Below are 72089 nucleotides of genomic sequence, written 5' to 3' on the forward strand. Positions count from 1 at the left end.
TAGCAGGTGATTTTGTCAGCAACCGCGGTTGGTGCCACTTTCATGATTTTGGAAATTTGACCATATCCCCAGGTTGCTGACAGTACAAGGAGTCCATATGAACTTTCCCCATCAAGTTTGGACAAGTGGAAGAGTTCCAAACAGCCCAGAGACCAAATCAGAGTCTGAAACAGTAGATGGATATCCAAACTGCCCAAAAAGAGTCCAAAAGCATCATGCATAGGCTCAGGAGACTCAGCAAGACATAAGGAGTCAGTGGACATTGACTATAGCCCAAACAGAGCATTTTGGCACCAAACGTGGTTGCTGCCACTTGATGAATTTTGGAACTATGAATAGACCAGTGCCTAGTACACCTTGAGAGGATCCCATAGGTACCCTGGTTGCTCAAAATAGACTCGAGAATTATAATCAAACACTCCGTGAAAAATTCAAGACCAACTACACAATTTTTGGTCCATATTCTGCAATTTTTTGAAATTTTTTGTACAAATTTGTGTGTAAATTGCAGTGAGTACTCTTAAATGGCCGAGAGGCAAAGTTTTTGTCAACTTGCCTAAAAATAGGTATCAGGAGCACTCAGACACCGAGGTGACGACACAGAAGACTACTAGCCGACCAATCAGGTAAGAGGTTTGGTTTGCAAGGCACTTTTTCTTGCCAATTCATGTATTTGTGGTTAGGAAAACTTTTGCCGAGAGATCTCAGGACAGGAGATGACCAAGCTAGTTTGGTATCCACGGAAGGGAGCGTAAATCAAGCAGGGATAGATTCCCTTGCACCAATCATAGAAGAAGGTAGCGACACCGATACTTCTTTGGAACGCTCAGTTTACGAGATGGCCGACCCACGCATAGGAGGTCACCTGCCAACCATAGCAGAAGTAGGTGGTACCTCAACGAGCATGTATCAAACACAAATGCCTAGGTACACCACCATCTTTCTAGAAGGAACAAACATGCATGGAGCCCTCATTTATGCCGATAATAGGGGACGCAAGTGTGTTTGCATTGAAGAGAAACCTGCTACAAGTCTAGAAAACGTTCAGGTTTATGATGATGGCGATAGGTATAGAGACAAGGAAGGTGGACACTATCTCATAGTCAGAGACCCTGAAAATTACAATCAGTACGGAGACAACATGGCAAGGGGAAAGATGGTTATGGAACGAGAGGACCAACCACCTCATGTAGACCTTCCCGAGGCCATGTTTATCTTTGAAAAGAGGGTAAAAAGGGTTATGACAGACCAAAGTGAGGAAGGAATATACGAGCACGAAGAGGGGCAGACCAAGTCCTACTTTCGTTGCACAGAACCTCAGCTTAGAGAGTTGGGTATGGAGAAGGTCTTGTACCTCCTCCTACGAAACGTACCATGGAAGTGAACTTCTATATGTGGATAAGTATGGACGTGAGTATAAGCCCATGGATCTCAAAGAAATGGAAAAAATGCCGATCTACGGAGCATTTGGATTTGCTCCAGGAGCTAGACCTGGGCCAAGACCAACACCCAGCCATAGTGTCAATCCTTTTAGTGATGAAATGGATATCATCATGAGTCAACTAGAGAGGACAAGAGTAGTAGAGTCGCCATGGCATACGGTGCATGCAACTATAGAGCCTACAGTAAACCCGCAGTCGTTAAGTTCTTGGTTGCACCGAGATGACGCACCAAGAAGGAGCCATATTAGAGGTGGACATACGGTCATGACAGGGACATTGGAACCACCGCCACCGCCATCATATAGTTATCATGGTGAGAGTAGAGCTTTCATGACGGATAGAGCAACAATGGGTATGCCAGCGGTAGAAAGAGCCAGGGCTGAAAGAGTGCCAAGGCGAGAGAGACCCATTGCTAGGCCAATAGGAGGTCAAGGGTTGGACGAAGAGATAGATCCAATCTGAGGGATAAGACCAGGAGCACCAATGAATAGGGCTGTGGAAGGCCAGATGATGAGGGTCATGGATCATAGGAGATTTAGACCTTCTCTGGTCCAGAAGTGGGTCAACAAGAAGTATTCAGGAGATAAGGATCCAAGGGATCACGTAGCGGCCTTCATACGAGTAATCCGTTCAGAGGAAGTCCTTCATTTTCCCGCTACGTGATCCAAGGGATCACGTAGCGGCCTTCATATGAGTAATCCGTTCAGAGGAAGTCCTTGATTTTCCCACACAGTTTGCCGGATTTGGGTTGACGTTAGAAGACGACGCTGCTACTTGGTTTGATTCAGTTCGAGAGACGAGAGTTTGTGACGATTCAAGAAATGTTTGACGAATTCATAGAGAAATTTTCCCAACGGGGAATCGCCCACAATACTGTCTCTCAAATTCACAAATTCAAACAAAAAGAAAGGGAAACAGTGAGGAAAGAAGCCTTGAGGCTAAAGCAATACGTGAAGTTCTGTCCAGACAACGAACTACCGACGCAGTCAAGGCTAATGCTTATCTTTACACAAGGCCTCCAAAATGCGGATCTCCAGAAAGATTTGCATATGAAATGGTGTATTAGCTTGAAGGAGCTAGTCAAAGAGGCCCTCTAATTGGTAGAAAATTGCGCAGTATATGGTATTAGGGATCCCAGAGACGCTGACGACGATGCATCATCCCAAAATAGTGCCACAAAATCTGCTAAAACAACACCAAAAACGGAGATACCGATGAGCCAAGAAAAGCTTATAGAGGAAGTGGTTAGAAGGATGCAACCGCCTCCTAGACAACCGAAGCGATGCTACACATGTGGAGGTGATCATCTCACTCAGCATTGCCAGACGCTTCCTCAACAACCGTTGAGACCACCTAAGTGGTGAGCAATGGAACAAAAGTGGACGAATCACATGAAAAAGGAGAAGTATTAAGACGGGTCGGAGGACGCCAAGAAGTCTTACGACGGGTCGGAGGACGCCAAGAAGATAGACCTAGCAGAGCCAGGAGAGGATCCTAAGCCGGTCTACATAGCCACAGACCTAAACCCTGAGGAAGAAGAACTTCTCATCAGTCTTCTCAAAGAATATAAGGATGTCTTCGCGTGGTCATACCAAGACCTCAAGTGAGTAGACCCTAGTGTCTGCCAACATACAATCCCCTTGAAGCCAAACACAAAGCCAAGCAGACAACGTCCTTATACGTATAACGATACGTTTGCCAAACGCATCAAGGAAGAGATAGATAGACTTAAAGAAGCTGAGTTTATCTACGAGATAGAGCATACTGACTGGGTGTCACCTATCGTGATCGTGCCCAAAAAGAACGGTAAATTGCGAGTATGCGTCAATCTCAAAAAGGTAAACGCAGCTACGATAAGAGATAACTATCCCTTACCAATGACGGAACATCTCTTAGAAAGAGTAGCAGGCAAACAAGCTTATTCCTTTCTGGATGAGTTCTCAGGCTACTATCAACCTGCGATCGCACAAGAAGATCAGCACAAGACGGAATTTGCCACAGAGTTTGGCATATACGCTTTCAGAGTAATGCTGTTTGGCCTTACAAATGCCCCCGCAACATTCCAAAGGCTTATGGCCCACGCGTTCAAGGAATATCTACGCATATTCTTAGAGATCTATATGGATGACCTTTGTGTATATTCTCTTGTGAGAACGGAGCACATAGAACATCTAAGAAAGGCTTTGGAGAAGTGCAGGACTTACAGGATCTGCCTAAACCTAGAGAAATGTGGTTTCATGGTTAGACAAGGTAGAATCCTAGGGCACATAGTATCGGAAAATGGAATATCGTCTAATCTCGACAAGATCAAGGTCATTATTGAGTTGCCAAGGCCAAGAAACATGAAGGAGGTTCAATCCTTTATGGGACACTGTGGATATTACCGGAGGTTCATTTACTTATATGCACTTATTGCAAAACCTCTTTATAGGTTGATTGTAGTATTCGTATGGACCAACGAATGTGAAACATCCTTCGTGAAACTCAAGGAAGCGCTGATCTCAACACCGGTTTTAAAAGCACCAGATTGGAACAAAATTTTTCATGTTTACATAGATACTTCGGCATATGCCATTGGGTGTGTTTTGGCACAACCTGGTGAAGGAACAATGGATTTTCCAATCTACTATGCAAGCCGGCAGTTGAATTGTGCCGAGAAAAACCACACCACCACAGAGAGAGAGGGATTAGGCATGATATATGCAGTGAAGAAATTCAGGCATTATCTTTTGGCCAACAAGTTTGTGTTCTTCACGGACCATCAAGCCCTTCTCTACCTAGTAGACAAGCCATGCAGTATGGGATGCATAGTAAGATGGTTTATAGTACTGCTAGAATTTGACTTCACAGTCGTGGTAAAGAAAGGAAAAACCCATCTAAGGGCCGACCATCTTTCTAGGATAACCAACGGAGAAGCACCAATAGGCGTTGATGACAACATGCCTGACGCATATCTTTTCAACATTGAAATGATCCCTAAATGGTCACAAAAGATCATAACTCTTTTGAGTTATGGAGGTATCTTTGATAGAACAAACCTCGTCTCCAAGCAACATAATATTGAGCAAGCCAAGAATTTCCAAATCATTGCCGGACGCATGTATCAATATGGTTCAGATAAGGTCCTACACTTGTGTATAAGTCCTCAGGAGTATGACACTTACCTTCAAGAGGCCCATGAGTAGGACTTCGGATTTCATTGCTCGAAAGAAAAGACCTACCAACAGTTGCAAAGACTTGGAGTGTATTGGCCTTGCATGCGCAGTGAAGTGCACGAATACGTTAGCAAGTACGCAACTTGTCAAGCCAAACCGCCAGTGGAACACGCCACATTATTCCAAGTAAACATAGCTCCCCGATGGAGCCAGTACATGGTGGATTACCTCACCACACGTACGTTACTAGAGAATATTTCCAAGGCTAGATAGAGATCTATAGAGCTAGAGGCCAGAGACTACGATTTGATGAAAGGACAGCTCTATAAGCGAGGAAAAGATGACCAACTCAAGTTGTGTGCGACGGAAAACGAATATTTGCCAATTCTAGAGCAAGCACACGGAGGTGTATCAGGAGGCCATTTTTCGGGCAACAAGACGGCTAAAATTTTCTTAACCATAGGAATCTGGTGGCCTACATTATACATGGATGTTGAGCAGTATGTTAAGCACTGCGATGACCTGCAAAGGACCAAAGTAACACTTAAAAGAGATGAGATGCCTTTACGGCCAATGATGGGTGCACGCGCTTTTGCCAAATAGGGAATTGATTTTGTTGGACCTATAGCACCACCGGCTTATCGTACGCACGCCCAATATATCATTGGGCCACGGATTATCTCACTAAATGGGTAGAAGCGAAGGCTACACAAAAAGCCGATGCTAGAACCACGTCATCATTTCTTTATGAAAACGTCTCTGTTAGGTATGGCCTACCTATTGAAATCGTTAGTGACAGGGGAATGCACTTCATCAATGAGGTCATTGAATGTCTCCTAGGAGAATTCATGATCATTCATAGGAAATCAGCCCCTTATCACCCACAAGCAAACGGGCAGGCTGAGGCCACAAACAAAATGCTGTGCTCAGTTCTCACCAATATTGTTGAGAAGTCAAGAACGGATTGGGAGCAGAAACTACATTCCGCAGTATGGGCATATAGAGTGGCTTACAAAACATTACTAGGCACGACACCCTATAACATGGTGTTTGGACTTAATGCCATATTGCCCATAGAATTTTTAATCCCAACCCTACGAGTAGCAAAAGACCTTGAGTGGATAGGGCATGAGTTGTCTTCCAGAATAGATGACTTAGAAAATTTGGACGAGCTTCGCCTTAAGGCCGTAGCCTCCATTTATGCTAGCAAAAGAAGACAGAAGGAATTCTTTGACAAGCATGTGCGGTCTAAAGAGTTCAAAACAGGTGATTACGTGTTGGTTTACACCCTAAAACAACACGCCAAGAAATTGAAAAAGCGAGGGATGGGACCCTTTGTGATTATCATCTATCACCAAGTGGAGCCGTCAAACTTGCAACATTAGAGGGAGAGGAGATGCCTAATTGGATTAGTGGTTAAAGAAGTATTATATGCCACTAACCCAAGACATGCTCCAGAAAATTCACTACGAGAAAAGACAGGCCAAGGAGAAAGCCAGAGTGGTACAAGAAGCAAAAGATGAGGCACAAGAAATAATTACCAGAAGAAAGATTCTACGCCAACAACGGTTATCAGGAGGACTCCTACGGATCAACCAGGTAACAATCAAGGAACTGGATGAAGAAAGAGTGGACCCCATGATCCAAGTACAGGTTGGGAACAATCAGGTCATCACAAGGGCACTAGTGGACTCAGAAGCTCAAGGAAACCTAATTTCCCAGAGCTTGTACAAACAATTGGCCCACACCGACCTTCAAAAGACCAATTAACAAATCAAGGGTTATACAGGGCACATGACACAAGACATTTCCTTGTTACCAATTCAAATAGTGGAACATGTCTACCCTCACAAAGGTTACGTGGTCAAAGATACATACACCACATACCCCATGTTTCTAGGACACACATGGCAAAAGACATACAACACATAGATTGATTAGCTCCAAAAAGCAGTTCACATTCAAGACCAAGACATCAAGCAGACGGTCGAGCTCGCCAATCAACAAGAAATGCCACAAGCACCAAAGCCAAGCAACATGGACAAAGGAAAACAGCCTCTTACAACCACCAAAACAGTACCTAGGCCTACCATAAAAGAAACAACCATGGCGTAGAGTTCCAATTATAACCAAAGCACAAGAAAAGTGTGGCTCCCTACAAGCCAACTTACCAATGAAAAAATTTGGCTACCCAAGCAGAAGCAAACCTCTACCTCGAAACCAAGGGTAATTCAACCAAATACCCTCGATCACCTAAAAAGAAAACCACACAACGTCCACCAAGCCCCACAACAGCAAAAATGGGTCCCCAAGGAATCTATACATCAACACCAAGGCTACAGGTACATTTGGATCCCAAAACGGCAGCAAAACAAGACACCACAGCCTTGTAGCTCGGTACCTATCACATGGAAGTATCCACAACCACAAGAACGGCCCACCCCGGCCAAGGACATCTGGATACCGAAGAAGTTGGCACGACACTTACACAACACGGATACGTTTGGATTCCAAAATCCAAAGAAACACCAACTTTGCCACCAAAAATAATGCCACCACCTCCAATAACCACACAAGTTTGGCGCCCCAAGCCAAGAATCACGCCATCAAGTGCCGAAGACACATACTTTCTATTACCAATCACGGAAAAGGCATGACGGCTGCAGTTGAAATTACATGGTCCGCGGTTGTTTAATCTACCGTCGCGACGACTTGAAAGCAACAAACCTCGCCAGCAAATGCCCGTAAGCATATAAGCTTGCGACCCCATCTTGCACAGCATAATTTTTCCCATGCATATTCCGCAAATGCATGCATAGGGCCCCATTGCAAGGCCTTGCATTAAGGCACGTGTTTAAACACCCATGCACTGCACCATCAACTTCCAGTCGTCCGGGAGGACTCAGACTAGGAAGGGGGGAGGCATTGAGGGATTACTTATGAGCGGGCATCGGTTTCACATGGTTTGACAACTTGATTTTTGTTTTATTGCGATTTTCTTATGATTAACAGCTAAAAGAGTGATGCTTGACTAAGCTTCAAGAAGGGATTCAGGTCACAACAGGACCATATACCCCTATCCTTATGTAAATATCATCAATACTTATGTTTTCTTGTATAAAGTGACGAAAAATGCTAAAAACAGGCCAGCAGTGACCCTAAAATGGCTGTACATAGCCGCGAATGTGATCTTCTAGGGATAAAGCACCTTCCCTAATTTTTGGTTATTTTTCGGTCTAATTTTCCTAATTTTAAAGACCAATTTTGGATGTTTTAAGTACCTTTTTGTATTTTCTTTGGAAATTCACCAGAAAAAATCAAAAATAACAACAAAGATTCTGGAAGCAAACGCCGAAACGCCAAAGGTGGATCTACTCCCAGAAAAAGTTTGGAAGCATTCAGAGAACGTCAATTTTTGGCCTTAAAGAAACGACGGCAGTTTCGACCATTTTGCCATACCTTGGGCCTCAGATGTCCAAACAAAGAAATTAATGACCCGTAGGGAGTGTAAGATGTGTTTTGGGAGCAATGGTAACAAAAAATGTAATGGTTTTCCAGAAGCACTAGGCACATATACTAACTTAGGGGGAATTTTCTAGTCATTTCTACTTGGACGAGTTTGGAGAGCGCTAGAGCCCCCGAGTTGACGAGTCTTCCGTGCTTCCATACGACCTGCACAACCATACCCCAGCTACGAGACATGAGCGGTGAGTTCAACATGTGTTAATGATCAATTGGAAATGAACTAACCACTAATAAGTTCACCACAAATGGAGAACGAGGAGTAGGCACCACACATAGAAACCTCACCATAAAACACAGTAGGAATGACCAAATATAGCACATATCTGCTCAAAAGGACCCTAGCAGGACAGGGAACAAGGTGATGTGGCCCACAGTCAAAAACCACCCCTGTGGCAGCATCCGCGGTTGCTGCCACTTGCCTTAGAATTGCACCAAAAGCATGCACAGGGTCCCCTACAGGTACAGGAACACAAGGCAATCACCCAAAGCAAATTTGGACTCCAAAATCTTGTCCAAAGCAAATATTTTGTGAAGTGGCTATGAAATTGCAAAAAATGGTCTTACAGGTGGACAAGATGTCCAATTGATGCATGCATAGGCCCAACAGGTAGCCCAAGAAATGGAGAACCCATAGATATGCTCAAATGTTAAAAAAGCCTCAGGTGGCAGTAACCGCGGTTGCTGCCAATATGCTCAAATTGACCAAAATAGGATACCCACACCTAGGCCATGGCAAATGGAGTCCAAGGGTGCCTTCTAGCAAGAAAAATGGATTTCTAAGTCTCCCTAACACAGGTTTGCAGGTACAGGTTCTGAAATAGGAAATTGGTATCAAAAGGGTCAAAAATTGCACGAAAGCCGCGAATTTTGGGACCACTAGCTCAACAAAACCATTTAGAACCCAAAAATCAACCCACATAGGGCAAAAATATCCAGAACTTCAAATGGCCATAGGATTAGCGTTTTCAGAGCGTTTTTTCTTAAAACAAGCCTAACGGCAAGGTCATAGGTGCAAAATCAAGGATGAGCACTCCCTTAGCTCAAGAATGTTGCTAGGAAGCCACAGGGAAGATTCCAGTCCAATGCCAAAACCATAACTAGGACTGTCTCAAAAACCGAACTCCCGGCATCAGTAAAATTGAAGTATAGGGCAAGATATGAAGTCAAAGGATGCATGCATAGCATGGCTAGACTCTACAGGTGAAGGGGAACCAGGCAAGACCAAGTTTGGCCAAAACTGAAAGTTTTGGCAGCAATTGCAGTTGCTGCCACTTAACCCAAATTGGGCCCCTAGTGCAAGTAGTAGCCTAAGATATGGGGTGTTGCCAGTCCAGAGGTTCCATTTCAGATGAATAACCCAATGGTGGAGTCCAAGTCACAAGTCAAAAGTCAAAATCCAAATTTGACTACATCATGCCAAGTCAGAGAAGGGTCCAGACACATTTTGGGCCAAAACAAGAGATTGGAGTGTCCAAATTGAGCATGTAGGACATGGTTGGGACCAACAAAGAGGGTATACACCACATGTAAGGTCAAAGTTGCAGTTTGACCCATGTGGTAGCAACCACGGTTGCTGCCATTTTCACAATTTTGAAAACTGGAGCATACCATTGCAAAGTACATCTCTCAGGGATCCCAATGGCACCTTCCATGCACAAAACTGACAAATCTACACCAGGGGAACATATCTTGACGTCTGACACAAGTAACTACTAAAATTTGTGCTCTAACCAGAGAAACTTGATGATTACCTTGTACAGGAACAAGCACTCCAAAGAAGATGAGGAAGAGGAGCAAGTACAAGCTAGATGAGCTGGAAGATTTCCAGCCAGACATGCAAAATGTCTCTTGAACCAAGAGCAGCTTCATAAAAGAAGAGATCCAGCTGGCCCAAGGACAAAGGATCTTCACCATTGTATGGAAGGATGAGAAAGGGAGAAAATGGGGAGCACCTCAAATGCCTACAGGAATTAATAGCATAGCATATCTACTAGAGAATGCAGACAGAGCCATCAGAAGAATGGGAATGGACGACTACCTGGCGCAGCCCATTGTCAGGGCCAAGTACAAGAGAGCATATGAGCTTCTTACCTCTCTACACAAAGAAAGTGAAGACGTGGCAAGTGCACACCTCACTAACTCGCAAGGGGAGAATCTTAAAGTGATCATAACTCCAGATACCCTTGCAGAGATCACCAAGTTGTCAAGGGGAGAGCCAATCCAGACGCAAGGCCTGGCAGATGAAGATATTGCTACTACCAAGATGCCGACGTTTGAACCCATCAAAGAACAGAGGACTAGCCATCTTATGAGGGTCCTCTACCAACACTTCCATTTTGACCGGCAACGTCGGTATACAAGACCAGAAAAGAACCTCGCCTCCACTCTACATCAAATAGTGCCTCAACATCGCAACCTCACTCTGGACTTCGCCAAATGGGCATTTGATAGGCTACTAGCAGCAGTAGAAAGAAGGTAGTGGGACAAGCCTGTAGGGAAACCTATCCTAGGTGGAGCTGAAGTGCTAACAAAGATAGCCGCTCACCTAGTAGGAGAAGGAGATCAGATACAGGAGGCCCCAACTTCAAATGCATGGGCCGAGTTGATAAGAGCACCGACAACAAGAGGCCGCGCAACTCCATCCTCCTCGGTTAAACCCAGAGTAAAAAAACCAAAGAAGACCACCCAACCTGAATACCTCCATGATGAAAAGGCCTGCAGCTCCCATTAGGCAAAATTTGGACTCACAAAGGGGCCCTTTAAGGAGTTTGACTTTACCTCTCTCTACCAAAACGGGCGCATGGATAAATTTTTGCAAACAAACTCCAAAGTTGGCAGAGGTTTGACAGTTAGAATGTCCTCTTCAAGCTCTATCTACTACTGATATATAGCATGCCATGAGCTTCCTCATATTTTAGAAGATTATTTTTTTCAGTCACCTATGATGTGACAACTCTGTCGGAATCTAAGTGAATCAAAAAAAGAATCTTCTAAAATATGAGGAATCTCATGGCGTGCTATATATCAGTAGATAGAGCGTGAAGAGGACATTCTAACTGTCAAATCTCCGCCAACTTTGGATTTTGTTTGCAAAAATTTATCCATGCGCCTGTTTTGGTAGAGAGAGGTAAAGTCAAACTCCTTAAAGGGCCCCTTTGTGAGTCCAAATTTTGCCTAATGGAGGAAATTCTTTCAGAAAGTGACGAAGAGAATGTGGAGCTAGTTGAAGAAGAGGAGGGGCAACTGGAACGAAAGCCCAAGACTGTGTTACAACAAAAGATGAAAAAGATGGAAGGGTCTGCTAAGGCAAGGCTGGAGAAATCCCAAAAGAGGAAAGAGACCCAACAAGAGAAGAGAGCGGAGGAGAAAGAACAAAAAGAAGAACGTAAAACGAGCCTCGCGGAAATGATGCGCGAGAGGATCAAAGCAAAGGGGCTAGCACCCAAAAGACTGGCCGTAAGCCCTGCAGAGTTGGAGCAGGCAGCCAAGAAGGCAAGAAAGGCTCTTGAAGAAGCCACGGACAAGCCCAAAGAGCTTAGAACAAAGAAAAAGATGGATGTCAGGCCGACATTAACAACTGAGACACCGATTGAAACACCCGTCAAGGAGGCAAAGAAGCCAGCTACGGCAACGGAAGAGCAAACGGCAAAGCTGACTAAGAAAGTAGAAACCACAAAAAAAGAAGTAGAGCCTACACCGGAAATTGAAAAGCCAACTGCAGAAGAGAAGGGCAAAGAAAAAGACGAAGAAGAAGTGCCACCCGAGACTCCCCACCCTTTGCAAGAAGAACTTAACAGAATAGGGGGAGAGCGGGTAGCGCAACTTATGATTGACATTGCTCTAGAACGAAGTTCAGCAAGCCCTACACCCACCCTCCAGCCCATCACATTGTTAGAAACACCGGAGTTTGTACGGACAGAGAGAACAAAGGAGAAACCAGAGGCCTCCCAACTAGAAGAGCCAATATTACCAAGGCCATTAACAGAAAAACAGCAGGCAGCCTTGACGCTAGGAGACCTTATGGCAGCCGGATATTCTTATGATGAGGCAAAAGAGGCCGTGGGATTCAGCCTACAGGCTTTAACGACAGAAGTTCCAATTACAGAAATGGAAATGACAGAAGAAGAACCCGTAGAAGCCGAACAGATCAAAATGTGTATTTGTGAACACACTAAAACAGAAACGGGTGAACCATCTACACAAGGAGAGCAATCGGAGGGCTTGCTAAAAATGCAAGAAGACCCCATGATGATTGACTCTGTGGCAGAACGAACCAAAAATGAACAAGTAACGGGAGCAGGTGTGCCTCCCGAAGTCCTGCAAACAACGCAAGGAAACCTCGGGACGGAGGCCACACCCTCCACATCAACTACACCAGGCCTGGAAGACGAACCTGCATTCAAGGACGTAAAGAAAATTATGCAGGAGTGGTGGAAAAGCAAACAAGAGGCGGTCCTCATGACGCCTATTTTCGGAAGAATCAGAGACAAGCAAGAAGATGCGCCGGTGGCACCCGATGCAATAATGATGGACGTAAGTCCAATGACTCTGGGTCCACGGCAAGGGGTAGAAGAGAAGAAGGAAGAAGAGGCCTCCACCAGCCAAACAATCTCTATCCCACCCCAGTTTCAACTCCCCACTACAAACGTGGCTAGGTCAACCCTCATTCAGGAGCTGGCAGAAGAAATAGCTAAAGAAGACGTGCGGACGGTCATGGCGCTCGAGAAGGAGCAAGAAAACAATGCAGATCTTAGCCTGGCCGTCGCCAGTATTAATACAGAATTGAAAAACAAAGAGAAGGAGGTGGAGGCACGGAACAAAGAAGCCGAGGAGTTGCACAAGGCTAACGAAGAGCTAGAAAAGACGAATATGGCACTCCTCAAGGATTTAAAAAGAAGAGAAGCATAGATTAAGCACATGAGCCAGGAAAGAGACAGATATCATAAGCAATATGAAGACAATAAGGCTCATAAGGATCTGTAGGCTAGTGTGGCACAGAGCACAAAGCTGGCGCTCAAAAATAAAGAAAAACTTTATGAGCAAGCCCACAAAAGCGCAACGGAATCAGCGGAGGTTGCTCGGCGCCAGCAAGTGGCCATCGACGCACTTAAACGAAGAGTAGTGGATCAAGCTAGGCAGTCGGATTCCTTCCTAGAGCATCCAATGCTTATTCCGTCTACAGAACAAGAACTGGTCACAACTCTGCATGCACAAAATGACAATCTAAGGGAGAAATACGAAACATAACAAACAGCCAAGGCAACAATGGAGGAAACCCTATAGAAAGCGAAAGAAGACCGAGAGGAGGACTTACAGACCCTAAACAGTGCACTGGAGAACATAACAAAAGAAGTCCTGGACCTCCGGTCACAGTTGGCTAAAGTAGCGCGCATTCAGAGCCTATCTCCAAGAGAAAAAGGAGAAGTAGTAGATGTCGAAGAGGCGGAGACAGAGCCAATAGACACCGGCCACGACACACAAGAGCAGGAGGAGGCAGGGACATCTACTGCCCCAAGTGTAAAAAGGCCCAGAGAAGTCCGAGCCCTACCTGCCGACCATTGGCTCACCACACAGAAGGTCGTGGCCAGGAATGCCCTCTTCGAGCAAGCACTACTCTCCTCAGATCTCATCAAATTCTTCACACCAGAGAGAGTCAGAGAAGTAATGCAGGAGCCATCCCTACCCTACGCCATCCTACGATGGGAAACGACTGAAACCAAGAAGAAGTTAATGCCAATGCTACTGCCAGACAACGAAGGATCCTATGGCACAATAGATTTGAGTGGGTGGGATGCGCAAAGCTTAAAGGATCTCAGACCAGAATGGAAGGAGGAGTATCTGGCAAAGAACAAACAAAGTGCCACCATTAACTCCTTTGCTCCCCTCCATATTCAGATCGACCCTACTTTTTGCCCCATACTCAGACGCAGGAGATGGGAAGATTTTGAACAGGTGATTAAAGACCATCCGCATTGGCTAAACTACCCTGTGTTCAGTGAGCCGAAGGAAGCGCCCTCCATTGGATACATGCGGAAGGCCATCGCTCAAATGATCAGCCAAGTGAAGAGAAAGCACGACATAGCATGCAAAATGACGTTGAAAATCTGTCACATGCTGTTTGCTTGCATCAACACCTTCAGAAACATAGAGCACACAAGATTGCGGTGGACGATGGTCCTAGAAGGAACGAAAGGCCTAATGTTCAACCTCAACGATACCCCAAAAATGAAGATCATATTTGGCATGTTCGCCTGCATCATGTTCTTGCCAAGCACTTACATGCAGACATTCGAAGAAGCATTCTATACAGACTTCTTTGAGTATGATTCCACGGTCTTCATGTCTGCATGCAAGGACTTGCGCGCCCGTTTTGTGGCCATTACGCTTCATGACCGCGATACTCCATTCTCGAGGATTTCAAGGCCACAAGAAGAAGACCAACTGGAACAGATGATGCTCGCTTTCAGCGAGTATCTTAAGCAGAAGAAGAAAGCCGACCCCAAGGAAAGCAACCATTAGGAAATTTCATAGGTCATTTGGAGGGCCATATGAAGAGAGAGAAAAATAGAGCGCGTCCAATGAGCACGAAGGCTACGTTACGTAGGAAAGTACGTGGAAAGACTCAAAAAATAGGAAAATAGCATAAAACTTTCACAAATCTAGGATTGTAGCATCGTAATTTCCTTCCTTTTACCGAGATTTTAGGTGCTTGCATGTGGTCCCACTTCTGATATTCTCTTATGGTCATTAACGTACTGGAGGGTGACCATTAAGCCCGCACAAGATATTGGAATTCTAAAACACTTTCCCTCCATTAGAATGCTTTCAAAGTTAATCTCCCTCCACTAAATCTTTTCTTTGAGAGCTATGGCTTCCACGTCTTCTCGCCCAAGAAGCTCCAGGTGTTTACTGTCTCTCACACCAACAACCAACAGCTGCACTTTGCCTAGAAGTCCAAGTAGTAGCATATCCTCAATTACAATATCAACTTCAATAAGTGCAGAGAACCAATGGGTTGGACAAAGGATAAACAAAGGTTCATGGGTCCTCATGCAACCAAGAAGACCCAAGAGGTCTAGTGGTATCAACGTTTACCGCTCAGCATGGAAGGTCAGAGTGTTGGATTTCAAAGTTGAAATCGGCAAAAGATCTGTAAAGGAAGTTCTTGTTCAGCATGTGTTTACCCATCCAGAGGTGATAGCAAACGGTGGAAATGTATCAGATATACATCAACCACATTGCAATTGTAAGTACTCTTGACATGTGAACTTACCGATACTCTCATTATAACTTTTCTTATATATTTTGCAATGTTTCTCCCGCTTCTTATGAGCAATTTCTCCATTCTTCACAGCTCAATTACATTAGATTTGTCATTTTTACTTATTGATACTCTTAGTTTAACTCTTCTTATATATATTGCAGATGTTTATCCCTCTTCTTATGAGCAATGGGAGCCTGTGGAGTGCATAATAGGCCTCTTCCATGTTGTTCATGCCCACATTGGTTCTCTACAGTATTCAGGGAGGACCAGCAAAAGCCTGGCTGATGAGGGAATATTTTTTTATGACCACTTCTACCAACTCAGCTCAGGAAATAAGAATGGCATGTTGGTGAAAGTGCCTTTACCAACCGATTGGAACACTGTGGACTGGCCAGTTCCCGAGGAAACAATGGTGGAGGCAATGCGAAGTAAGCTCTACAAGGATATACAGAGGTCTCTACGTAGCTCTATTCCCACCAAACTGGTTAGAATTCCAAAATTTTGTCGTGTTGCACTCTTCATAGAGTTGTTTCATAGCTACAACATCCGTGTTACGAAAACTATGTTCATGTGCAAGTCATTTCAGCAGTCATCCTGTGACAAACTTCTTGACAGAGGATGGTATGTAAAGGAAGAGATTGGTTTACGGTGTGAGGTCGCGCTTGATACTCTATTTTTCAAGTACATGATTGCAAGCCAATCACTGTTACTCTCGTTTTGGTATATGCGATCACAAATGCTCAATGGTAAGTACATTCCTATGGACCAGGTTTCTGCAGGTTTGGAAGATAATCCTGCTGTGGATGTGGAAGTGATTGATAAAGAGCATGTCCTACTGTTGGTGGTTACAATAAGGGAGCTATGCAGTCTTTAGCATTTGCGGCATGACATAATTGAAGAGTCAATGGACAGGGACCTATCAGATTTTTCCTTTTTCCTAGCTGGCTGTAAGGTGATGCGGCGAAGGGAAAAAGATATTTTGTGCAAAGAGTTGGATGGTCGGGTTGAAGTAGTGTCAATGTAACAGATATTCTTGTGAACCCAAGTGTATACAAATGACTTTCAATACATGAAGTTTATTGAGCTCATTTGTCAATTGTGCCCTGTGAAAAAGTGTGCTTGAAATACATTTCTTTACCATGTCAAATCTCTCTCTCTCTCTCTCTCTCTCTCTCTCTCTCTCTCTCTCAATGTTAGACAAGACAAAGACATGATAGAAGAGTCATCTTAATTCATTAGAAAGTACAAACTCGTCTGTGAACAATGGACTGAGATAAAATTTTTGTAAGTATGGAATCAGAATGTCTTCAAGGTAAAAATCGAAGGAATGTCCCTCGAAAGAAGGTGGTGAGATAGTTGTTCCCGACGGATCTAGTTCTCCCTTTTCAGGAGTATCATCAATCAGTAGTGTATTAGTTGCATCAAAGGGTACACCGATTTGGCTAAACGGTTTGTACAAAAGAGGTAAGTGTGGTTTTTTAGGGTGGTAGTGGCCCTCAACGGTAACGCATTTTCTTTGATCATACAAAAAGGCAAAATCTGACATGTGAGCGCCGCATACACTGCAAACTATTGTAACTAGTGGCGACAAGTTTTGCCTTTGCATTGAAGACCATATGGCAACTCTGAAGCGTGGAAGAAGAAACTGAATAAATTCCTTGGTTCTTGGACAAACCATGACTCGACAAGTTCCCATCCGAAACGTTTGTAAATCCTCAAAGGGTTCTGTGTCACTGAGAGGCACGCGCATCAGCAGCAATCCATTGACGTCCAAGATAATCAACCTCTGTAAAAGTTGACAAGTACATATAAGTAGTTAGAAGCTGAACATATTTTTCCATACTTGAGTAGACATTACCAGAACAACCGTATCTACAGGTAGCAAGGGTCCATACTGGGTCTCTGTAGTGTTGATGTCATTGTTGCTCTCCTCTACTTTAGCTTCATCATTCACATCTTCATAGTCATCATTCACATCTTCATCAGGGGTCTCCCCCATGGCTCTTTCTGTCTCATTCAAGGTTTCCTCCAAGGTCTTTTCCTCTCCCTCGATTGACCGGCTTGCCTCATACATCCTTGCCTGATCCATATCAGTTTGCTCATCCCTAGGCCTGCTTTCCTCATCTATATCCTTTTGCTCATCTATAGGCCTACTTTCCTCATCTTGGGTTTCATCCATAGGCTCTTTTGGCTCCTCCAGTGGCTGACTTGGCTCTTTCATTGTCTCCTCTGGTTGTACACTAGCACCTTCCATATGCTCATTTGACCTTTCCTCATCCTCGGCTCTTTCATCTTGTGCTGATATGACCCCCTCGGCCCGTTGTGATTCCACTGTATCGGATGCAGGGGTTTGTCGTGGTGGCACGTCATGTATTGTCATATCAATAGTGCGGTCATCCAAGCCGCTATCTTCAAGCTCTTTGGGGCTAGACATAGTAAGCAGGTGTTGTATTAAACTTACCCGGTATCTTTGCAAATAATCATATGTGTAGTTTTTTAAAGCACTCTGCAAAATTGAAAGACCACATGGTGAGAATTCTTTTATAAACTAAACCAAAACTGACTGAATGCATTGCCAAATGGTTACCTTAGTCATGAAAGGTTTTAATGCAAAGTAGCTTTGCAGGACATATTCTGCATGGAGAAGACATCTCCAGCCGTAAGAATTTCCATCGGTTTGATTTGGGATAGGTACATCTTTGATTGGGGCCTTGTATAGTTCATACCTTCCATATAGCTTGCCATAGGCAAGCAACAACCTCTTTATACAACTGCACAAAGCAGCGTCAAGATGTTAGCATGAGGCTTCAAATTTACATGGATATCTATAAGAAACTCTTTTTGATACAAAACACTTACAGCCTAATTTCAGGGTGGGTTCCTTTTATTGAATTGAACACCCACACTGCTGGTTGGTCAACATCAAGGCATATGAGACTCCAGTGATGGTTGTTCTCATATGGAAAGATGATGACAGTAAATTCCAACATAGCACAGTGGAGAAACCAACTCTCAAAGGTCCCATATGGACTGTTCTTTTGTCTAATAATCACTGACATTTGTGGATCAAGAAGAAACACCTCTGTGTGGGTGTGCAGTGGGAGTTGACTTTTGCTCAGGCTGCAGAGAGTTTACCTGAGTTAGCAAACCTATTATCTGAGTTTTCAAAGCTAGCAAGATAGTAACACTTACTTAAGACAAGCATAGATAATTGTGTCTAAAATCTGAGCATCTGGATTCTGCAATAAATTACTATCCACTTTTTCCAGAGCTAGCTTTCTGGCTCCATCTACAAATGGTATCTCTGCAAGCAAACCATCCTTCATTGAAAGTAGAGTTTCTTGATTGCTTGCCTCTATGGACAGGGTCACATTGCATTCTGTTTGCCTCTGGGACTCCACTGCTACTTTTTCTTTCTCCTTAAGCTCTGCTTCCCTCATGTCCTCTGTTTGGCGAGCAATAGTCTCTGCCCTTGCCCTTGTATTCACATCATGTGTGACATCTACAGCTGTGAGTTGTGGCACTAGCTCAGGGGGGTATAACAAAATTTCCCTCATTTTCTTATCCCTCCAGACATTGGGGACCAGTATTTTGTCATACCTCCACCTTATTCTTTTCAGTGTCTCACTATCTTTGTCCATTATAGTAACCCTGTGGGCATGGGCTGCAACAATGGTGATGTCACTGAAGTACTCCAGTAGGAATTCCTCTGCTGCTTCTTGTAGAGCCATTAATGCCACCACCTTCCACCTTTTGGTGCCCCAGGTAGCTTCTTCACATATGGACCTCACCATCCTCTGAAAGGGCAGCTTTGGTATGCATAAATCTACACATTTTTGTGCCTTTCTGATTTCTCTAAAAAGTTCCATGCAGGTTTGAAACTTCTTCACCCTTGGACCTTTCAGAATTTTATTGGGTTTTCCAGGTCTTTTCTTTGGGGTTGCAGATCTGTTACTTGCCTTAGCTGCTAATCCTGGTCCCTTGCCTGCCTTCCTTGCAGTGGCTTTTGTTCTAGCCATTTCACTGTATACAAAAAGACGAGTCTCTCTCTCTCTCTCTCTCTCTCTCTCTCTCTCTCTCTCTCTCCTTTCTATAGCTTAGCATATTTAGATAGAGAGAGAGTGAGAGACTCCCATTACTAAAGGCGCGCGTGGAGCATGTTTTGACCTCAAAAAACACCTCCGCGCGCCATTAGTATAAGGTAAAAGAAAGACTCACTCTCTCTCTCTCTCTCTCTCTCTTTCCCCCACCTTACATCCTCTCTCTATAACACTCACACATACACTGGTCGATGCATAATACTAACGGCGCGCATAGAGACATGCACACCGGTTATGCCTCTCTACGCGTGCCTTTAGTATAGAGAGAGAGAGAGAGAGAGAGAGAGAGAGAGAGAGAGAGAGAGAGGCTCTGTGTGTGTGTGTGTCTGTATTTTTGTGTGTGTGTAAGTTATATTTGTGTGTGTGTGTTTGTGAGTGTGTGTGTGTCTCTGTATGTGTCTGTGTGCGTGTGTATGTTATATTTGTGTCTCTGTGTGTTTGTGTGTATGTTATATTTGTCTGTATCTGTGTGTGTATGTTTGATTTGTGTGTCTCTGGGTTTGTGAGTGTGTGTGTCTTTGGTGTGTATGTTATATTTGTGTCTCTGTGTGTTTGTGTGTATGTTATATTTGTCTATTTCTCTCTGTGTGTGTGTGTGTGTGTGTGTCTGTATGTGTGTGTGTTTTATTTGTGTGTGTGTGTGTTTGTGTGTGTGTGTGTGTGTTGTCTTTGTGACTGTATGTGTGTGTTGTTTGTTAATACAGAGCTAGATATGCAATATACTGTGACAGAAACAGAGAGAGAGAGAGATAGAGGCAAAGGCAGAGGGAAATTTCAGAAGCAGAGGGAGAGAGGGAGAGGGCCAAACCTCCTGAGGACGCAGACCTTCGTTATGTCTAAGATGGGTCGGCTTGCTGTCAGAGACGCAGACGATGGCTCTTTCTCTCTCTCTCTCTCTCTCTCTCTCTCTCTCTCTCTCTCTCTCTCTCTCTTTCACGAGGTGTGGTTTTTCTCTCTCATGACCTCTATATATGACGTACAAAAGTATACGGTCTCAATAATGACCGCACGTGCGACAACATGCAATTATACTCTATTTTATAGTAACACGTGGGGCGCCGCCGTGTGTATCCGTTATAAGTGTGATTTTGAGAGAGAGAACAATAGAGAGAGAGAGAGAGAGAGAGAGAGAGAGAGAGAGAGAGAGAGAGAGAGAGAGAGAGAGAGAGAGAGAGAGCCTCATTACTGCCAAAGAGTGATAGAGAGAGAGAGAGTGATAGAGAGACAGAGAGAGAGAGAGAACCATAGAAAGAGAGAAGGAGAGAGAGATAGAGAGAGGGACTTGTTACTCTCAGAGAGAGAGAGGGAGAGAGACAGAGTCAGTTTGACAGACAAAAAGCAATGGAGGAGACACCTCCCTTGGAGTTTCTGCAAACCCCACCAACAAAAGGTGATCTCTCACTCTTTCTCTCTGTATTTCCAACAGTTGGTACAAATTGTGTGTGTGTGTGTGTGTGTGTTTAAACAAAGAAAAACCCATACTGTTGTTCAACACACACACACCTCAACACATACTTCCATAGACAGAGACACACACACACATACACACAGACACACACACAGAGACATACACACTCTCTCTCTCCCTCCCCTCTCTGTCCCCGTTACTAACAGCGCACAGAGCCAACCAAACACTGGCTGCAGCTCTCTCCGCGTGCCTATAGTATAGTTATGACTCTCTCTCTCTCTCTCTCTTTCTCTCTTTCTCTCTCTCTCTCTGTCTCTCAATTGTACTTAAGGCGCGCGTAGAGAGTTGCAAAAAGTATGTTGTCGTCCTTGCGCGCCTTTAGTACAAAGAGACACATACACACACACACACACACACACACACACACACACACACACACACACACACACACACACACACACACACACACACACACAGAGAGAGAGAGAGAGAGAGAGAGAGAGAGAGAGAGAGAGAGAGAGAGAGAGAGAGAGAGAGAGAGAGAGAGAGAGAGAGTCTATGTGTATTTTTTTAATGTTCTTTGGAGAGAGAGAGAGAGAGAGAGAGAGAGAGAGAGAGAGAGAGAGAGAGAGAGAGACTATGTGTGTTTTTGTTTGTGCTTTGGAGAGAGACAGATATATATATATATATATATATATGGAGAGAGAGAGAGAGAGAGAGAGAGAGAGAGAGAGAGAGAGAGAGAGAGAGAGAGAGAGAGAGAGAGAGAGAGAGACTTGTCATGTTTCCTGATGAATAGGATTAAGGTCCAGTAGGCAGAAGAGGCTAAAACCAGACCCAGAGCTTGTGCCAGGATTTCAACCTTTGCAGGCTCAGTTGCTTAATGTTTCTGCCAAAAGAACTGTTGACTTTTGTCAGGACATATTTGAAGATGAGTCAATTGGTGAAGATCAATCAGAGAGGTCACCAGGCCAAGAGGATCCCTCACCCTACAAGGCCCCCTCACCCTGTACAGTACTTGTCAAGAAAAATACAAGAAAGAGGAATATAGACTTCTCAGATGATGCAGATGTGCCAGAAAGTAGTCCCTGTGCAACTAAAGGTAAAGCCAAAGAGGATGTGTCTTCTCTGGAAGACCCAGCTGCAACTGATGAGAGGCTATTTGATTTTGCAGCATCTTGTGGTACTGGGGACAATTTTGATCTAGTTCATTCTATGTGTAACCCAAAGTTTGACATTGAAGACCTGTTAGCTCAGCATAGTAATTTCTTGCAATCCTACAGAGATAAGTTTGAAGTGATGGTGCAGGTAGGGAGGTTTGTTCTGCCCATTATGACTCTTGTGCATTTAAATGACTGTGGTGGAAAGGGACAGGGACTGAAGAAGTATAGTGAATTACCACCTTCTTGCCGACATTCAGCCTGCCCTCTGCACCAAAAAGAATGAAAACTCATTCAGGAAGCCTTTGGCTTTATGATTTACCTGAACAGTCTGTTTGGATTCCTCATGCAGTATCCTAATGAGGTGTTAGAGGAGCAGGATGCAGCACCAGATGAAGAATGCGAGGAGACAACTCATATACAAGAAGTCGAGGAGGTTGAAGATACAGTCGACCTTGAGGTTGAGGCAATTGAAGTACAAAGAAGTAAGATGCTCTCTATGAAAACCATAGAAATCAAACTTCCATTGGATGTCAGTAACTTCACTGAGAAGCATGCTCAGATGATGTTGCGTGCTGTGCCTGACTTCAGGATTGGAGACATGACCTATATCTTCTTACATGATGTGCAAATCATCTTTTATTTAAGGGAGGATTTCTCCCTGGCTATCATTTCCAGAGTCCAAGAGGAGAGGAGTGGATTTGTTTCAGAGGATAGTAGTGATGATGAGGCAATGGAAACATCCAGCAATCCAATGGAATGCCTCCGAAGATTCTTTGAGAAAGCTGAAAAATACAAGGAGACACTACCTAATGAAGCCACCTTCCAAGCAATAAGACAAAGCCTAAGACCATCAACAAGTAACAAAGAAGTGGAGGATTGGTTTAACCATTCAGGTTAGGGGTCAACTACATCTTTAGACCTGTGGCAAGAAAACCTCTTTCTGCAGGATGAGAGCTTCATGGTAACTCTCTCTCTCTCTCTCTCTCTCTCTCTCTCTCTCTCTCTCTCTCTCTCTCTCTCTCTCTCTCTCTCTCTCTGTCACTTCTGACATGATATGTGCAGTCTTGGATTGCTGACAAGGATGACTTTCTTCAGCGGAGGACTCGAGAGTATCATGGAAGGGATGCGGCCCTAGCGAAGTACCTTTCAAAGCTTTGTGAGTCGCCGATAGTAGTTTTTCACAATTCCATGTCACAAGAGGGTTCAATAGCAACTTACACATTCAAGACACTATCACGCTTCTTGGGTGGACCCGTGCTGCCCAAAAGTGCAGATAAAGTCATTCTTGTGGACAAGTGTTTGCTAGAGATTGTTTTGGTTACTGCCCAGGCTATACAGGTGGTCGGGCAGTGTATTACTACACCTACACAGCAATGGCACTAGCTCTTGGTAGACAAACCCAGATGAACTTTTAGAGTATGGCAAACATATTATGATTCGTTACAAGGGTGACGTGCCAAAAAACAAAATTGAACCTTCAAAATCTTGATACACTTCAAGTAGAAATTGTATAAGATCATGTATTACATAAATTTTGTACAATGTCATCCACTTAGAGTATCTTTCTCCACTTGTGATTCACATACACCATTGCCTCTCTCCACCTTCGTTGACTTTCACGAGCTCCGGAGTTGTTGTATGCCATTGATCTTTTAACTTTTTGTTGTTGTAAATGTCTGATGGCTTGTGCTGTTGTTGAATTTTCCAAGACTTCTTTTGCCTGCATTCGATGAATGATTCTACGATAGAACCATTCAAATAGTTCTCTCAAACTGTTAGCCTTGATTCGAGAGCCACCATGTCGTGTGTGCCTGAAATAAGCATTTCTCGCCATGTAATGAGACTTTTCCATCCCATTGGGTATTCCATATTGCCGGGTTCCCATACTTTTGTATAAAATATGGTAAATGATTGAAGATGATGTGCTGGATATGAAAACAGATTAGTTAGAATGTTTTACACTCACATATTTGCACATAAGAGAGAATGAAATACACGATAATACCATGTAGTATGTAATCTGGGTGTCTGTCCATGCTGTCTTGAATGATTTTTTCAGAAGTTTGAGATTCTCCTTGAACTTGTTCATATCACCTTGTGACCAGTCATCTTTGTCGCACATCAAAAATAGGATGTCTATTGATCGCCAAACCTCAGCCTTCGCGTTACGAGTAGTTGGTTCTTGGTCTTTGACTGCAATATGTAGCTTTTTCCAGCTCTGATACTCTACCTTGCTAACATAAGATGTGTTATATATTTTTCCATGTTTTGTTAGCTTCGGATCTCTTGTACCTTGGGGTTTAGATAAAAACCTCCGTGCCTTCACCCCACCGATGGATGGTTTGCATGGGACATCATTCTCAGCATTTGATCTCTTTTCATCCCGCTGGATTTTCACATTGCCACCATGAAGCCCCATATCCGACAATACCATTTCTAAGCACTGCAGGGCTACTTGTCGTTCTGCCGAGTTCTTAATCTTCCAAGCAAACCCGATATATAAGTAGACCAATTTCTCCACAATTCTACAAAGGGAATGCATTGTACAAATGTGGACATTCACAAGTGGTATTTTCAAAACCGGTCGAAAAGCAGGATCCTCAATGTGACGTGTTGGAGATTTTCTCCACCACTTTGGGTCCATGACCTTTGCAGGCTCCATGCAGAACAAACACGGCGACTTTGCCATTGCACCCATTCCACAATTATAGATACACTTTAATGTTTTGAGGTCACCTGCAAGATGCCACTGAACTTGAAAGTCTCCCCTTCCATCTAGACGTAGTACCTCTCCCTGGTTAGTCTGTCGATCAATCACCTCCGGAATATTAGTTCGATGGAAAACCCAATATAGAATCTCATGATCTTCTTTCTTTACCTGCAACACAAAATAAATGAGACTTAAGTAGATGTGAACATTTGAGCTTACCTGAGAATCTCGCTTACCTCAAATGCACCAAGCCACCATATGTTAGATTCTGATTGAACACTGAAATATAAAGGATCATCACTGGGACACTTTGAGAGGTCTCTATTCATTAAAGTAATAGTAACAGGCTCTAGCTTTTTCTCTTTAACAAGCTCACACTCATCCAGTTTTAACACAAAATGTAAAACCCCTCGTGACTCTTCAAATGTGATGTTGTAAAACTCCACCATTCTCTTCTGTAATATCCGTAGGTCCATAAAACTATTATTGAACTCATCATATGCCATGTTTGCTCCATGGCCACTGTAAGTTGCTTTAATATGAAAGGGTTGTCCAAGATAGTCTCCCTGTGCCTCGTTAAGCTGAAGCCTCTCTTTCCAAACACTTGAGGCTGATGGTAGAAGTTTGGATTTTATACCCTTCTTAACAAAGATGGATGAGACAGACTTTTGGATAGCCGAATATCCTCTTTGCTTACACCAAGTGAATCAAGTGTGCCTTGTATCTCTTTTGCAGGCACTAAGTTCTCTGAAATAAAGCGGTCCACTACATTTCGTTGTAGGACCTTAAACTTCTTGTCATGTACTATATCTGCTGCCAGGATTCTACTTATAAGTGGCTTCAATCTCTTTCCTATATTGGCTTTGGGGTCAATGTTTTCCTTGTCAGGATAGATTGAATCTCTACATGAAGACAATGCATAAGTAAATAAGAGAAAATTTGCTTCACTAACACTATTTAGGCACATGAAAACAATGCATAACAAGAAAAAACAAAAAGATTACTTAACTAAGACAATGTAGCCAACCAAGAAGCATCACCTTAATGCTCGGATTCTTTTCTTGAGACCTCCTGATGCAACCTGCAATGTTTCAAGATTGCGCAATTTCTTCTTTCGGATACGACCACCCAAGATGGTGTCCTTCATTTGACAACTTCGCACCTTTCCTTTCAGTTCTTGTACCTCTGTTTTATGTTGCAAAATGGTAACCTCATCTGTAGAATGTAAATGTGAAAGGCGAACAATCTCACATTGTTGAGCTTGGAGAATGCCCTTGTAAGTTTCAGCTTCTCTTGTAAGAGATTTACAATAACCCAGAAGGCCCTTTTCTCCATCACCAGCAAAGGTCAATAAGCTTGTAGGATTGACAAACGGTGGAGACGCATTAGTCATTAGATTCTTAGGGTAGAGAGAGCCTCTCGTCCAGATATCTATGTGTTTATCTCCCTGAGCTCTGAGCGTGTCTATGGAAGCGGGAGGTATATGTGTGTTTGTTTTACTACGCTTAATCAATGGTTGGTAATCATTGTCCAAATCAATGTGAAGGTGATATTTGGATCGTTTCTGGGTAACATTTGTGCCATTTGAGGAGTGCGCCATTAGCCAAATGTGCAGGTTTAATGGAAAGTGAACAGCGGCTGCGCCTTCGTCCCTCCATGTTAGCCTCATTCCCTCCATATTGACGAGGTTCATTCAATGCAACTGAAAAGAGGATTATCCCTCAATCACTACGAACGAATGTTCAGAAGAGTAAGGAATCTACTTAAAGTACACTTTTTGAACTTTTACTATGAAAGACCCAGCTCTATTATTTGCCATTTTTTCTAGAGAGGGAGTGCAAAAAATACATTTTCTTAGAAGGCCCTCCAAATGACCTCCGAAATTCCTTAATGTAAGCAAATACAAGTCTTGTCGAGGACGACAAGAAATAGGAAGGGGGGAGTGTTGACAGGAGTATGGAATGACCGTCAAAAGATGCCGATAAAGAGCAGAGGATAAGCAGGATTCCCCTTCAAACCCATGTGTATGTGTGTACAACATTTTTGCGCCTTGAGCCGGCGTTGTAATTTAAATGACAGGATTATTTTTAAATGACGGGACTCGTTCCGAGCTCGTAAAGCCTTGTAAATACCTGTAAATGATTAGATGAGCCATAGCTAGGACTCCAGTGATCAGTAATCTCAAACCCCCGCTCTAATTATCAATTGTGAGCCAATTTGGAAGTAGGTATATAAGCCAAAAGCTCTATTTTTTCAAAAACAACTCACTTGTAATTTCTGCGAGCTTGGTGAAGAGAGCTCACCTACGCCTGCGCACTCATGGTTTCGCCCACGGGTATGCTAATGCAAAGACCTTTCATACGTTGCTTCTATATGCTCTTAGCTTCATGTTGATGATCATGATGTTGGTTTTGAGTGTGTGTACGCGACGCAATGAGCGGTTGAAGCTCTAGGTCGCCCTCTTGTGTGTTTTGCTCATTGTGCATTATGTGTGATGTGTATTGCGATTCCGATCATAGACATAGGTTCTATGTGGTAAAGCTAATCCTTCCAAGCCCTCAATCATTCGATTTGAGTGAGGTTAGGTGTGGCGGCTATTGCGGTTGTCCATATAGGCCATTTTTCAAAATGTCGGATTTGAGCCCGGAAACGCCTTCCCCATAGTCTTAAGGCCTAGGTTCCTAAATTTCATGATGATTGGACTTTGTTTCATGTCCATTTGACCATTAGAGAGCCCGATACGCTTGTAGGAGACTTTTGAAGTTTTTGCATCTGTTTCTCCTGTAGGACATTCGTGACTCTTCCTCCTCCTTTCTTTGTTGTCTAGGACATAGCATGCGATGTTTCCATGCACTATTCGGGTCAGCTACGCCCTCGGATTGACATATTGTATGTTGGTTTGAGTTCTCTTTTCGCTACATCGTCCGATCGCGATGATCCGCCAACAACAATATCGATGCAACACGCTTAAATGTTATTGAAGCAGTGTGCATGGTGGAGAAGTATTTTCCAACAAACATTCTTACCATTCAAAATGCATGTACTTGTGCATGTGGTTGATGAAGTTGCAGTTGCTAAGGTGGTCCATAGCATGTGGATGTTCTTCTTGGAGAGATTTATGAAGACTTTAAAGGGTTTTGTTCACATCAAAGGGATCGCCCCGAGGGTATCATGGCCGAGGGATGGCTTGTACAAGAGTCTCTTGTCCTCATCATGAATGTTTGGGCTCAATTGATCCAGAGATGCCCCAAATGTGGACTATTGATGTCAACGTCAAGGTGACATGGGACGAGCTGCAAGGACAAGGCAGCATTAGGAGGATGGACATCACAATGTAAGAAAAGGTTATGAGATTTTTTCTTCTCAACTCAGACATCATGAAAAAGTGGCTAGAGAGGTAGGAAGGGGAAAAGAAACAACGCTTGGCAGATTGCTTACAATTCAAGCGCAATCGTGCACTAAAAACCTACCTTTTCTAGAGCATCTTCAAAAATTGCATGAGTTTCCAACTGGGTGGTAGTGGTAGGATGCAACATGGAGTGTTGATTACTGAAGAGGAAGAGGAGATGTCAAGGGGTTGCGATAGGCATGTATATTTTCACAACGTCCTTTTCGAGCTCCACATGATCACATTGCTTTGATTACTTTTAGTCTGTTTCAATTTTCTGGCTGTAGTATCATAAATATGGAGCTTTGTGGTCACATGGCAAAACACTTCAGAGTGTAACGGATCAACAAACAAAGGATCACTTTCAATTTTTTATAGGAACTCTTTTGTAAAACTCTTTTTATTAGTCTACAATACACTTTAGATTCATTCATTTGTGTTGCAGCTTCGTTTATTTTTTATTTGTATTCATTAAGTGTTTCTTTTGTAAACTAATATATTTTGTGGATGTTATTTGTGTATGATTATTTATGGCCGATGACAATGAGACATACTCTCTTAGTTTTAGTTTTCCTGTCACTCCGACCGGCATGTCACCCGAGTAGATGGGCTTGTTTTTGTCTCAATTCACACTAGAGCCTACGTCCGAGACTAGTGTGGTCCCTACACCGGCCGGCCCCACACCTCAATTGAGTGTGCATCCTATGCCTAGGACTTGTGGGCCCGGCCCCCTACAATGATGGGTGGTTCATCCTCCTCGAGATGAGGTAGGCATCGTTCTCAAGGCGGTGGTTGTTGTGGTAGCAGCTCTACCGATGCATCTACACCACCAAGAGAGCATCCACCACTCTCTTTAGTAGATAGTTCACCGATTGGCACACCATGTACACCTTGGGGATCACATGAACATTATCATTATTCTAGCAAGGTGTATGTTAGAACGTCATCCTAGCATAGGGAGGACATCAACATAATGTCAATCCGAGGAGTAGGATCCGGCTAGGGCATGGAAACACACAAGTGGCTTGTGCGTGCCAAATGGAGGATTAGAAGGTGAAACCTACACACAAAGAAAGCTACGGAGAGGGTATGATGTTGCTACGAGGAGTGAGCACACTACTTACTCTACCATTCGGCCTAATCTCTCATACACAAGCTTAATCACGCACTACTCTCTAATCAATCACTAATCCAACTCTAATCAAGCACACAATGAGCATAGAATAGCATAGAATGACCACACCGGGCACCAACACTCTACACAAGCCTACACACACTTAGGAGCATGCTTAAACAAGAGGTAAATATGAAAAAAAGAGAGAGATTAATCAACAAATCAGCCACTAATCTTTGATTAATCAAGCATTGATTACACCATGAGCAAATGAGAGAGAAGAGGTTAGAGTTTAGCTATTGGCATGAGGCCGAATCGTCCATGCACGCGCGTAGAAAGCTCAAGAACTCCATAGCCATCTCCTTCTTCGCAAAGCTTATCTCAAGTGAGTAAGAATCCCCTTTCTCATTGTGTCTTTTGAGTTATATACTCTCTAGGCTTTTTAGAAGTGGTCGGGCACCCAAATGGCCAAACTCAGTTAATGTGCTATCTGCACTGCCTAGGATCTAAATATAGCTCAATGTTTACAACTTGGAACTCTTGACGAGCCCAAAACATAATTACAACCCGCATTTGCGATCATTTGACGGAAAATCCTAAAACTTAAGGGACCGTCAATTGTGACCGTAACTCCATAGATAATCATCAATTCCAACTCTTCTCTGTATCTGTTGCTTATATTTGCTTCATCTTCATCTTTACTTAGCCTCCGCATCATCTGGCCTCGTTAGCATTTACTAAAAATAGTAAATAGCATCTTTGACTGGCCCGTTTGGCCATTGTTGACTTAGCCGCCAAACATTCCCCCCATTTGATTTCAGTGCACGTCCTCGTGCGCTGCCTGCTTGGCTTGCACTGGAGAGATTTGAAATTGGTGGTGAATGTTGTTCTGAAGAGTGTAAGCTATTGGGCTGACATGTTGGTGAATATGAGATTAGTCATTTGGGTTCAAGTAAAAGCAATTGGCTTGATGTATTATGGGAATAAAGAAAAATAAAAGGATATGTATAGTGCGTTAGGGTCTGGAAACCCTGGATGACCGATGGGGAAAAACCTCACGGGAAAAAGTGCCCAAAGGTATGTGATCTTATTATGGGAATATACAATGGTGGGTGTTTAGGGGCTGAATTGATTGGGCTTATATAAATAATGTGAAAGTGAATTGTTTAAGACTTCTGTCCCTTGAAAAGGGTCGATGATCTGCCTTGAGTCTCGAGTTGTTTTGTTGCTGCCTGTACCTGCAAGGTGTGTGCATGGGTGGAACAATAAAGAGTGCGTAATGCAAATGTCCAATTATGGGACATTCGATATGCTTGCACAGATTTATGCATGGGTAAGATTATGCTGTGCAAGATAATTGTATTGATGGGTTCTCCTCAGAGTTTAATGTAGCTAAAAGAGTAAATTAAATTCACTTCACTAGCTTCCATTACTCTCGAGAAGGGCGTTTGATGCAATGGTCACCACTCTCCTAATGTGCGCAAGTGCGTGTGTGTTTTGTTTTGAACACTTCGCCTCTCCACCATGATGAAAATAATACATTGACTATGCTCACCTATTCAGAATGAGCGACTTGATATAATTATGCTCAACTCTTCCATCTTGAGCTGTAGCCTAATTAGCTAGACTCATAGACCACAGAAAAATATTAGGAATTGAAGCTTAGGTCTAATGCTCTGCTCATTTATCGGCTCAGTTGCCCAACTCTTGACTTTTTTTTTTTTTGACTTGACTACAGTAGTCTTGAGCTCTCAACAAAGTATATATCTAGACATTTAGAGCTCAGATCCTCAAAAAGAGGGTTATTAAATGACCGTATTGGCAAAGTAGGTTTTTTCTACCATACTTGGGTGACCTTGGTTGTCAAAATTGCTTGTTGTAACTTTTGGTCCATTATCTGAGAAGATTGGCTAGTTTCGTTTTGTTGGAAGTTGGAGATGACTTTAATCTTCTCTTGCTCGTTTGTCTGCTTTGGCACCCATACGTATCTGCTATTTGTTGTTGGCTTATTTTTACAGACGACATATTGATGTTTTGGACCTGTATTCTTGATTTGTCGGTGTTTGTAGCTGTAAGTATCTTCAAGTTGTGTAGAATATAGTCTTGGTGCCTTGGGTAGCCAGATTTGTTTTTGTCCTCTGTAATATCCCTGTGCTTGAAGTATATTTGATGGCACAAATTTTTTTATATGTACTTTTGTATTCAACTGTATCTGTTCCGTGCCATTTTTTGGAATCACGGTTGGTAAATTCCCTTGAAGATATGTAGGCCTTCTAGATTGAGTATCGTTTTTGAACCTCTTTCTAGCCCTGTTGTTCGATCTCCTATTTTGAGTTGAATTTGATCTTGATTTACCTGTTTGTTGTTTTGGTTTGAAGTTATTTGCTACTGTATAGCCTGATATCTTTGGTTTAGGTAACCAAACATTTGGTTGTCCACTGTAGTAGCCTTGCTCTTCTAAGCTGTACTAGGAGGCAATCCATCCCATTTGTTTACCTGAATTTTTTGGACTAGGATCATTTATCCAAACTGGATTTTTGACATTGATGTCATCGGCCGCAACATAGGTTTTGATGTGCTGCTTGTGTCTTTGTTTACTCTGAGTTGGGTATTTTGGCTGAAAGACCTTTTTATACTCTTGTTGAGGTTGTTGGTCTTGGTTTCCGTCGGGTGTTGGAGCCACTGCTGTTTGCTTTGATTGTTTAACTGCATTTGTGACCTCCTTGTTGGACTTTTGTTCTTCAGAGGAAGAGGTTAAGCCTCCTTGGACTTTTGATTTTCCCTTGTCTTCTGCTGATAAACGTCGAGATGTAATGACTTGGGATGTTTGTACCTTTTCTTGTTGATGACATGCTTTGGTGATTTCTGCATTTAAACTGACTTGAACCGTCTTTTGTGCCTCTATTTCTGAACAACTGTTTGAGTCTTTAATTTCTTCTATCAGCTGGACAAAAGCAAGTTGACTCTTTTCTTCAGATGCAATGCTTACCGTGGCCTTTGGTTCACATTGCTCTTTATTGATCTCTTTGTTTATCTTTTGATAGGCTCCATGTGCTTGATGCACCATTTGCTTCTGATTGTTCAAGTAAATGATGATTTGTGTCACCTTTGGCTCTTTGGCATTTTCCACTGGCGAGACAATATTAGTATCTGACTTTATGACCGGCTCTGCTTTTTGATTCTTGCCATCATTTGAACACATTGAGATGTCTTTTTCTTGGCTTTGATACTTGATCTCTGCTTCTGTTGAATTCTTGGGTACATCCCTGAGCGATGAACTATCTGTGCTATTAGCATTATTATGTAGAATCTTTGATTCCACATTTCTACTTGTTGAAATCTTCAGTGGCAAGTCCTTGACTGCTCGTGCCTGCTCTGGTTCTGGATCACAGATAATTTCTTCATCCACTTCCTTTGACATTGGATCGTCCACTGCATCCTTGTCAAATCTTTCGACTTCAAGCCTAAAGAATTCCAAGTTGACCATCTGTTGCAGCTGGTCTTTTTTGGCAGCTTGATTTTCAATTGAAATATCATTGACTTCTTTGACCTCCAATATTTTAGTCTTCAATTTGTCTCTAGTATCCTTTGACAAGATATGCTTTCTTTCGGGCGACTTTTGACTTGGAGACGTTTGTTTTAATGATTCTGCTGCTTGCAGTCTGATACTATCTTGGTTTTGCTTCTTCATCATATCTAAGTGCATCTTTACTGGGCAATTGGGTATTAGATGATTAATGCCACATCCATAGCAATGCACATCTATTCCTATTTGTTCTATACATGGTCGAGGTATCTGTTCATAGTATTGTTGGTATTCATTACCCATAGTATCTTTGATCAAATATGTCATTAGCATGACATGTATATACTTAAAAACCAACACTGACGCTGGCTTTGACTGATTGCCCTTATCTTTTTCGACAGTGGCATTCTCAAGAATCTTGTAATAGCTTCCATTGTAACCCTGGTAGATGGTCGTTTCCGCCCCTGCTTCTGTGACCAATTTTAATTCTATGTCTGTTATGAACATGTGATCCTTTATCTGTGGCTTTTGTATAGTATTAGGACTCTGTTGTTGCTTCGATCCTGTATTTGGCTTCTGCTGTCTACTGAATCATAAGAGAGCATTGAGACTCTCTTTCGCTATTTGCAGGTTGATAGGGTTGTCCTGATTGCAGTAAGTGAGGTGGAGATTGGACTCCCCCCATCCGAGAGTGTTCCCTAACTATAAGAGGCATCTTTCTTATGCCAGATGTGGATATTTTAGCTTTGTCACCTAGCTCAGGTGATTGAGCTAGGTCTTTGTGAAGTCGTGCTATCTCAATAGATGATTCTTCCATTGATTGTATGTGTGTTTGTGTTGCTACATTTTGCGGTGCATGTGTAGTGTTCTGTACCTGTGACTGTTGTGTTGTGGGACTCATCTGGTTAGATATCATTTCATCATGTGTCCGTTGCTCAATTTGGTCTTGTGGAGTTGAAGGTGACAAGATGAAAGCTGCAGCTCTTTCCGAGAATTTATCTGCAATAAGATCTAATTCATAGCATCTTCCATCTATATCATAGCTCCTGTCTCCAATGCGCGTTGCCCATAGTGTCCTAGGTACCGACTCGCAAAATGTCCTTACCCCCGTGACTTGAACCCATCTTTGTCCATCAGAATCTACATAAATTGGATCTTTCCATCTTGTTTCGTTGATCCAATGAAGGGCTATTGGTTCAGATTGCTTGTTGACTTTTGAAGTGGTTGAAGGCAACCTTCGTTTACACATGGCTTCAAGGAATTCGTTCCTACTGACAGTGTCTTCATTTTTTGGCAGATTGATTATAGTAGGCCCCGTCTCTTTAGTGATTTCTCTGTTCTGAGCTACCACTGTATCTGCATTGGAAGCTAAAGGTAAGCTCATTATCAAGCGGTAAATATTACCACTTGTCGACATGTATTTGTAACCCAACTTTGAACCATGTTCATGAGCTATGAAGCATTGATCTGGCTCTTCCTTCACTTGTTGAGGTGTTTCTGCTTTGTACCATCTACCCTCCATATCTTTATAGAGACTGCTACAGTTTTTGTCCTTTTAATTTGACTTTATCAAGTGCACAATGACTCGACAACTGCTAACCTCTGGAAGATCTTGCTTGTGCAATTTTATTATGTCCAACTCACTACCTGGTTTGAGCTTCATGTACACCGATCCTAAACAATCTTCCATTAGATTCTTCTGTGAATTAGCCATGTTGGTAGCTTCGTCTACTTCCACAACCTGTATTGTCGGGCTTTTCAAAGCATTTTGCTTGGACTTTAGATATCTATTGTCTGCATCATCCATGTAGCATGGAAAGTATTTAAAATGACCTATTAACTCCAACCTGACGCCAATTGATTTGACTGTTATTAATAAGCTTGAGGTTGCATCGTAACTGCTTTGATTTGCCGATGTTGCCATTAACTGTGGCTGTGGCATTTGCTGCTCCATTTTTCATTCAACCCTGTTTTACTAACCTGTTGAGCACTTTTATTCCCTTTTTCTAGCCTCTCCCACGGGTGACCATTGGTTTTCCTAATTCAAAGCTCTCTGCTAGGCTTAGCTGTGATCTTGACGATTTGATTTACCTGTATAGCACCATAGTTGGCAAGATACTTACCACTGTACTGCAATGACTACTCGTGTTCGTGATTCCTCGATTTCAATTGATTGAGCAATGAAATTTGCTCTTAATCTGCAAAATTGTAGATTAGCAAAGCACTTTTGACCTGAACTAAAACAACCTCAATTTGCCTGTTGACCGCACACTTTATATGGCGTTTAATTTAAATTAGACCACCCCGCAGGTGACCAAAGGTCATCCGACTTCTGAAGTGTGTCTGTCCGCAACTTTAGCTTTTCTGGCCTCACTGTTACTCTTATCCCTGGAACACTCAATTTAATCGCTTCAGTTTTCTCCTTTGATGACTTGCACGAAAAATTCTGCCTGGCAATGCTCAATTTCCAGCCTCCTTAAGGTCATTATTCACTGCAGCTGCTTTTGCCCAGATGTATTACCACATCATCATTAGGCGTAGGTCTAGCTGCCGTATGTAGCACTAAAATGCATCAAGCGATGCCAAATCCAAATTTTAATTCATAGCACCATATTATGGTCAATAGCAACCCTCAATTTAATGCTATTTATTGACCATTTTCCCAAAATCATGCTCACTTTAGCATTTTTGGCATACATGTTAAAAGGAAGAGAGAGTTTAGGATGAAGCAAATTTTGAACTCTCTTAATTGGTTAAGCACGACCCGATATTCAATCATGATTGGACAATTTCCCTTCAAAAAATGCACAATTGTTAGTGCCAAAGCATTTATACATGCAATATAAGCACTAAAATGTCTTGCACAATCAATGCCAAGCCCAAATTTTTACGGACACTCTCCACTAAAGATGAGTTCATCAATGAGTCTCTCAACTAAAGCTTAGGATGAATCTCACATCCTTTGAAGAAGAATTTGTTATTTTGGCAATTAGAATTTGCAAGTAAGACAAGCATTAGAGGATGCATAAGCCAAATAATCACACAATCATCACCCCTACTATCCATGCCCATATCTTGCTCTTACATAGCAAATATGACATTCACAGTATAAGAGAGAGAGCTTAGAAAAGAAATTTTAGCTCTTGCCAAATTGGTTATGAGTTGATTAACCCCCAAGTATATGAAAGTGGGAGATATAATGCACAAGTGATGTCCCTACCTCATGATAAATGGCAATTGATAGAAAAAATTATGATCTATTATCATGGCGACCTCTCTTTGGCCAATCATTTCCCAAAACAGTCAACTTCCTTTAATTGATAGTGCAATATAATTTTTTTTTTGGGTCATTCACTTCAAGCACCCAACAAATTGTAAGAGACAAGGCCTGCAACCATTACGACATTCATGAAAAAACCATGATGCACATTGATCTCATGAGATAACTATTTTCATTCAAAGCATGCAACAACAACAATCCGATTCAAGACAATTTTTTAGCTTGCATCTTGCAAAGTCTGTTTGGTCTTACTCATTTCTTGCCGGCAACGAGCTCAAGGCCATCAAGATTTTGAGCTCGTTGGTGGGAGCTGCCTCTTATTAAAAAATGGAATTGTTTTTGCCTTTTTTCTTTATTTTTAATAAGTGGAGACTTCTCGCGGCCTGGGTAAACGACAGAGAGAGAGGGGGAACATCGCCATGCTTGACATGGCCAACAACAGCGTCAGCAGGGGCGGGTGGGCCAGCAAGGGTGTGTGTGGATGGCTCTGAGTCTGTAGCTAATCTATAGGTGTGTTGTGATCCAGGCTGCATACGCGAGCCAGCGGGAGTTGCGGCTCCTTGTGTACACCTGAGGACGAGCCAGGCTGCTGCCAGGGCACTGTGCGTGCGTGTGTTGCAAGTGCCAATTGCCAAGGCTACGTAATCAACTGTAGTGTGTGTGATGGCGTGGATAAAACCAGCGCAAATCACGGGCCTTTGCGAGCAGGGCAGGCCTGCGAGCCTGTGTGTGGTCAGAGACTGGCCGCAAGAGCCTCGAGTCTGAAGCATCCAATGGCGCAAGCCGCGGGGCCAGGCGAGTGGGAGCCAGTCATCATGCAGTGTATAGCTAGAGGGTGAGTGTGTGAGTGTCCCAGCTGTAGTTGTGAGCCCGTTCAAGGAGGGACCATGGGCAGAAAACGATGCGAGGTTTGTGGATTGCAAGCAGACAAGGCCGCTGCGAGCGTGCGTGTGTGTGTGTGTGTGGGGTCTGGGAGCGCGAGCGCGTAGGACAACTAGGCGGGCAGCATGCGTAGGAAGTCTCGGGCAGCTCGCGCGTAGGAAGTCTTGGCAGCAACGCGTAGGATGACTTGGCGGGTGCAGACCGTAGGAGGTCTAGGCGGGTAGCACGTGCGTAGGATGACTAGGCGGGTGTAGCATGCGTAGGAGGTCTCGGGCCAGCAGCGCACGCGCGTAGGAGGTCAAGCTAGCAGTGAATGCGCGTAGGCAGGTCGATCAGGCTTAGCATGATTCACGGCGGAACTGTAGCCGGGCGGCCAGCCTTAGTCAATGCGAGAGCAGGAGATAGGTGAGTTTTTTTTTTGATTAAAAAAACCAAAAATAAGAAAAACACACAAATAAGTTAAAAAACTCACATAAATCAAAAAAATAAATACAAAAACACACAAAAATGCAAAAATTACATAAAAAGTCATACAATAATTCAAAAAGGCTCACAAAAAATTCAAAAACTCACAAAATAAATTAATAAGATACTCAAATAATCAAAAAACACATACAAAAATACAAAAATGAACACAAATAATAGAATAAAAAACACAAATAATTCTAAAAACACACAAAAAAATCAAAACATACACAAAATTACTAAAAATCACAATTAAAATATAATAAATAAATAAAATACAAAAAAAAAACACACAAAAATAATTCTAAAAAAAAACACAAAACACAAGAAAAAGAAAAGAACATAGAAAAATAATAAAATACACAAATATAAATAAAAAAATCAGATCTTATCAAACAAAAACCTAAAAATGTAAAAAAGTTTAAACTATAACGCAAAATACTCAAAAAACAAAAAAACAATTTCCCTGGTACTCCACAATTCACCTGAATTAAGCGATTTATCAATTTTTTGAGTATAACTAGCACATTTGAGTAAAAATTAGCAAGAATTAGTCAAAAATTACCAAAAAATTACCAAAAAATTACTAGAAAATTCTCAAAAATTCTAGATCAGCCCACCGACCTAAACGTTCACAATCAAGCAATCTAAACACCGAAATTACTTACTTAATCAAAATCACACAAAACATCATTCTTTAAGCACACAAATCGTCTCAAAACTGCGCTTAAATGAACACAAAAATCACCCTCTCTTGCACGATGACTAATCGCACTCAAAACAAAATTTTGCATGAATTAAACATCAATTCGAGCATCCAAATCTCAAATTTAATCAATCATTAACACGCTTTTTGCATCAAATCATGCACATAAACATACATAACCAAATTTGACCGAATTTCGACAGCATTTCGCCGTCACAACGGAATTAGAAAAACACAACCATAACTCATTGAAAACCATAAGCAATCACATGCTTCTCATAAGCAAATTGGACTCCAAAACAGCCCCAAATTACCCCAAATTAGGCACTTCCGCCTACACTCAAGCGGGCATAAACCGCACCTAGTTTTTCATTTTACGAATGTACTTGGTTTATGAACCAAACCTGCATCTAAAATCAGAGAATTAGCATTAATTTCAGCACCTTAATTAGCCACAAACTTATCGATTAAGCACTTGATTAGTGCCCAACACACTAGTGTGTGTGTGTGTGTGTGTCGATCCCGTAAAATCACCTACACACAACCAACAAAAATATCAATGTGTAGCATCGTTTAGCATGAATGTAAACACATAATCATCATGGACATGCATCAAATAATCAATACAAATCAGCACTTTGCAAAATGCCCAAATAATTAGTGAAAAATTAGTGGAAATTAGTGAATAATAGGTGATTTCGGCGATTTGCGCACAAATGGAGTCGGATATGAGTGTGTGGATCACATAGGCATGTTGTACATACACCCAACTCACTTTCTACTTGTGTGTAGCACAAAAAACACTTACCAATCAACGGGAAATTAGCTTCAAAGTTAGGGGAAATTAGGGAATTTAATGGTCAAAATTAGTGATCAAAATCAAGAACTAATGATGTGTGTGGGTTGTTTTGTGATGTTCTAAGCATAATCAATGCTAACCCAAGCACTAATCACACTAAAAACCACTCAATCAATCAACACACCTAATCTAAAAGCTAACAAAATTAACAAAAAATTAGGGAAATTAGTGTCTCCTAATCACACCAATGGCACCTCTAGCTTAGGCAATCGCTCCCTGGCAGTGGCGCCAATGTTAGAATGTCATCGTAGCATAGGGAGGACATCAACATAATGTCAACCCGAGGAGTAGGATCCGGCTAGGGCATGGAAACACACAAGTGGCTTGTGCGTGCCAAATGGAGGATTAGAAGGTGAAACCTACACACAAAGAAAGCTACGGAGAGGGTATGATGTTGCTACGAGGAGTGAGCACACTACGTACTCTACCATTCGGCCTAATCTCTCATACACAAGATTAATCACGCACTACTCTCTAATCAATCACTAATCCAACTCTAATCAAGCACACAATGAGCATAGAATAGCATAGAATGACCACACCGGGCACCAACACTCTACACAAGCCTACACACACTTAGGAGCATGCTTAAATAAGAGGGAAATATGAAAAAAAGAGAGAGATTAATCAACAAATCAGCCACTAATCTTTGATTAATCAAGCATTGATTACACCATGAGCAAATGAGAGAGAAGAGGTTAGAGTTTAGCTATTGGCATGAGGCCGAATCGTCCATGCACGCACGTAGAAATCTCAAGAACTCCATAGCCATCTCCTTCTTCACAAAGCTTATCTCAAGTGAGTAAGAATCCCCTTTCTCATTGTGTCTTTTGAGTTATATACTCTCTAGGCTTTTTAGAAGTGGCCGGGCACCCAAATGGCCAAACTCACTTAATCTGCTATCTGCACTGCCTAGGATCTAAATATAGCTCAATGTTTACAACTTGGAACTCTTGACGAGCCCAAAACATAATTACAACCCGCATTTGCGGTCATTTGACGGAAAATCCTAAAACTTAAGGGACCGTCAATTGTGACCATAACTCCATAGATAGTCATCAATTCCAACTCTTCTCTGTATCTCTTGCTTGTATTTGCTTCATCTTCATCTTTACTTAGCATCTGCATCATCTGGCCTCGTTAGCATTTACTAAAAATAGTAAATAGCATATTTGATTGGCCCGTTTGTCCATTGTTGACTTAGCCGCCAAACAGTTACAAGAGCAGAGATGGGGCTATTGTGGTGGATAAGGTCAAAAAGGCCATATGACAAAGGATTCTAGAGCTCTGTAAAGTTCACTTTTATCACTTTGTGATGGAGGTTTGGAATAATCTCGATGATAAGAGAAAGTGTCTCATCATCGAGGCCATTCATAGAGAGTACATGCCGATACAGGGGTAGGATCCAGTCTTGAATCCTTGGATTTTGGGCGTGTCAAAGGCCACCATGTCACACCATCGGTCAGAGGAGAGAGGCAGGTACAATGCCAGCACTCCAAATCCGGCATGGTTGGACGCAAAGGAGTGGGCGGGGATTGCAGAAGAGACACAAGAAAATCATGAGATATTTCAGCAGTAGAGAGATGCAGCCACAACACGTTTGGAGTCTATTGGAGCATCATATCTTGGGAGTGGAGTCTACGAGCTTTTGCAAGTATTATATGTATGCTTTAAATTATTGAACCTATATATGTTATTTGAAGATTTATCTCATGATTAAATCATAATTTCGCAAGAAGTTGCAATGAATCTCCTTCTGAGACATTGAGAGAAGAAGTATGGGTACCAGAAAGGAATTGTGGCCCTTCTAACCTAGCTGCATGAGAAGGGAGAGGACGTTGACTAGGAAGCATTACCATGAGGGTCTTCTTGATACAGTTTTACCCACTCATCTTTATACAGTCTTCTTAGTACAATCGTTTTTGTAGTTGTGGTCCTCTTGATACAGTCTCACTTAGTGATTGTTTGCATATGTACATTTTTGTAGTGCTTATGTTTATGATTTATGGTTATGTTTATGGTATGGTGCAGATGTTATGGTTAGGGTTTGGCACTCAAGTTAAGGTTATGGTTTTTCTATGATGGTATGGCAATCATGTAATGGTTATGGTTATGGTTATGGTTATGCTTATGCTTATGGTTATGGTTGTGCAATGATGGTATGACTGTTATGGTTATGGTATGACAAGCAAGTTATGGTATGTCAAACGGGTTATGTTTATGGTTTTACAATTTTTGACTCGTGTTTTAATTAAGGTTATAAAACCGTTATGCCGTTATGCCATGATCAAGCTTTTGATTTTGTGGTATATGTTATTCGTACAATTTTGCTAATTGTCATACACTTTCTCTTTAGCGTCAGCTTGTAGGTGGAGTACGGTTGCTTGTGCACTCTTCCTTTGGGAAGAGAGGGCTATTTTCTTTTGCTACAGTACATGCAACATCAATTCCCAACCCTCTTTGCCCAAAAACATTTTGCACGTTTGGTCGACGGTACCAAATACGATATAGGCATCGCTACACACTTTGGAAGAAGCATTGAAATATCCTATAGAATTACGAGTACACACATGAATCCTTGTTTGGACGCTTATTTCATAGATTATTCCGATGCCAAATGTACCGATGCTTATATGGATGATGCAAGACGGGTGTCTTTTCCGATGCCTATTTTAGTGCCTTTTAGTTTAAAACTAACTTTGTCTCGTATCTACATCGATTTTTGCATGATGTGTTGAAGTGATGGGCAAAATAATTCATAAATCACATAAAGTTCTCGAGGAGATTTGTGTCTGGAATCTCATCTCTTGGAATGCAGTGATTGCAAGATATGCCCAACTTGGTTAGGGACAAGGAGCTATGTGCATTTTTCAACAAGTGTGATGTGAGGGTGTCTCTCTAGATGCAATCACATAGTATCTGAACTGTTTTTAGTTGATGCAAAGTAAGGGTGTCACAGTGACACATGTCAAGCTCCTCCACCTATGTTTCCCTCAGAAGGTGTCTAAAGCCTATTGGTTGACCTCTAATGGATCCAATGAGAATTTACTTTATTTAAATAATTATCTATAAAAAATTTCTTTGTCGATTGAAGTCCATCACAAACATAATCCAAAATACAAGAGATAAGAACCACTCAAGGAAGGGGGAGCGTCATCAATGATAAATCTCTTCCCAAGCCAAAGACCAACCTTGAAGACAAACCTGAAGGCAACCCTCACAAGAAGAGAGAATTGGTATATTTGGTACCATATTGGATTGCAACCACACTTGGTAGGATAGTACCCCTATGTGTCTTAGACCTCCTAAAGTTTTGTTGCATTTTGAGTCTGTTCAAGTGCCAAAATGGCATGATGACCTAGAGCGGCGAGAAAGGACATAGGCAGGTTTTCCAATCATTGACTAGTGTTTTTCTTGTTGAGTTGCTGCATTAGCTTGATAGGTTCACTTCTTGAGGATTGACAACCTCAAGGAGTCTTCCTGCCCCATCTGAGTCACTTCCTTTAGTAGTGACATTATGTTAATGCCATATAGATATCCTATAGACATATGTCGCGATAACCTGCTAACAATTTGGCTCATTGAAAGTTGAAAATCCCCAAATTTTGGTAAATTTCATTAGCTTTTGGTGATTTTTCTCAAATTTATTTATTTGAGTGTGATTTTGGTTTTAATTTGACAGCAAAATTTGTTTTCAATTGCTTGGAAGCAATATGTGCTAGATGGTTCCTGTTCCTACCTAAATTGTCTATGAGGGATATGGATCACGATCCATGTTCCACCACCACAGAATGTGATGAAACTTATTAGACTGCTTCCTATGAGTTTTGTGATGCCCTTAGGCACTAGATTTTTGAGTTTTGATTAGCTTTTAGGCTCTTACCATAAAATTTTCTACTTTTCAAAGCTATGGTTTTTTGCCAAAAGATGGTTTTCAGCGATTTTAGTCTTGATCTTTCATCCCATATTTGATGGTGGTAGTTTTTACTTATCCTACTTCTACGCGTTAGAAAGAAACTAGGAACAAAAATGAACAAAATGATACAAATTAAAATAAAGGGCAAAGATGGAACAATACTTTCAAAGAAACAAGAAATCTGAAGAAAGAAATGCCTTTGTATCTCACTCACAACTCTCTTTGTCCCTGAAAGGATAGATCTAGCCGGTCCCTCAACTCTAGACTCTATCAAGCACCACACCCACGTCTATCTGCTTTACTGCTAAAGTGTAAATGGAATGGGTAATAAAATTCTTGGAAAATAAGGCTCTAAATATGACTAGGTCACTCATCACCGAAGAATCATTTTCCAATAACAGTGCCGATGTTAGAGGGTCATTGCGATGGACGTCTATAGCATAGCTATTGAGGCGGTCCGGGGCGGGCAACAAGAAGAGCGGCCTCTAAGCACTGTTCTAGGCTCCCGTGCTGCTCAATTGGGTTGGGGTTGGAAAAAACAGCAAACACACACACAAACCCGCAACCTAACCCTACACAAATTTGGGGCACCACCTAGTTTTGGGTGCGAACTAGGACGCGTAGAGAGAGAGAGAGAGAGAGAGAGAGAGAGAGAGAGAGAGAGAGAGAGAGAGAGTGCTCGGGCTGCTTTGAAATGTTCAACAATGATCAAGCAAACACAATTATATATGTAAGAAAAAGAGAGAAGGGGGAGGGGATGCTTGTTGCATTAATACCTTCTTACAAATCTGTCACGACCAATCAAAGTGAGATTAGTATTTGTTCAACATAGCTTGAGTAAATTACACCACAACACATCACAAGAAAAGCCACCCCAATCACTGTCTTAAGGCCAGGGGAGTCCTCTCCACCCTGTTCCCCTCAAGTACAGTATGTGGAATTTATGACTGAATTGATGACAACACCCAGAGACAAGCTATCAAGAACTTAAAAAAACACCAAGACACTTACACATCATTGTTGTCCATTAGTTTACGTTGGAAGAGGGACAAAGTACCCAAGCTTAGTCCAAATCCACCCTCCTTGATTCAACAAATGTTGGGCTTACACTAGTAGGAGAAATTATAGATTTCCTACTTTCAATTGAATGATCACTCTCTCTTACAATGGCATAGAGTTCCCTTGCTAATCACCCCTAATACAACACATGCATATGCATAAGCCAATGAGCTTCCACTCAAGAGCTCCTTCTAGAGAGCTTGAGATTGGCTTCTCAAGCTATAGCATAGTGCTCTTGCTTATGGCTCCCCCATTTGTGCTAGCTACACCCTCCTTTTATAGCAATTTTGAAGGCTAGGGTTACTCCTCTAACCATGGTTGGGTTAGATTTTCAGTACTTATCTAATTTCTTTTGCTTGCAATTATCAAGAAGTTGGTGTGGATAGATGAAGAAGAGAGAGAGGAGAGAAGTGGAGGTGATAGGACTTTTCATAGTAGGTTAGTGTTAGTAAATTAGTAGAGTTAGTATTTTTATTGATTTACAAATGGAATTGGATATTTACAATGGGAATATCTATGTAGGATACAAATAAGGAAGAAATAACTCTTAATAGGTAAGAAAACATGGATTTCTTACAATGTTGATGCTCCAAGTGTCTTGAGTAGGGTCAATTTTGACGCTTGTTGACGGTCCACTAGCTTTGACGGTACATTTTTTCTCCACTCTTGACCTTCCTTGAGAGCCAAGGTAAGTGAACATGAGTAATCAATCACCATGATGCTGTCTTTCGAGAGAAGAGGCTGAATTTTGTGGTTTTTTGATAGATATGGGTAATATGGATGAGTAAAAATGAGACTAGGTGGTCAATTTTGGAATGGAAGTGTGTGTAGGAGACATGAGTTCACCATGGTTTCTCTTATTCTTCAAGGTTGAGAAGAAGGTGACTAGGGTGTAGAGAGGAGTGGTGAGAGAGGCAGGGATGATGAGTGGAGAAGTGTGTGTGAAAGAGAAAAATGATAAAGTGGAAGAGGGAGTGTGGCTACATAGCATCGGCAAACTGGGGTCCACCAATAAAATCATAGCTCACAGGTCGTAGCTCAAAAAAATATGAAAAAAATTGAGGTAAAAGTTCAGTTGATGAGCTACAACTTTTGTTTGTATCACCTCTTCAAATTCAGGGAGCATGTGATCTTTAAAAATTCAGCAAAACCGACTGTGTTTTCCACTGCACAAAGTCCTTGTGAGGTCCTTCTTTGGATGATTCTTTTGAATACCTCCAAGAGTGAGCTCCACATGGTGCATGCATGCATGCCACATACCCTTGACCTTATTTGGTAGGTCTATAATTGAAGATATTATTGAGATCATGACATAAGTGAATAGTACAACTAAGAAAATCTTGAGGGGTCTAAAAAAATATGTACATGTCAAATATAAATAATATAGGTGGAAAAAATATAAAAGGGTCAAAATAAATCTCTCTCATTATAAGTCTACCATAAAAAGATGAATATTTTTGGTGGCCTAATTTATGAGAGTAATAGAGAGTAGATGCAGGAAGGAAAAAATCACAATAGTGAAAAAATATAGACATAAATAGAACTAGTTTTTTTGGATTTTTGTTGAGATGGAGTTACACCAAAAATAAGAGAAGCTTGCATGAAATTATTTTTATATGGAATAAAGAGTATGCAAAATGGTAAGAAAAAATATGGTAATGGTGAGTCAATGTACATAGCATAAATAACACACCATAGGTAGAAATATTTAAATAAATACCAAAATAATTATGAAAAATCCTTTTATTTAGGCCCTATATACAATGAAATATTTATACACAAATGGGCCATAGTATTTTTTATTTTTTTATTTTATTTATTTTTTTGGCTCAACTAGCCCAGTGACTAGCTAGCTGAGGGTTTTAAGAAAATATGGAGAAAGTCCCTAACTCACACACGCCTATGTACAGTGAAATGGTAGGGATAACCAAAATGTTTGAGTGATTTGATAGGGTGAGGTAGCTTACTATGGAAATTATGGAAAGCCGAAAAACGGCTATCACTATCTAGTACTAAAATAATGTCAATACTCAGGGAATTGACTCAAATTGGGCATGGAGGGGGAGGGATTCTGCCCCTCCGGGATACGTGTCAGAATTTCCTCTATTCGAGTGTTCATTGCGTGCTACATAGTGAGACATGTATAGGAGCGAGCGAGAGAGAGAGAGAGAGAGAGAGAGAGAGAGAGAGAGAGAGAGAGAGAGAGAGAGAGAGAGAGAGAGAGAGAGAGATTTTATGGCTGCAATTGAATGAGAGAAATTTATTTTCAGTGTAGCCTCTATCCAGTTTTCCATGTTTGCATGCCCCCCATCTCTTGCCCTTCTCGAGGCAGCAATGATTTTGTGAACACTGAGGAGTGTCAAGAAAGCAGTAATATCCGCTACACAAAAGCATGGAGGGGAAGAGTGAAATAGGTTCTTGAAGAGATTCTTATATGCAATGTTGTATAATGGAATGCATTGATTATAAATCATGGAGTGCAATGATTGCATGATATGTCCAACAGGGTGAGGGTTGGAAGCTCTGGGCTATTTTCAGTAAATGCAAAGAGAGGGAATCTCTCCAAATGCAATCGCATTTGCTTGCACCTTAAAGGCATGTGGAATTACACAAGGTGCTGATATGGGAAAAATAATATTGTTAGTCAGGGATTTTTGAAAGAAAATGTCGTGCTTGGCACTGATTTGGTCGGCATGTACGCCAAATTTGGTGCACTTCATAAAACACAAAAAATGCTGGAGGAGATTTCTGTCATGGCTGTCATCTCTTTGACGGATGCGAAGTAAAGGTGTCTCTCCATACGCTTGACCAAGAATCTCTAGGATGTTTTTGACGGATGCAAAGCGAGGGTGTCTCTTCAAATGCAATCACATACGCTTGGATCTTGAAAGAAAGGGTTAGGGTGGATAAGGAAGTTCTAGGATATTTTCAGTAGATATAGAGAGAGGGCATCTCTCCAAATGCAATAATGTACACTTACATCTTGAAGGAAATTTTCATTACACAAGATGCATGTATGGACAGAAGAAATCATGATGATATTGTTAGGAATTTTGGGGTTGTTGTATGAAACACAGTGCTTATGCACTGCCTTCGTTGATGTGGATGCTAGATGTGGTGCGCTTCAAAAAGCACAAAAAGTTCTTGAGGAGCTCTAGTTAGGGATGTTGTTTCTTGGAATGCATTGATCGTGGGCATTCCCACGCAGGGCCAAGAAGATCTAGACTGTTTCTGGTGGATGCGAAGTGAAGGTGTCTCTGCATATGCAATCCCATATTCTTTGAACTATTTTCCCTTGATGCAAAGTGAGGGTGTCTCTCCAAATGTAATGTTTTCTCAAGGAGTGCATTGGTTTTAGGATATTTCCAACAAGGTCAGATCACAAAGAGAGAGAGAGAGAGAGAGAGAGAGAGAGAGAGAGAGAGAGCAAGAGAGAGAGAGAGAGAGAGAGAGAGAGAGAGAGAGAGAGAGAGAGAGAGAGAATTTCTCCAAATGCAATGATGTACACTTTCACCTTGAAGGCATGTGGCATTACACAAGATGCTTAGATGCACTACAACAAGACACTTAAATTCCGGGGCCAAATTATCAATGTCAATGGCCAGGCAGTGGTATATGTGTAGGTAAGTATTGAGGGAAATGAAGTTTTTAAAATTTTCATTTTTAAATTTCTGGCGTCTATACAACCCTTCAAACAATACCAAAACAATTCAAATAATGCTAATGAAGGCAACCCTATTATTCAACAAAAACAACTTTTTTCAATTTCTCATGATTTTGCCGCTACCCGCGGACTTTCTCTGTCTAACCAACAGAGCCTTTGCAAAGGATTTATTCGCTAACCGCGAATTGCACAACCTTCCCATCTCGCTAACCGCGAGGCATCTTGCTAACCGCCAGGCATCCCGCTACCCGCGAGGCATCTCGCTAACCGCGAGGAACAAAAGAGAGCCGATAACCTCAACTGAATCTCCGCTACCTGCGGAATCGTCTCGCTATCCGCGAGAACAAAATATATTCTTTCAACAATTTTTCTCATTAAATGATTCATCAAACATGATCAACCAATTCTTCATATCAATCAGAACCCACTTATTAAACAATAACAATTTATTAAGCAATAACAATTCATCATACATTAACAATTTATCAAACAGTCCTTCCACTAATCTATGAAAACATATGCTTGTTTCATGTGATAGAATCAAGTTTCTCGAACGGTTTAAGGGTTCCCTACATTAGCTTCCCAAGTCAAACATGAATAGCAATACAGAATTATAGATTTGTCTTACCGGATTTGGAGCGCATGCGGCTAACCCCTGTGCTGGAGGTTGGACAGCTTCGACTTCTTCTTCGGTTGATGCTTCCGCATGAGATACGTTTGGAGTTGACACCTTTCTTTCCACCTTCCTTGGTGGTGCAACGGCATGGGCGTCCTTAGATCTTCGCGTTACACGCTTCGGAGCCATAGCTTTGGAATAAAGAAAAGAAAAGTGCGTTGTTGCAGAGAGAGAGAGAGAGTGTGTTCACAAATCGGGTGAAGGCACGCGAAGATTGGAGATGGAGATGGTTTGAAGATGAGAAGATTAGGGAGAGAGGCTTCCTCCGGCCTGTCGTTGCAAGAGACCTTCCACTTCTGTAGATGGGTGCATTTAAAGTGAGAGGAGGAAGGTCCTTTATATAGGCTCTAGGGGGTTGCTAAGAATACTGAGAGGTTTCAAGAATAGGAGAGAGAAAACCTCGCGCGTCGTCGCGGCTCTATAAATATTAAATTTTATTATTTTTTTTAGTATTTTTTTTTTTGGGTACGCGAATCCTATTCGCGATTTTAAAAAAGCTCTAAAACTTACAAGACATTAACTTCCAAAAGAACAAAATTCAAGAGAAGACAAGAAGACCAACCAATAAATTTGACTGTTACTCACAAAACACGAACTCACCCTCTTTCTTCAATCCTAAAAATACTAATCTAAGTATCCTCAACATTATTACAACCCAGATAAATAGGTTCCCAATAAAACCAATTTTCAATAAAATAAAGAACAACATAAATGGATTCTGAACCCGATTTTCAATCCAATTCTCTCTGATAAACTCATGATGACTCACACAAAATTTGAGAATCCTCAATTACTTTTGCAAAAAAACTGAAATGACTTATATGGATAAAGTTGGGTACAATTACAATCTCCCCCCAACTTAGGGATTCGAGATGTCCTCATCTCGAGAGAAAACAACTGAGAATACCCCTACTCTATAACTATCTCAACCCTCATTATATCTAATCCAAAAGAGTGAAGTCCTTAGTCTGCTTCACTTGCTACTATGCTTTTCCAATAGTTCAGTTGTTGACAAGAGTTCAGATAATGTCCCAACTCCCACATCTCAAAGCATCAGAACATTCCAGTGTCGAGAATCATGCGCATTAGCAGCATAAACCCTTTGTGGTTGTCTCTCTTGATACTTTGATTTTGTTCAATTCTTCTTGTAATTCCCTTGTTCCTTCTTATTAAAGGTTTGGATCGTAGTAAAGCATCTTGTATAGCGGTAGGTTTCAATGGCTTCCAATCGCGAGCAAATATTGTTCTCTCTTAATCCTTGACAAAAGCGAGCTACTTGCTGCTCTATGGTCATTGACGGTGCATAACGTCTTAAGCCTTACAAACTTTGAGTAGTACTAATCTTTCAAAGATAAACCGTATTGTTTCAAGTTAAAGAACTCATTCATCACAATATTGCTTTATGGGCAGGAGAAAAGTATCTTTCCATCACCATCACGCGCTTGTTTGATCTCCCCCAACCAAGAGAGTTCTCTCAACACTCCTCTCCAACACTCCCACAATGTCACGACAATGTTTTTCATTCTCATAATTTCGCCATTCCGCTCCCCTGAGAGGTGAAACATCCCTAAACATCACTTGATTGCAGGTGTGGTTCTCGCAGCAGAGAAGTAATCATCCATAGCTTCAATCCATACTTCTTCTCTCTTTTCTCAATACACATCACCCTCTCCTTTAAAAGAAGAAGGTGTTGCATTTGTTTGAGCAACAACTTCTTCTTCCTGAATCTCCGTATAGAGAGCATCGTTCTGAGGTTTTTCCAAACGTAAAGTGATTGAGGATTCCCCTGAGTGTACATCAATGTTTGTAATAACTCAAATCAATAGGGTACTTTCGAAACTTAGACTTATCCAGTCCACTAAAAGCTCAATCATATGACTTAATCAATCCTTACTTATCTGGTTCATTAAAACCCAATCACATTACCTAACCAATCTTGACTTAACCAATCCATCAAAACTTATTTGTATGACTTAACCATTCATGACTTATCCAATCCGTCAAACTCAATCATATGACTTAACCAGTCATGATTATCTCAATCACATGACTTAACCAGTCATGGGTCATCCAATCTACACAAAAACTCACTTACATGACTTAACCAGCCAAACAATGTCTTTGTAGAAAAAACTCAATCTTTTAATCATAAAGTCATCAAAATGTCATATAGGAGTCTACAAAAGATCTCTCCAAGAGCAAACATAATAGATGTTTCAACCATAACTATGATACACATCAATCGGCATATTGTAATATCCGTGCGAGTCTCATAATGGGTATAGAAAACCATACACATGAAGAAGCTTGAAGTAGCCAACTACATCTTTTTAACCTAAGCTCTGATACCAACGGTAAGGTCCCTGTCCTAAAAGATCGGGGCGACTTGGAAGATAGCCTTCTTTATCCTGACGACACCCTAATCCGATAATGTGAAGCAAGGATACGAGCAATGAAAGAGAAAAAGACTTCCACCTATTGTGTTCGTAGTTGCAAGACCCTACGCCACAAGCCAGGTCGATGAGGTTAAAGATTCTATGGACTTTAGATCTTACATTATAAGAGAAGAAAATCCCTTTCACATATTAAGGATCCAAAAACAACGCCTTTTTCCCCGCGTTTAAGAGGCACGGTCGCCATCCTTAATTCCGAAACATGACAAGAGATAAATCTCTAACTAACTAAGGCAAAGTGAAAAGTACTCGACTAATCGAGTCCACCCATCCTTGACTGGCAACCTGAGCCAGTCCCCACTTTCCACCCCACACGCACACTTTTTTCCACACTGTTTTACATATACAAACAGTGTTCCTTAATTAATTCCAAACAAAGGTTCTTTTATACAGCCCTTCAAACAATTCCAAAACAATTCAAATAATGCTAATGAAGGCAACCCTATTATTCAACAAAACAACTTTTTCAATTTCTCATGATTTTGCCGCTACCCGCGGACTTTCTCTGTCTAACCAACAGAGCCTTTGCAAAGGATTTATTTGCTAACCGCGAATTGCACAACCTTCCCATCTCGCTAACCGCCGTGAGGCATCTTACTAACCGCCAGGCATCCCGCTACCTGCGAGGAACAAAAGAGAGCCGATAACCTCAGCTTAATCTCCGCTACTCGCGGAATCGTCTTGCTATCCGCAAGAACAAAATATATTCTTTCAATAATTTTTCTCATTAAATGATTCATCAAACATGATCAACCAATTCTTCATATCAATCAGAACCCACTTATCAAACAATAACAATTTATTAAGCAATAACAATTCATCATACAATAACAATTTATCAAACAGTCCTCCACTAATCTATGAAAACATATGCTTATTTCATGTGATAGAATCATGTTTCTCGGACGGTTTAAGGGTTCCCTACGCTTAGATTTCCAAGTCAAACATGAATAGCAATGCAGAATTATAAATTTGTCTTACCGGATTTGGAGGGCGTGCGGCTAACCCCTGTGCTGGAGGTTTGACGGCTTCCACTTCTTCTTCGGTTGATGCTTCCGCATGAGATGCGTTTGGAGTTGCCACCTTTCTTCCCACCTTCCTTGGTGGTGCAACGGCATGGGTGTCCTTAGAACTTCGCGTTACACGCTTCGGAGCCATAGCTTCGGAATAGAGAAAAGAAAAGCGTGTTGTTGCAGAGAGAGAGAGAGAGAGAGAGAGAGAGAGAGAGAGAGAGAGAGAGAGAGTTCACAAATCAGGTGAAGGCACACGAAGATTGGAGATGGAGATGGTTTGAAGATGAGAAGATTAGGGAGAGAGGCTTCCTCCGACCTGTCGTTGCGAGAGACCTTCCACTTCTGTAGATGGGTGCGTTTAAAGTGAGAGGAGGAAGGTCCTTTATATAGGCTCTAGGGGGTTGCTAAGAATACTGAGAGGTTTCAAGAATAGGAGAGAGAAAACCTCGCGCGTCGTCGCGGCTCTATAAAATTTTAGTATTATTATATTTTTTTTTTTTTTGGGTACACGAATCCTATTCGCGATTTTCAAAAGCTCTATACTTACAAGTTCCCATTCTATTTTGAAAGAGAAAAAGAAAGAAGTATCCTAATTTTGACTCACCTCTTTTTCTTTCCTAAAAATACTATGTCTAAGATTTTTCTTCACACATAGATTAGGTTCCCACATAAACCTATTGTTCCACATAAAGAAAGATCATAAATAAATGGATTCTGAACCCGATTTTCAATCCAATTGCTTTGATAAACTCATGATGACTCACAAAATTTGAGAATCTCAATTACTTTGCAAAATAACTGAAATGACTTATATGGATAAATGTTGGGTACATTACAATTTTGATGCGCTTTTCACGGCTGTATCCAAGCACTTTCCGATGCCTGCATAGATACATATTTCCGACGCCTGTACCTACACTTGTACCTACACTTGTACCGATGGACCCTACAAAAAACAAACCCACAGGTCTTTCCTTGCGTATTTCTCTTCTTTTGCACCTCTTCTCTTGCTCTTTCTTCCTCACCTACTGCAGATATGGTGTGAAACAAGTTTTCGGATGTGAAAATCTTGCTTGTGGACTACTCCATAGCACCAATGTGAGATTGTTTTCAAGTTTGCTTGTAGGTTTAGAGTTTAGGGTTTAACATAGTGTGGGTGTGTGTGCATTTTTGCAAGTTCGAGGAGTTTTACAACACCCTTTTTTGCTCAAATAGGCCGCATTTGAGTGCTCAAACTTTTAATGCATATTGAACCAATTTAAATTATTATCCTTTAAACTTTCAATGCTTTACACGTTCAATGCTTTAAATATTTATGTAAGGTTTCAAGTTTTTGAAACCTTAGAAATTGTACAAAGCCTGATCAAATAAACTTGGTTGTTAAGAAAACACGGTAGAATGATCCAACTATGGCAAATATTGGTATTTTTGGAACCGTAACCAGAGCTTTACTAGGGTTAGAATTTTTCAGGACCGAATTTCGATAAAATCTAAGGGGGGGGGGGGGGGGGCTGTCTGGGATAGTAATGAACCTACCCAAGACCGAATCAGTGCAGGGGGCGTTTTTGGAGCTGTAAGGCTGCTTGGGATGCAAGTTACTACCAATTCTAGCCTATGAGTGCCTAGAAACCTATAAATATGACCCCTTGCTTCACAATTTCAGAGAGATACATTCTCGGAGCCTTGATACATTCTCTCTCATCTAGAGAGACCTCTACGCAGAAATCACTAAAGAGCAAAGCTCTAGTTGGTTAATCAACGATAATTAGCACTAACCTTTCTTAATTAGCAAAGCTAGGTTAACCTATTTACAAATTTCTTAATTAATTGAAGATTAAACCTATGTATACTAAAAAATCCTAGGGATTAATCTTAGGGATACTAAGCTAATTAATTTTATATCCTGTTAGGGCTGAAATTACTCATTTTAACCATAAATTAATGATAATTACACTAATTAAGTTTAGATTAAGATGAGATAATTATTAAAGTTATGTTAAACTTCCATTATGCTAGGAAATTTATCTTGTAATTTTCATACTTAATTAAGCAGAATTACACGGTTTTTGAGAGAAAAGTAATAGAGGAGATAATCAAACTAACCCAAAATGCTTTGAGATATTTATCAGAGGTAAATCACATCTTACAAAACTTGTGATAGTTATCTTCACCTCAGATAATTAGTTTACCTAATTATCTTAGCAAAATTACACTGTTTTTAGGAAAAATTAAAAAGGGAAAAATATCAAATTAATTGAAAATGCTTTGAGATAATTACCAGAGGTAAATCACATCTGATGGAAATTGTGATAATAATCTTAACCTTAAATAATTGTTTTAACTAATTATGTCAGTGTAATTATAGTGTTTTTAGGGGAAATTTAAAGGGAAAAAATAGAAAATTGATTAAAAATACTTTGAGATAATTATCAGAGGTAAATCACATGTTATGAAACCTGTTATAATTATATTAACCTCAAATAATTAGTTTAATTAAATTATCTCTGGAGAATTACATTGTGTTTATGAGAAATTAAAAGAGGGAAAATAGCAAATTGATCCAGAATGCCTTTATTAAAATCGGTGATAATTAGCTTAACCTGAGATAATTAGTTTCACAAATTATTTTAGCATAATTACACTATTTTTGGGAGAAATTAAAAGGGGGAAAATAGGAATTGATCCAAAAAGCTTTGAGATAATTAATAAAGGTAAAAATCATCTTGTAAAACCCATGATAATTATCATAACCTTTGATTATTAGTCCAACAAACTATCTCAGTAGAACTACAATGTTTTTAGGAGAAAATACAAGGGGGAAAATAGAAAAATAATCCAAAATGCTTTGAGATAATTATTAGTGATAAAAAACATTTTGATAAACCTTATCTTAACCTTAGATAGTTAGTTTAACTAATTATCTCAATAGAAAAATACTGTTTTCATGGGAAAATAAAAAGGGAAAATAGTAAACTAATTTAAAAAGCTTTGAGATAATGATAAGAGGTAAATCACATCTTCACAAACCCGTGATAATTATCCTAACCATACATATTAGTTTAGTTAATTATCTTAGTAGAAAAACACTATTTTTGAGGGTAAAATAAAGAGAGAAATTAGTAAATCATGTGATATGATTACATACTATTTATCAGAGTTAGATTACAAGATAAAGAGATCGTGATAGTTATTTCAAGGTTAAAAAAATAGTATAGATATTTATCTAAGTCAAATTATACTAATTCTAGCTGAGAACTAAAGAGGGAAATTAGTAAAACATGTGATATAACTACATGCTATCACATGATAATGAGGCCGTGATAATTATGTCAAGGTTGGAAAAATAATATAGATATTTATCCAATTCAAATTATACTAATTTTAGCTGAAAACTAAAGGGGAAAATTAGTAAATCATGTGATATGATTACGTGCTATTTATCTGAGCTATATTATATGATAGAAAGGCCGTGGTAATTATTTCAAGGTTAGGAAAGTAGTATAGATATTTATATAAGTCAAATTATGTTAATTTTAGCTGAAAATTAAAGATGGAAATTAGATAATTGAGTTGGAAAAATATAAGATAACTATCAGTGGTCACAAAAATCCTTTTCTACTTGTGATAATTATACCATAGTTAATTAGTAAGTTTAGAAAATTAAAATTGACCAAAAGTCCTATTTCTAGCAAAAGATTAATTAAAGTAAATAGACTTTGTGGTGAAAAGTTTTTAGGAAAATTATAGTAAGTGTAAACCTATGATATAAAGTTGAGAAAATGAAATCTTTAAGAGAAAATAAATATAATAAATATTAAGATCAAAATAAGCAGATTCCAAGCTTAAAATTCGATGGAAAAATTAGAAAAAAGATATAGAAAATTATAAGAAAATTAAAAGAGCTTAGAAAACCCTTAGGGAAGCTGTGGAAAAATTTATCATGCCTATATAGACAAATAAGAAATTACTAGGTCAAGAATTTACCAATTAAGCCTACAAATTTAACTTAGATTTTGGTAAAATTGGATACAAAGGTTAAGTCTAGCTTTTGGATAATTTACCTAATGATTAAACGCCCATTTTATAAGGATAAGAAGTTATGGCACTTAAAAGGACCCAAGCCAATCCTACATCTGATGATGAGAGTAGAGCTCTAAAATGAACTAGAGCATCGCACGACGATGAAGTTGGGCCTAGTAGTAGGCCTACGGAAGAGAGTCTTCAGGTGCCAGCGCGGCAGCAGATGGCCGATCAATCCCACGTGGGTTTCCCATTATTCAATTAAGTCTTTAAATAGTTTAAGTTCTTTTATAAGTTAGCACTGCATACATAAGGAGTGAGTAAGAATTAGAAAAGGAACAATGGACCAAAAACGGAAGGTAACTTCCAACGTACATTTGTTTATAAAGTACGAAAGAATTGTTTGGGTTAAAACTGGTTGAATTAGGAAAGATATGACTGATCATCCTTAAGACAGCATGTCTCAAGACACCTCCGACTCCTTGGTATATTTTGATGAATAATGATGACTTTCCACGGATAAGTCGGTTACCCGTATGAACGTTGAGTTTGTACTCCATGTCATGTGTTGATGTTTCTACATAAATTAGGATACCATTCTTTAATCCTAGGGGAGCCGCCCGGTTGTATGGGCAATTGGTTTGGTGTACGGACACCCGGAACCTTGGGTAGGGGTTTATTCGCTCTAGATTGTGAATAAGGAATAGGTGCCTCTTTTTCACCCTTAGGTGGTCTTGAGACAAGAAGAGTACTGGTCATGGTTATTATGGATAATGTTTTGATTGAAAGTACCCTGTCTTAAGTTTAAAGATGTTTGTTTGTTAAAAAAATTCTTTCAATGATGTCTTTAATACTTGATTGAAGGAATTAGTGTGATGGAAAGTTAAAAGAAACTATTATTTTAAGTGTTAAAACAATATGATAGTAATTACATAACAAAGCATCATGTGTGAGTGCGGGGTGGTAAGTGGGGATTGACTAAGGTTGTCAATCATGGATGGATGGATGTGATTTGTCAAGTAACTATCCATCCCCGCGCACTAAAACGTTTAGGAAACTTCTTCACTTGGAAGAGGAATCTACCAGCGGCGGTTGTACCCTCACATATGTTAGGGGGAAAAAGCGTTGGTTGAGGATACCTTATCCTAGTTTGTGGAAGTTATAGGGCCGAAATAGTTTTTTGGACTTTTAATATGTTGTCCCGTTTTCATTGCAAGATAGGACTAGGTCTTCTTCTAAGGCTATAGACCCAAGCTATTTTCAATGGTAAAGGTCTATTCCCTGGATTTTTTGTGTTTAGAGACGCTGATTTTTATCAGACCTAGAGACCTGTCAAGGATCCCATCCCGATCTCGATATTGGCGGGTTGGGGATCTCATAAGTGGTATCAGAGCCTAGGTTTCAGAGCCTGGGTTAGTTTGGAAAAAAATTGTATTGTTTGAAAATTTTAAAAACAAGAAAAATCGGTTAGCTAATCCAAGGCTTACTCGTCAATAATTCAGGAAGATCCTGTGTGGTTAAATATCACAAGTTCCAAGTCTTTGAGATTATTTATGAGAGTGCTTGTCGTTCTCCAAAGTATCTTTTTTGACGGAGCATGATGGAGCTACTGATGAAGGCTCACACTCCTCATTCGACTCAAATAGATAAAGGTTGGGAGATCGAATGGAGCAATGAAGACGGGACTTATTACATCAATGCTTGGAAGCTCGATGTCTTACCACGGATTTAAAGAAACTACGCTAGGCTGAGAAACTGAGAGTGGTTCAATTGTACTACTTCTTGGGTACAAACTCGAGTATCACTATTCCCACTTATCCAAGAGGCATAGGGCAACCCCTGAACAAATGGGTATGGGATAAAGTGGTGGAGATAATTCCATATCAAAGAATCAAAACTTTTTCTCAGAATACCCCTAAGAATTTGGATCTTGTAATTTACTTTCCGATTTCCAATGAGTATAAGACCTATTATACCAATCAATTAGAAGATTGTAGAAATCTGACTACAAACACCCATCGTTTGTATCACCATATTCCAAGTCAGCCAGCTATGCGAATTCTTTAAAGGCCGCAAAAATTTACAAGTTAGGATGAGATACCCTAAGCCTCTTTTGTAAGGCTATCCTTGTAAGTATTCACCTTATGAATGAGGAAGATAAAAGAGCCACTCGCTTGGCCACAATTAGAAATCCTAGAGTTTTTTAAACCACTATAAGTCGATAATTTAAAACCTTGAGTTACTTATATAATGGTATACATGATTTCCTTTTCCAAAATTACTTAAGGAATCTAAAGTTAAGTTAGTATTCAATCAAGAAATCAAGGGTCAATGATCTAGCAAATGAGATAGAGGTTTTCAATAGTATGAAAAGAATTTGAATCTGGAGATTGAGATAGTTATTAAGAAACCAACTCACATTCTTTGTACACACAATAGCCTTCCTTGAAAAATAACCTAGATATGAAAGTATTAATGTACGAGACTAATAGAAAGCCAAAAGAAATCTTGGTATGATACTTCTTAAAACCCTTTACATATTGTTGGTCAACCAGGTTAGAGCACAGAGGGGGTACCTTTGGTGCAATGGTGGAAGCTTGTGCCGATTGCAGATTACTCAGAAGGGCAAGAACACGCCGAGCGCGTTCTGTTACCATATACATGTGGTAGTGATGTGTGTGAATACACTAGGACCGCCGGGGCATTTTTTCCCTCTTTAGGAGGTTTTTTCCCCCGAGCATTGTATATATGCCCATAACTCTAGGTCTATCTATCTTTCCATTGCACACTAAGTAACACACTCTCTATTGTGTGCCTTGAGCTTCCTCCGTCTTCTCCAAGCTGTGTGCGTTTCTCTGCAACCCTAATTCCAACAATTGGTATCAGAGCAGGTTGCATCCTCCCGGGCTTAGTCGCTAGCTACTCCAGCACACGCCTACTCACTTTCTCCGATTACAGTGAGCTTTGGCGAGCGTTTGCAGGTTGGAAAATATTTCGGGCTCATTTCGGCCTCCGTTTTCACTACAGGCAGGTTTGCACATGCAATTTCGTCATTTTGTGCAGAAATTCTGTCGGTGCCGTTTTCTGCATAATAGGTGCCTTATAGTCTTCCACGGTTTGTGCTATATAGCATGTGTTGTTCCCGCTTCGTTTCTCCTATTTTTGGGTAGTTTTCACATCAGGTGTAGCATTTACCATAGCTGACAACAACAACACAGATGTGTTCAAGATGTTTGCTGCTAAGGACAGGTTGGATGGAGACAATTACCCTATGTGGGCTTATATGATGCAACACGTTCTTGTGTCAAAGGGCGTCTAGAATATTGTGGAGGGCATTGATGTACATCCTGGTTATGAGGATGTAGGCGATGTTGAGGATGTTCTGAGGATGTAAGCAATCTTGAGGATGTTGAGGATGTTGCAGGTCTTGCTGCTATTAGAGTTGTTTTGCCTACGGGAGAACAAGCTCGTTGGGATGTTAAGGATGAGCAGCCTCATGCATTGATTGCGGTGTCTGTGAAGCGCACCATTTTTCCTCACATTCGTTCACCAAAATCTGCAAAACAAGCTTGGGATATTCTATCAGGTCTTTATGCAAGCCGCAATGAGGCTAAAATTGCTTTGCTGCGTAAAGAGTTGGAGTCAAAGATTATGCATGAGGAAGATGATATGGGCACTTTCCTTGCTAGTGTAAAGGATATCAACGAGCAACTTATTTCTGCAGGTGAAGTCATTTCAGACAGTTCCCTTGTGCAGACTGTTCTTGATGCCTTACCAGATTCTTACCAAACTTTTGCTAGTACTTGGAGACTTATGACCCAAGGAAATCCAGAAGTTGTCAAGTTTGATGCATTATGCACATTGTTGTTGCAAGATTCACTTTCCAGAAAAAACAGGAATAAACAACGTGCAATTGAACATGCTTTTATTGCTTCTCAAAGAAAGGGTGGTAACAGCAATGCAGCCACTTCTTATGGTTCTGCTGCGAGTGGCAAAACTTCTGTTCCCAATGCTTTTGTTGGCAGCACTTTGTCTGGCAATTCTGGTGATAAGGGCAAAAAGAAGATGTGTTGCCATTATTGTAAAGTTAATGATCACTTGATCAAGTCGTGTCCTAAGTTGAAGACCAAAGAGGCTAAGAAGAAAGAGGGTGGTTCCACTGCCATTGTTGTGTCTTCTGCTGTGGCTGATTTGATGCAGAATGGGCTTTTAGCACAGAGTGCACTTACAATCCTGTTGTCCATGATGCATGCTTGTCAGTTGATGCAGATTCACATGTGTGATATTTCGACAGTGGTGCTACAAAGAACATTACCTCACATCATGAATTCTTTACCTCTCTCGAGTCTGTCCCTCATGGGAATTCAATCACTTGTGCCAACAATGCCTCTTATCCAGTTCAGGGAGTTGGAAAGATTGCGCTTACTGCTGCAAATGGCAGCCCCTTCACACTTGTTGATGAACTTTATGTACCAGGGATCAAGAAGAATCTCTTGTCTGTATCCACACTTGCTAGACTTGGACTTGTAGTCAAATTTGTGGATGACAAATGTACAGTTCATGATCTCAGTTTTGGTGATGAAATTGTTGCATCTGGCCTTTTGTGCCATGGGCTGTATAAGCTCACTTTGTACGACAAGTGTGGACAAAATTTTGCAAATGCTGTTGTAGATTCAAGGGCTATTTCAGATGCAAAACTTTGGCATGCACGTTTTGGTCATCTGAATTTTGCCAGTTTGCTGCGTTTGCAGAAATATGTTATGGTTGCTTCTTTGCCGCCTCTTGAAGCACCTGTCAAACATGTTTGTGAAAGCTGTATTTTGGGTAAGATGCAGCGTTCTAAGTTTCCAAAGGATGGTTCAGTTCGGGTCACATGCAGGTTGCAGCTTGTGCATAGTGATGTTTGTGGACCATGCAAACTCTGTCCTTGGACAATCACCTGTACTTCATGACTTTCATTGATGATTACTCTAGGCGTGCATGGATATTTCCGCTTAAAGTGAATTCCAAAGTTTTTATGTGCTTCAAACAATTTTTGGCTATTGCTAAAAATGTCCCAAAATGTACTATGGGCACCCTCCGTTCCGATCGATGGGGGGAGTATATGTCTCATGAATTTAATGCATTTCTGGCTAGTTGTGGGATAAAACACCAATGTACAGTGCCTTATACACCTAAGCAAAATGGTGTTGCTAAGAGGAAAAATAGGTCACTTATGAAAATGGCACGATGTATGGTCAAAAGTCAAGCTTTACCGCATTCCTTTTGGCTTGAGGTCATCATGTGTTCCACTTATGTACTAAACAGGTGTCCTACGAAAGCTTTGCAATCTATTACTCCATATGAAGCATGGCATGATAGAAAGCCTTCTATTGAGCACATGCGTGTTTTTGGTTGTTTCGCATATGCTTTTGTGCCACAAACACAACGCAGAAAATTGGATGATAAGGCTGTCAAATGTATTTTTGTTGGTTATAGTGCTGAAAGCAAAGGTTACATGTTATATCATCCACAAACAAAGCGTATTCTGGTTTCACGGGATGTAGTGTTTGTGGAAGTTTCTATTCAGCCCTTGCTGTCATGTACTAGAGACAGTAATGTAAGCTCAGAGGACATTTAGGACACTTTGTTGCCTCTTTTCAGTGGTGGAAATACGAATGTAATTTCCAATGAGGCAAATGTGAAGCACAGAATTCAAAAAATTGGATGGCTGCCATGCAAACAGAATATGATGCACTTATAGAAAATGACACATGGACTTTATGTGATTTGCCTCTTGGCCAAAAGGCCATTGGTACAAAGTGGGTTTACAAGTTGAAACGCAAGCCGGATGGTAAGATCGATCGCCATAAGGCTCGACTTGTTGCAAAGGGTTATGCACAGCAAAAAGGCATAGATTATGAAGATACTTTTTCTCCCACTTGTTGTATGACTACTGTGCGTTTTCTATATGCATTGGCAGCTCATTTTGGTTGGGATGTACATCAATCAGACATTGTTACTGCTTTCTTGAATGGTGACATATTTGAGGAAGTTTATGTAACGCAGCCTCGCGGTTTTGTCATAAAAGGACAAGAGGACAAAGTGTGCAGATGTAAGAAGGCTTTGTATGGGTTGAAGCAATCTCCTCGTGCTTGGTATGAGAAACCTATCACTCGTTTGGTCAAACGAGGCTTTCGTAACATTCCAACAGAAAGCACATTGTATGTAAAGCGTGAGGGTGATGTACTTCTCATTGTGGTTCTTTATGTCAATGATTTGCTGATCACTGGACCAAATGAGAGACATATTGCTGAATTTAAGGCTGATTTGAATGCTACTTTCAAGATGAAAGATTTGGGGCTGTTGCATCATTACTTGAGTAAAAAGTTTAAGCAGTGTGATGGTGGTATTGCCTTGTGTCAGAAAAGTTACATAGAGACATTGCTATGTAAGTTTGGACTTGAGGATTGCAAACCTATTGCCACTCCCATGGAAACAGGTTTGAAGTTGAGTCTACATAATGCTGGCGATCCTGCTGATGTCACTCTTTACCAAACTGATGTTGTGGCTGCCTCATTTATGTATGCAACACGAGGCCAGATGTTCAGTTTGCAGTCTCACAGGTCAACAGATTTATGCATAGCCCAGGGTCTGAGCATTCGCAGGCTGTCAAGAGGATTTTCCGCTACCTTAGTGGCACTTTACATCTTGACTTGTTTTATCCCAAGGGGGGATCATTGCCACCAGACTTACATGCTTTTTTGGACTTAGATTGGGCTGGTTGTTTTGACACGCGAGTGTCCACAAGTTGTTTTTGTTTTATGCTTGGCAGTTCATGTATATCATGGTTGAGCAAGAAGCAACCTACTGTGGCCACTTCGAGTTGTGAGGCTAAGTACAGGGAAGTCTTCACAACTACGGGTGAGTGTGTATGGCTCACACACCTTATGGCTGATTTGGGTGTTGGTGGACAGGACAGTGCCAACACTATGTACACTGACAGTCAGAGTGCATTGGCAGTTGCGAGGAACCCAGTTTTTCATGCTCGCACAAAGCACATTGAGGTGCATTACCACTATGTCAGGGAGAGGCTCTCAGCAGGAGAGATCAGCTACGCTTATGTGCCAACATAGGACAAACTTGTAGATCTTTTCACAAAGGCATTGTCTCGTGAGAAGCTTGAAGCTTTCCGGAAAGCTTTGGGCTTACTCCCCTTTGTGGATTGATCATGTCCTCAGGGAATGGAACTTCCCTTTACTCATGTGCCAGCTCTCGTTCACTGCATCACTCTAGGGGGGATTTGTTACCATAAACATGTGGTAGTGATGTGTGTGAACACACTAGGACCGTCGGGGCATTTTTTTCCCTCTTTAGGAGTTTTTTTTTCCCCGAGCATTGTATATACGCCCATCACTCTAGGGCTATCTATCTTTCCATTGCACACTAAGTAACACACTCTCTATTGTGTGCCTTGAGCTTCCTTCGTCTTCTCCAAGCTGTGTGCGTTTCTCTGCAACCCTAATTCCAACACGTTCAGATTGGCAAAGCTGGAATACATTATACTTGCCAGACGCTGATTGCTCTGAATGGTCAGTTAGATCGAGCGTGTTCATGTTGACAAGGTGGATAAATGGATCTTTTATAGAATGGAATTAACCTGGTTTTTGAGATGATACAATTGGTTTATAAAGGTTTTTAAGATGGGCTCAACACTAAGAGTTTCTTAGGATAAAATTGAGTAGCAAGTAATCAGTAAGGAAGTGTAGAAACTCTCACCAGAGTGTATCCTTGAAAAACTAGAAAGAACTCTTAGAGTGATCAGTAACATTTGGTAAAGTGGAAAGATTATCCCACCAAAGATGCCACTTGGGAGGATGAATATCTCTTCTCAAAGATTTCCCCAAATTCGGTTGAGATGAGGACATCTCAAGTTCTTAAGTTGGGGTGATTGTAAGGTTTCCAATTTCTGAAACCTTAGAAATTGTACAAAGCCTGATCAAATTAACTTGGTTGTGAAGAAACATGGTAGAATGATCCAACTATGGCAAATATTGGTATTTTTGGAACCGTAACCAGAGCTTTACTAGGGTTAGAATTTTTCAGAACCGAATTCTGATAAAATCTGAAAAAGTTACGGGCTCTGAAAGGTTACACTATGAATTTAATTAGTTAAGTAAACTTGAATGGTTTCAGTAATTATTACTGCTAAAGACTCCTAAGGTTCTAAAGATTACAGATATTTCCAAGTTTAATCATTAAAAGCTAGGAAAAATAGCAAAAATCGATTCTGGAAGCTGGGGGGGCTGTGTGGGACAGTAATGAGCCTGCCCAAGACCGAATTAGTAACAGGGGCGTTTTTGGAGTTGTAGGGCTGCTTGGGATGCAAGTTACTGCCAATTCGAGCCTGTGAGTGCCCAGAAACCTATAAATATGACCCCTTGCTTCACAATTTAGACAGACTCGGAGCCTTGATACATTCTCTCTCATCTAGAGAGACCTATACACAAAAATCACTAGAGAGCAAAGCTCTAGTTGGTTAATCAACGGTAATTAGCACTAACCTTTCTTAATTATCAAAGCTAGGTTAATCTATTTACAAATTTCTTAATTAATTGAAGATTAAACCTATGTATTTTCAAAAATCCTCTCTTAATTCAAAATTATCTGCTGATTATTGTGAATTAAGCTTCGGGATACTAAGCTAATTAATTATTATATCCTATTAGGATTGAAATTACTCATTTTAACCATAAATTAATGATAATTATACTAATTAAGTTTAGATTAAGATGAGATAATTATCAGAGCTGTGTTAGACAATCATTATGCTAGGAAATTTATCTTGTAATTTTTTGATTAATTTTCATACTTAATTAAGTAGAATTACACTGTTTTTGAGAGAAAAATAAAGGGGGAAATAATCAAACTAATCCAAAATTCTTTGAGATATTTATGAAAAGTAAATTAGATCTTATTGAATTCGTGATAATTATCTTAACCTCAGATAATTAGTTTACCTAATTATCTTAGCAAAATTACACTATTTTTAGGAAAAATTAAAAGGGAAAAAACTGCAAATTGATCCAAAATACTTTGAGATAATTATCAGAGATAATCACATCTTATGAAACCCGTCATAATTATCTTAACCTCAGATAATCATTTAAACTAATTATATCAGTATAATTACAATATTTTTAGGAGAAATTAAAAAGGAGAAAATAGAAAATTGATCGAAAATGCTTTTAGATAAAACTCAGAGGTAAATTACATGTTATAGAACCCATTATAATTATCTTAACCTTAGATAATTAGTTTAATTAAATTATCTCAGCAGAATTACATTGTTTTTAATAAAAAATACAAGGGGGAAAATAGAAAAATAATCCAAAATCATTTGAGCTAATTATCAGTGGTAAAACACATTCTGGTAAACTTGTGATAATTATCTTAACCTTAGATAGCTAGTTTAACTAATTATCTCAATAGAAAAACACTATTTTCATGGGAAAATAAAAAGGGGAAAATAGTAAACTAATTTAAAAAGCTTTAAGATAATTATAGGAGGTAAATCACATCTTAACAAACTCATGATAATTATCTTAACCATAGATAATTAGTTTAGTTAAGTACCTTAGTAAAAAAACACTATTTTTTTGGTAAATTAAAGGGAGAAATTAGTAAATCATGTGATATGATTACATACTATTTATTAGAGTTAGATTATAGGATAAAGAGACCGTGATAATTATTTCAAGATTAGAAAAATAGTATAGATATTTATCTAAGTCAAATTATACTAATTCTAGTTGAGAGCTAAAGGGAAAAATTAGTAAAATATGTGATATGAATACATGCTATTTATGAGAGTTAGATTACATGCTAGTGAGGCCGTGATAATTATGTCAAAGTTAAAAAAATAGTATAGATATTTATCCAAGTAAAATTATACTAATTCTAGCTGAAAACTAAAGGGGGAAATTAGTCAATCATGTGATATGATTACATGCTATTTATCTTAGCTATATTACATGATAGAAAGGCCGTGCTAATTATCTCAAGGTTAGAAAAGTAGTATAGATTACAAATTTAACTTAGATTTGGTAAAATTGGATACAAAGGTTATGTCTAGCTTTTGGATAATTTACCTAATGATTAGACGCCCATTTTATAAGGATAAGAAGTTATGGCACCTAAAAGGAACCAAGCCAATTCTACATGTGATGATGAGGGCAGAGCTCTAAAATGAACTAGAGCATCGCACGACGATGAAGCTGGGCCTAGTAGTAGGCCTACGGAAGAGAGTCTTCAGGCACCAATGCAGCAACAGATGGCCGATCAATCCCAGGTGGGTTTCCTATTATTCAATTAAGTCCTTAAATAGTTTAAGTTCTTTTATAAGTTAGCATTGCATACATAAGGAGTGAGTAAGAATAAGAATAAGAATAATTGACCAAAAATGGAAGGTAACTTCCAACGTACATTTGTTTATAAAGTAGAAAAGAATTGTTTGGGTTAAAATTGGTTGAATGAGGAAAGATATGATTGATCATCCTTAAGACAGCTTGTCTCAAGACACCTCCGACTCCTTGGTATATTTTGATGAATAATGATGGCTTTCCAGCCACCACGGATAAGTCGGTTATCCCTATGAAATTTGAGTTTCTACTCCAGGTCATGTCTTGATGTTTCTACATAAGTTAGGATACCGTTTTTTATCCTAGGGGAGCCGCCCGGCTGTATGGGCAACTGGTTTGGTGTATGGGCACCCGAAACCTTGGGTGGGGGTTTATCCACTCCGGATTGTGAATAAGGAATGGGTGCCGTTTTTTCACCCTTAGGTGGTCTTGAGACAAGAAGAGTACTGGTCATGGTTATTATGGATAATGTTTTGATTGACAGTACTCTGTCTTAAGTTTAAAGATGTTTGTTTGTTAAAAGGATGTTTTCAATGTTGTCTTTAATACTTGATTGAAGGAATTACTGTGACAGAAAGTTAAAAGAAACTATTATTTTAAGTGTTAAAACAATGTGATAGTAATTACATAACAAAGCATCATGTGTGAGTGCGGGGTGGTAAGTGGGGATTGACTAAGGTTGTCAATCATGGATGAGTGGACCTGATTAGTCAGGTAACTATCCATCCCTGCGCACTAAAACGTTTAGAAAACTTTCTCACTTGGAAGAGGAATCTACCAACGGTTGTGCCCTCACATATGTTAGGGGAAAAAAAGCGTTGGTTGAGGATATCTTAGCCTAATTTGTGGAAGTTATAGGGCCGAAATAGTTTTTTGGACTTTTAATACATTGTCCCGTTTCCGCTACGAGACAGGACTAGGTCTTCTTCTAAAGCTATAGACCCAAGCTATTTTCAATGGTAAAGGTCTATTCCTTATATTTTTCGTGTTTAGAGACTCTGATTTTTATCAGACCTAGAGACCTGTCAAGGATCCCATCCCGATCTTGGTATTGGCGGGTTGGGAATCTCACAATTTATGTCATTTTGCTTTCAAATAATGCTTTGAAAAAAATTGGCTTTTAAATTATGATTTGTGTCGTGAAATTTCGTTTTGAATTATGAGAAAACTTCATTTTGGTTTATGAAAAAATCTTGTTTTGAAGAAAATTTGTTTTGAATTATGCCGTTTTTGAAATTATGCGATTGGTGAGGTTTAGGTTATAGGTTTCAATTAGATTTAGTTTAGGCTATATATACATTAGTTTAGGGTTTAGGTTATATGTTATAAGTTAGGTTATACGTTAAGCTATGTTAGGTTAGGTTAGCTTATAGGTTAGGTTAGGTTATATGTTAGGTTAAGTTATAAGACTTTAATTATGCTAGGTTAGCTTATAGGTTAGGTTAGATTAGTTTACAGGTTAGGTTTAAATTATAGGCTAAATTAAGTTATAAGTTAGGTTATAGGTTAGGTTAGGTTAGGTTATAGGTTATACATAAAAATTTAGATTACGTTATATGTTAAGTTAACTCATGTTTAGGTTATAGGTTTAGTTCCAAAGAAAATGCAAAAAACAAATTTCAATTAGGCTAGGTTATCGGTTAGATTATAGGTTAGGTTTATGTTATAGGTTAAGTTATAGGTTATGCTAAATTGGGTTTAGGTTATAGGTTACATTAGGGCTAGCGGCAAATTAATAGTAGAGAAAACACAAACGGACTTCGAAGGGGACTAGTGTACGTGTGTACTTCAAAAATCACAAATGAACTTCAATTAGGTTAGGTTATAGGTTAGGTTATAGGTTACGTTTAGGTTATAGGTTAGGTTTTAGATTATGTTAGGTTAAGTTATGTTTAGGTTATAGGTTAAGCTAGATTATAGGTTAGGTTAGAACTAGCGGCAAATTAATAGTAAAAAAATGCAAACGGACTTCAAAGATGACTCGTGTACGTCAAAAAACGTAAACGGATTTCAATTAGGTTAGGTAAGGTTATGTTTAGATTATTAGTTAGGTTAGATTATAGGTTAGGTTAGAGATAGTGGCATATAGTAGAAAAAACACAAACGGACTTCGAAAATGACTCGTGTACTTCAAAAAACGCAAATGAACTTTGATTACGTTAGACTCTAGGTTAGGTTTAGGTTGCAAGCTACATTAGGTTAGGTTATATGTTAGGTTAGAGCTAGCAGAAAATTAATAATAGAAAAAACATAAACGGACTTTGAAGATGACTCGTGTACTTCTAAAAACATAAACGGATTTTGGTTAGGTTAGATTATAGGTAAGGTTTAGGTTATATTAGGTTAGGTTTGGTTTAGGTTATAGGTTACGTTAGATTATAGCTTAGGTTAGACATAGCGACAAATAGTAGGAAAAACGCAAACGGACTTCGAAGATGACTCTTGTACTTCAAAAAATACAAACGGACTTTGGTTAGGTTAGCCTATAGGTTAGGTTTATGTTATAGGTTATGTTAGGTTTAGATTATAGGTTCGGTGAGATTATAGGTTAGGTTAGAGCTAGCGGCAAATTAATAGAAGAAAAAATGCAAATGGACTTCGAAGATATTTTGTGTACTTCTAAAAACGCAAACCGACTTCGGTTATGTTAGGTTATAGGTTATAGGTTAGGTTACGTTAGGTTAGGCTAGGGTTAGGTTATAGGTTATGTTAGATTATAGGTTAGGTTAGAGCTAGCGGCAAATAGTAGAAAAAAAAGAAAACGGACTTCAAGAATGACTCGTGTACTTCAAAAAACGCAAATGGACTTTGGCTAGGTTTTGTTATAGGTGATTTTATAAGTTAGGTTTAATTTGGTTATAGGTTAGGTTATAGTTTAGCTTATAGGTTAGGTAAGGTGCACAAAAACATCAAAAACAATAATATATAGTCATTGACCCTGTGGTCCTAATCTTCGTGCACCTCTAGATCGAGGTGTGCAGAGATCGGGCATGGCTAGAGATTGTGAGGTTGTTAGAGCTAGCAGAAAATAGTTGAAAAAATGTAATTGGATTTCAAAAGTGCACACAGAATTCAAGAACCTTACTATATAGTCACTCACCACCAGTAAAGATGAGATTATTACCCTGTGGTCCTAATCTCCGTGCACCTCTAGACGGAGGTGTGCGAGGATCAGGCCTGGCTAGAGAATGTGAGGTTGTTAGAGCTAGCAGCAAATAGTGAAAAAACGCAATTGGACTTCAAAAGTGCACATAGACTTCAAGAGTCTTAATATATAGTCTTTGACCAATAAAGAAGAGATTATTACCCTGTGGTCCTAATCTTCGTGCACCTCTAGACCGAGGTGTGCATGTATCGGGCCTGGCTAGAGAATGTGAGGTTGTCATGTATTGTCATGTACTTAGTAGTATGTAGTTATAACAACTAGAGTGTTTTAATTATTTGCTGCAACATTGGTAGATAAAGTATGGACGATAGGATGGTGTGTCCTTGTGCACATTGCAAGCATTAGATCTTTTGAAAACAAAAAATGTGCCACCAACACAAACGCAATCATGGGCTCTTTTTGATAGAGCAACTACAAGACCTGCGTTATCAATCCCATGGTCTAGAGACAATATATCAAACTCCGCAAGTAGATATTGCTCCCACTTCATCCCAGAGAAGACTCTTCTCAAATGAACAGCCATCGACTTAGTCCTCCCAACCAATACCTGATGTGGAATTTCAAGAAGTAGAGATGGAGCAGATGTTAGATGCATTCTTTGACATGGATCCCATCATTGAAGAAGACTATATCTTCATTCAAGACTCCCACAGGGTGTATTGCGATGTTTGAAAATGGCTTTTACGAAATATGACAATCTTTGTGGTCTTAAGTCCCACAATTGGCACAAATTTTTACAGTTCATCTTACCAATTGCCATAAAAGGTTGTTTGACAGATGACATTGGAAGAACAATCTAAAAAATCAGTGAGTTGGTACGTTGGATCAATTCAAAAGAGATAAGAGAATACAACATCGATGCAACACGCTTAAATGCTATTGAAGCAGTGTGCATGGTGGAGAAGTATTTTTCAACAAACATTCTTACCATCCCAAATGCATTTTATTTAGGAATTTTGGAAAAAAATGCACGAAAACGGAACAATTCTTCTTGTTCTCTTTTTCTTGAAAAGAGGTGCACAATGTTCTAAGTTGAGCATTGTATTTGTATGTAGTTTTCAATGGTTTGCATGGACTAGTAAATCGCATATGATGCTATGCTTTTGAGTCATAGAACTACAAACATTTTCAGAAACGACTACTCTTCAACCTTCATCCGACGTGTAGTTCTCTAGGAGTAGGCATTGCATCAAAACACAACATTAGGCCCAAACTATAGGTTAGTGTTACAATAACATTATTGGTGGGGATTAGATTCTATACATTGTAGACATGTTCATTGATGACAATCCTCGTGTTGTCTAGAACCCAATTTTGTGACAAGAAGGCTCAAACTTGAGATTAAGGGCCATTGTACAAGCACTCTAAATTGGAGAGTCTAAAGACCGGAGCATGCTCCCTAATTTTAGGCCATAGGATACTCTTGGAGTCCAAATGCCAAAGCATGCTTCTCAGGCTTGCTCATTCAAACTTGAGATTGACCCCTTTCAAACAATAATTTGCCCCCTTTAATTTAGACTTGAGGCCAATCCCTTTCACTAGGCTTCAATGGATTGCTTATTCTAGGCCACAAGATAATCTTGGAGTCCAAATGCCAAAGCATGCATCCAAGAATCACTCATTCAAACTTGAAGTAGAGCACAATCTAAACCCCAATCCATATCATTCGAACTTGATGTTGATCCCTTTCAACATGCTTCAAAGGATTGCTCTCCCTTCCAACATGCTTCGAAGGCTTGCTCATAGGAACTTAAGTTCAATCCCTCTCACGTGTTGATTGTAAGTTCACTTTATTTTGAGGCCAATCACTTTCAACATGCTTCAAAGGATTTCTCTCCCTTTTAGCATGCTTTGAAGGCTTGCTCATACGAGCTTGAGCCCGATCCCTCTCATGTGTTGATTGCAAGTTCACTTTAATTTGAGACCAATCGCCTTCAAAGGCTTGCTTTCCATTGCAACGTGCTTCGAAGTCTTGCTCATATGAACTTGAGCCCTGAACTTGAGCCTGATCCCTCTCATACAAACTTGAGCTCGATCCCTCTTGCACGTGGCCTATTCTCAAAGCGCACACACTTCTTGCTTTAATTTGAATTTCAAACTTAGCGGACGTCAAATATGACGACTGTGATCGAGACATGCCATTAGTGCTCCTGCTTTTTACCATGCAAGGCGCCTTACCTTCATCATGTTAGGTAGAAAACAAATGCTTTGTCATCTCGGATCCAAGGTTTTGCTTCTAGGCCATGCGCTCTTCCTATTCATATGGGCTCGGACTGCATACAAGCTCTTTCTACAGTTGTCAATGCCGTCACTGCTACTCCTTACCATCTGAGGTGCCTTACCTTCATCATCTCAGATCAAAGATTTTTCTTGTAGGGAAGGCACTGCTCATGTTCATACAAGCTCAATCGAACTGCATACGAGCTCTTTTTGTAGTTTGTGCAGTGCGATGTCCATTGCCCTTCCAATTTGTCTAGTTGGACTTGGACCGTCCTTGTTGTACGTGTCCATGGCGCTTGCAGTCATCTACAGAAACATGAAGCTTAGGCCTCTTTGGGTGGTGGGTGATGCCTGCTCTTCCGCCCCTGTCATGTCTAAGCTCTCCTCTATCACGTTAGAAGCAATTGCAAATATATTTAAACGCTTTTCTATCTGCGAATGTATTTACACACTTTTCTTATTGCTTACTAGCTCTTCCTGCGAGTGTATTTAAACACTTTTCTATCTGCAAGTGT

At 40.4% G+C, this 72089-nt stretch overlaps 2 protein-coding genes and 2 pseudogenes across 2 annotated transcripts; 2 read left to right on the top strand and 2 right to left on the bottom strand.

The window, feature by feature from the left end:
* Positions 1-11527: 11527 nt before the first annotated feature.
* Positions 11528-12647, top strand: LOC147462458 (uncharacterized). Its single transcript, XM_086493630.1, has 2 exons — positions 11528-12560; positions 12607-12647. The coding sequence occupies exons 1-2, from the start codon at positions 11528-11530 to the stop codon at positions 12645-12647; spliced, it is 1074 nt and encodes a 357-aa protein (XP_086349756.1).
* Positions 12647-13105, top strand: LOC147462459 (uncharacterized; annotated as a pseudogene).
* Positions 13106-31736: 18631 nt separating this feature from the next.
* LOC147462460 (uncharacterized) lies at positions 31737-32756 on the bottom strand. The gene has a single exon (XM_086493632.1). It carries the CDS (start codon positions 32754-32756, stop codon positions 31737-31739), a length of 1020 nt encoding a protein of 339 aa, XP_086349758.1.
* A 974-nt stretch (positions 32757-33730) lies between these two features.
* On the bottom strand, positions 33731-34749 carry LOC147462461 (uncharacterized; annotated as a pseudogene).
* Positions 34750-72089: the final 37340 nt, after the last annotated feature.

Source organism: Adiantum capillus-veneris, chromosome 2, assembly GCF_014529385.1.
Source record: "Adiantum capillus-veneris isolate H3 chromosome 2, ASM1452938v2, whole genome shotgun sequence".
In the NCBI taxonomy this organism is placed as follows: domain Eukaryota; kingdom Viridiplantae; phylum Streptophyta; class Polypodiopsida; order Polypodiales; family Pteridaceae; genus Adiantum; species Adiantum capillus-veneris.

Bases quoted from the DNA above. Each gene is read 5' to 3' on its own strand.
- LOC147462458 (XM_086493630.1), top strand. From the start codon at position 11,528: ATGATGCGCGAGAGGATCAAAGCAAAGGGGCTAGCACCCAAAAGACTG. The intron at 12,561-12,606 runs GCAAACAAGAGG...CGGAAGAATCAG, and splicing joins TATGCAGGAGTGGTGGAAAA to AGACAAGCAAGAAGATGCGC.
- LOC147462460 (XM_086493632.1), bottom strand. From the start codon at position 32,756: ATGGTCAACTTGGAATTCTTTAGGCTTGAAGTCGAAAGATTTGACAAG.